Source organism: Nannobrachium achirus (assembly GCF_963921795.1).
Source record: "Nannobrachium achirus genome assembly, chromosome: 15".
NCBI lineage: Eukaryota > Metazoa > Chordata > Actinopteri > Myctophiformes > Myctophidae > Nannobrachium > Nannobrachium achirus.
In genome coordinates this window covers 18,041,384-18,102,331 of record NC_137822.1, presented here as the reverse complement: position 1 = coordinate 18,102,331, position 60,948 = coordinate 18,041,384, and the positions used below count along the sequence as shown (strand labels likewise).

The 60,948-nt window shown below is 41.1% G+C and overlaps 2 protein-coding genes across 2 annotated transcripts; one reads left to right on the top strand and one right to left on the bottom strand.

The window, feature by feature from the left end:
• Positions 1 to 2,485: 2,485 nt before the first annotated feature.
• Positions 2,486 to 36,138, bottom strand: LOC308299654 (calcineurin B homologous protein 3-like; the record flags this gene model as incomplete). The annotated part of the gene is made up of 8 exons (XM_080743446.1): positions 2,486 to 2,563; positions 3,208 to 3,255; positions 3,660 to 3,767; positions 4,947 to 5,008; positions 5,117 to 5,277; positions 6,956 to 7,042; positions 9,512 to 9,581; positions 35,862 to 36,138. 8 exons carry the CDS (start codon positions 36,136 to 36,138, stop codon positions 2,486 to 2,488), a joined length of 891 nt encoding a protein of 296 aa, XP_080599572.1.
• Positions 36,139 to 42,257: 6,119 nt separating this feature from the next.
• On the top strand, positions 42,258 to 45,356 carry LOC308299653 (sarcoplasmic/endoplasmic reticulum calcium ATPase 2-like; the record flags this gene model as incomplete). The annotated part of the gene is made up of 1 exon (XM_080743445.1): positions 42,258 to 45,356. One exon carries the CDS (start codon positions 42,258 to 42,260, stop codon positions 45,354 to 45,356), a length of 3,099 nt encoding a protein of 1,032 aa, XP_080599571.1.
• Positions 45,357 to 60,948: the final 15,592 nt, after the last annotated feature.

Genomic DNA, 60,948 nt, shown 5'->3' with positions numbered 1-60,948 from the left:
GTGCTGTGTGTGTAGATTAAAGATGTAAAAGTCAGACATAAGCGTAAGAAAAAGAGAGCTCTGCCAATCCTCAACTACATCAATAGGCAGTAAGTTCCCTCTAAACAACTAACATTTTTGCCAGGTCAAACCTATACACACACTACAAAGAGTCCTTAATATTGGTCCAATAATGAAACATAAAATCTTTGAGGCCCACTAAGATCTCCAGACAACTACTTTAGTAAGCATAGACACTTAGCCATTCAGGGCCAATAATTTGGACAGCAGTTTTATAGCGTGTTCACATGTTACATTGACAGTGTTTTTCCTTTGAATGGCCTGGAGGTGTTACCACATGAGAAACACCAGATCAATTTTATTTTACAAACAATATCTTTGTATCACAGGAAACCCTCAATGTCATTGAGGCTTTCACCGGAACAGAATATGCTTTCCACAACAATGGGAAAGGAACAGTCATCCAAATAAATATGTTTAGACGCCATGATAGAACATAAATAAATAACATATTGATTGATATATTGGCTCTGTTAAAAATAATCGTTTCAATTTGTATAATTATGTGTTTGGTCTCATAATCCTGTAAGGCAGGGATACTCAAACTTCTGAACCAGTGGGCCACATTACAAAAATATCAAGGGGCCACGGGCCAGTTGATAAAACTAGTACAGCGAGGCGTTGTGAGCTTGTAGATCTGCTATTTTTGATAAAATTACATTACTTGAAATTTCTCTATTTTATTTGCTTTATTTCCACAGTGCAATGTGCATTATTGTATGGCTTAGAATTCCATTTATATTCTGTCAATGACACAATTTGTAATCAAAGTCATTTGTTACATTTTCTCTCATTTTAATAATGCTGTGCAATTAGCATATTCCACACAAACACTAAAACAAAGTAACGTATATTTGTCTGCTATTTGTCTGGGTTGATATCTGTCTGCCTAGCATCAAGTGGGATAACATTAAAGATAGCTGAGCACAAATGGCTTTTTACAGAAAATAAACTTAGAAAATAGATATATGGCTAAAATCTAATAAAATCAAACAATCTACTTAAAATAGATAACCCAGACTGTTTAGCTACCAAATGGCTTGTTAAGTAGAGCTACGTAGGCTACATCTTTCTTTCATTTAGGCCTACAATGACGTTTTTTGGGTATGCTAATTAGTGGGACAGAGCCAAAAAAAAAAAAAAGAAAAGAAAGAAAAACGCGAAAATCTGCGATTTCAGTGGGCGCTTTCAAGATGTTTTGGCCATTATCTCGGGAACGCAAGGTCCGATCTGCTCAGTTTAAAGCTTGTTGGATGCGTGACTTCGAGGACATTAAGCTGGTGGGCAGTCAAAATTGTGCCGGAAGTGGCCCGCGGGCCGGAGTTTGAGTATCACGGCTGTAAGGGATTGGTATTGATATGAAAAAGAAAAAAAATCATGCATTCATTAATTCACTCATTCAGTCAGAATATTCATGGAATGCATTTGATAATGAAAACTAACAATGGTGTTGCATAAACCTCAACACATTACCATTCTCCATTTACACAATTAATATTCTCAAACAATACTAATATTACTATTTTGAAAATCACATATGTTTTATCTTAAATGCCCATTGAAGAGAAAGGGGGATTATTTCACTCCAAAGATTCCAAACAGATGAAAACAAAACAAAATATATTCCAGCAAGAAATGTAATTTCACATGTGAAAATTGCCATGAAAGTGAATATAGGAAAGGCACAATAATCTCCAATTAATGGTGTCTTAAATAGTGCAAATGTGGGGTGCAGAACATGCAACCTTTTAATTGTGTGAATCAAAAGTTTGTGTTCTATATTACATCAATGACAATCTTCATTGAAGAAATGAATATAATTATATCCCTGATTACCATGTATTTGCATGCACACAGAAATGCTTTCTGTTACTCAGCAACACGATAGTTAAAATACGTGGATTATTGCTTTATCTGACAGCGGTAAATGATTTGTTGCTAAAAGCAAACGTTCAATAATTCATATTAATATTCCCATTTTTTGACACATACTATAGATGTATCTCAACAAACCAACGGGTGGTTCTGATTGTCTATTCCTTAAACACACACAACCTCAGTTACATAAATGCATAGCAACAACCCCAGAAACCACCTAGAAACTGCCAATGAACCATCAAGCAACAAACACACTTGCAACTGCCTAGTCTACAATAGCAACTGCAGTCATACCATGTTCGACTATGAGGATGACTCATATTGAATAGATTGGCTATTTTATCATATAATATTGCTAAAGAAATATTGTGAATGCTAAATCCATATTGCTTTTATATTTGTATTTGCATAGTTATCAAGGCATAAGTGTAATGTGCGCAAAGAAAAACCTGGTGTCAGAGGCAACTAGACAGCATAATCAAAGTTAAATATGCACACAAATTTAACCACATAGAATTGTTGCATATACTGTATAAATATCTGGGACTCACTTGCAAATGGTTGTTCTGTCCATTTTCAAAAAGTGGATACTCATTCTTGATTCAATATCACAGCCATGCAGTAACTGGAAAGGAGATATTGAAATCAGTATTTGTAAATGAATGTCAACGATGATGTGGAAATCTTTAAAACAATAATGCATGAATATTCCGTTATTATTTCCAAATGATTCAACACTATCAACATTGGAGACAAAGGAAGAGGCCACATAACTCGCTGGGAGTGTGTCGATATTGCGACATAACATTTGTTCGACGTCCCATTAGTTCGACACTGGTGAATGCTAACCTGGTGAAATGCTAACCTGCCGACGCTTGTGAATGCTAACCTGGTGAACCACTATGGCTTAACCTAACCCAAATCCTAACCTCAGTAAAACTCGAGATTTCCCCTAACTGAACTCGTTACCATGATGCAATACATTTATTGATAACGCAATGTTCGAAACCTTGGGTTGTCAATAAATGTATTGCATCTTGGTCAGGGATCAATTATTATTGAAGACTTTAGTTGGTTGAAACACTGGCTTGTCATTAAATGTATTGCATCGTTCCTACGAGTCGTGCAGCCTCATTGTTCGTCTCCAATCATCTGCACCTCTTCAGCACAGGTGTGCACCCTTAATTCTTGTTTGTTTACTATCCACATTAGCATTAAGTACTTACTGCATGTTGTTGAGAAATTACATTTACAAATTACTGTACTGACCTTGCAAAAATGTTCAAACGTGATCCCCTCGTAAAATTCATCAGGTTCCTGGGTGTAGAAAATACACGTATTGAAAATGCTCAGACAATAAACAAACACACAAACAAACAAATACAACCTAGACACAGTTCTGTTCTCAATTACTTAATCTCAAAGATGATGGGGAAGCAAAAAACGTTAAAAATGTAAAGCGCAAAAGATTGACATTTTGATGCACACTGTTGTTTGACTCTGAAGAAAACAGTATGCCATAGTTGTTTGCACCTTTTACCATTAAATTATATTGTTTGCTTCTGTATCTCCTTAAGGTCCAGACGTTGAGAAGTAGCCCATATTACAATTTCTAGTATATTGTTGATTCTGAGAGCACCAGCATCCTCCAATTGTGAAGAGGCTTGGTGCAAGACGAGATTCAACACAAATAAAATATAATCTTGACATAGCTTCCATACCATTTTACCCATTGAAATACCGGCCACCTCCAACATGGCAGAATCAGTAATTCCCTTGGCTGTCTCCTTTCCCAAAGCTCCGCTACTTGATAGCAGTTCCTCCACCACCTAAAACAATTCACATCCATGGCAGATCAATACAACAGACCTACCTTAAACCAAACTGGTTGTGGCACAAATAAGACCTTCCTCCAATGAGAGTGGTCAAACTGAGAGACATCTTAATCATAGTTAAAGGAGAATTTCGGTCCAAAACTGCTATCTTACCTTTGGAAGTACTTATTTGGTGCCTAAAAACATGGTCCCTTTTTGAAAAGATGCAATATATTCCATTTTTGGTCGAGCTGTCCTTGGTCGAGCTGTCCTACCCGACCAGGGCTTCAGAGGGATAAATTGTCAATCTGCTTTTTTGAAAGTCAGTTTTCACTACACGTCAGTCTAAAATACTCTTTGAACTCCCATTGGAAATCCTGTCTCTCGGCGAGTCTCGCTATACTTCTGTTGTTGATTGAATGCAAGTGAATGGAGAGTGAAAGTACTGCGGAACTCGGTGAGAGGTGGGATTTCCAGTTCAAAGTTGAGCTTCTAGTAAATAACAATGGAGGTGCTATGGTGATGTTACGGCAGAGATGGGTTACTAAGAGTATTTTAGGCTGACGTGTGGCAAAAAAAACTGAATTTCAAGCGACGAAAAAAAAAAGGATTAACAATTTATCCCTCGCTCCTGTCTGAAGCCCTTGTCTGGTAGTAGGACAGCTCGACCAAAAATGTAATATATTGCATCTTTTAAAAAATGGACACTTGGACCATGTTTTTGTAGCCTGGCATTAGCCAGAGTGGTGACATGGATTGACTCACACACTCCTCCACTGTGGAGGAATGTGTGAGTGAATCCATGTTATCAGTCTGGTTAATGCCAGGCTAGCCTCGGAAACCCAGGCTTTTATTTTGGCGATAGGAGGAAAAATAAAAGCCTGGGCTAACCTGCTGACATTTCTGGCATAGGAAGTGGGAGGCGGGGCATGGCACAGATTGTGAACCAATATTCCACCCCCTCTAGACCAAAATAGGCCTGTCTTAGGGAAGGCTAATACCAGGCTAATGTTTTTGGGCACCAAATAAGCACTTCTAAAGGTAAAATAGCCGTTTTGGACCGAAATTCTCCTTTAATCATAATATATGCTGCAGACTTACAGACACACACCATAATAATAATAATTATAAAAAAAAATACTGTAACAGTACTTTATGGTCCTCTGTAGGCTTATTGTTTAAGCGCAGGCTTACATGTCTATATTCCTCCAGGGTTATTGTTCCATCATTGTCGGTATCATGCATGTTGTACAGAACTGTCAAAGAAGGAGAGACTGTTACAGATACTTTCCTATTTTACACAAATAAAAGAAGCACATATTATGAATTAACCACTGTGATCAGCCTGCGTGAGGGGGACATACATCTTAATTTCTCCTTCCGGACACTCTGACGCTCTTCATCTGTCATCTTCATCTTTGGAGGCCTGAAATGGGACATGACCACCAGAAACTCTTCAAACCCAATCTCATCCACTTTGAATTCACTGCCCATCTCCATTTCAGTCATGTCCAGTCGAAAGTTTCTGTAAAGACAAACATTAGGATCATTGACACTACTACTTATTATGATCATTTCAAAACATTTTCAAAAAATATTCCCCAAAAAAGCTAAGATTTTCATGAATAAAAAGAAAACGCAATGATTTTTCTAAGTCATTTCATTAATAAACCAGTAAGATGCCCTAAAGGCGAGAAGTGAACTCGCTCCACGCATCCGCCTGGGTGACAGCAGACTGCTGGGCGAGTGCTGGCGCTTTGGCATGGGATCAACTTTGACCTGGTTAGTTGTAAGTTGGAAACACCTTGGAGATGACTGATGTCTGGGGGGGGGGGGGGGGACAGGACATGGTCTATGATGTCAGAAAAGGACTGAATTAATTTGCAACATCATTGTGATGTCAGAGCAGGTCAGCTATATCCTTCTGCTGAGCTAGGATGAGGTGTCACACACTGTGACGCACGTGTCACGCACTGCAATGCACGCACAGGATCTGGAGGTTTTTTTTATAGTAAAGGCGACCGTAGGTCGCAATAAAAGAAAATCTAAGAAAATCTATAAATTAGAAAACAAATGTTTAAGCATGGGGTGCCCCCCCCCCCTAAACATGATGATCAGGTATTATGATTATACAAGGAGGAAGAGTTTGTTTTCCAAAAAAGTGTACAGAAAGAGATACATTTGTTTTTATGTGGCCACAACCACCAGTTCATTAGGTATGCCTGGTTGTCAGGTGGGTGGTGACCTAGCTGAAGTCAGTCACACCCACAGTGTTGGGTGTATGGTAAAAGAGATGGGGGGGGGGGCTGAGTTTATGATGTCATTAACTCAGTGTTTTTCGATCAGGCCTTTTGACTCTGACTTTGAAGAAACCAAAAACACTCAGGGAAGGCACATTTTCACATTATAACCCCACCCAAATTTACATTTGACTACCATATTTTCCCTCTTGAATGTGTTTGTATTTTTCTTGTGCTTTTTGCTTTTTGCTAGGGTATCAATAGCAGAATTTATAATACATAGATTAGCAACACAACAATAAACAGGGAGCTAAATTAATACAAAATAACGGCCTTTGTTTTGCACTGCACACTCCATTCTAAGTTCACGTACTGAACTTTTAGATTAGCCCTCATACTAAAGTCAAAAAGCTTTATGTTTAAATTGAACTCTGTCTCTCACTTTCATATCTCTGCTTTTGTGCTGCCTGCCACCAAAATGCAAGTACTGTAGATGCATCATATAGAACATTTCCCTTCAAAGTAAAGTAAAATACTCATCCTTCATTTTATCGCTATAGGTAATATGGATGGTGTTGTTTTGGTGAACTTTTCTGAAAATGCAACCAACTGTATTGTCCCTAATCTTATGTTGATGTATTTTCTATAGGCTATAGAACGCCTTGGACCTAAATTATATGATATAAATGTAAATGCTTAGCTAGCTACAAGCTGGGATGGGTATAATGATTACCCGGCCTACAACCTAAAGAATTACTTGTGTCCAGACCCCATATTCCTACACAGTTAAATACACTTTGAAACTACTTTGTAGCACAAGAATATTCAGTGGGGTGTTCTTTTTTAAGCCACTGAGGCTACTATTGCAAAACACAGACAAACAAGTTATAAGATAATAGACATTTAAGTCACTCACAAACTAAGATTATAGATTAAGAATTATTAAGAATTATAGTACAATACCTTCTGTCAAAGAAGGCCTCTATGATTTGGTTACGGATGGGATTGAATTCCAGATCTGGAACTTGAAGATTATTGAAATCCTCTCTCCTTAAAAATAAAATACAAAAAGCATGGTTGTCACCAGTAAGTAAGCAAATATGAAAGTGAGGAAATAGCCAGAACACAATGAATGTCCCTTTCACATGGTTTATTTAACTCTTGTGGACAGAAACAACGGACGCGTTTCAACCAACAGGTCATCCTCAGCGTTGTGACAAGATAACAGGAAGAGAGGTATAAATAGTATGTGTTGCAATCAAGTACAATTCAATTCAGATGCCAACTGTCGATCACCTTGAAAGCTAACAATGAAAACTCATATTACTTTAGGGTATCAGGAAGGGACAGATACCATGTGAATAGCTAGTAATGCAATAAAGAAATTATAAAAAATACAACATTTTAAGATCACACAGAGCCAACTCTATATACATGAGACGAGACCGGCCACAATAAGGACAATTTACAATTAAAGACGCTCTTAATCCAGAGTGATTTACAATAAGCAAGGTACATCAACATCAATACATCAAATGGAAAGAAATAGTAAGCTAATCTTAGAAAAACAGGTAGACCAAGCACCTATTCAGTGAAAAACGTCATAGAATGTTTAAACATATACAACATGCTATCTAAATTACATACAGTATATGGTCATTGAGGGTAGACAAGTGCTATGGTACAAGTGCTATGGACCTACGGTGACTGAATGGTTAGTAAACCTAACAGACAAATTATGTTAGAGTGGGATTCTCGCAAGATTCTACAATACATACCAAGTAAAACAATTACATAAATATGAATATATAAGAGATGGAGGCCATTGGAAACACTACACAGTTGACACACGCCCCAAATGGTCATGTAAGATGTATCAGTTCTCTTGTTCTGGAGATGCAACTTAAGAAAATTCAAATGAGGAGCTTCTATTGAGCTGCTTCTTGTGAGGTGTCAGACATTTAGTCAGCAATATTGGTGTGTTTTAATTGGAATAATAAAATTAGAGAGGTCTTAAGTTGCATCTCCAGAACAAGAGAAGTGATGACACATCTTACATATCGATATAGGGGCGTGTGTCAACAATGTAGTGTTTCAAATGGCCTCCTTCTCTTATATATTCATATTTTATATATTTTTGTACTTGGTATGAATTGTTGGATCTCACCATTTGTCATTTGTCTAATTTGTTAGGTTTACTAACCTTTCAATTGGAATGTGAAGGGACTTAACCGATGTGTTAATGTACCAAGGTACTTGATCATCTTAAGCATCTAAAGACAGAAGTTGCCTTCCTCACAGACACTCATTTGAAAAATGCACATTGTTCTACGTGGATGGGTGGGTCAGGAATTTCACTCAAAATGTCAAAATAAGGCAAGGGGAGCGGCGATTCTTATACGCAAGTCAATTTCTTTTGTGACATCGGAGACAATTTCAGAACCTAAAGGGTGTTTTGCTGTTGGGAAACCTCATGGCATGCCTGTGATACTTGTCTGTGTTTATGCCCCAAACTGGGATGATTTTCATTTCATAAATACATTCCTTTCATCTATATCTCACTTAGATACGCATAAGCTGATCTTATCGGGAGATTTTAATTGCGCTATATGTCCTGCTTTGGACCGCTCTTCTAACAGATTAACCACCAGATCAAAAACAGCTGATCGCATAAAGGGCTTTCTGGAGTCATATGCAATCTCTGATCCATGGCGCTTTTTAAAATCCATCAGAGAAGGTTTACTAACCTTTCAGGCACCATAGGGGAGTCGCTCTCCATTCCGACATGTCGCCACTCCGAAATTGACTTCTAATTGTCGGAGTGGCGACACTCCCATAGGGGTTAAATTTAGGGTTAGGGTTAGAGATCCATAGGCCCTTAGTTAGTGGCCGGTCTCATGTATATAGAGATGGCTCTGTGTGATATTAAAAGTATAATTTGTATTATTCTTTTTTATTTTACTTTACTTTATTTTACTATTCACATGGTATCTGGCCTTTGTACCCTAAAGTAATATGAGTCTTTCTTAGCTATCAAGGTGATGACATTTGGCATCTGAATTACATTTTACTTGATTGCAACACATACTATTTATACCTCACTTCCTGTTATCTTGTCACAACGCTGAGGAAGACATTTTGGTCCAAACTCGTCCGTTTCTGTCCGTGAGAGGTAAATAAAACATGTGAAAAGGACATTCATTGTGTGCTGGCTATTTCCTCACTTTCATGTAATTTTTGAGCTGTGCAGGTGTTGCAGGCTTTCTTTGCAGTCATTTCTACCAGTAAGCATACAAAACCTGCTAACCAGTTTTCCATTTCTAAAGAAGATATTACAGCAATTATCCAGGACAACAATATGTAAAGAAAAACTGACACATGATACAGCAAAGTAATATGAATAATGGGACATTTGAAAAGAATGCTAGTGTAGTTCATAGTCATAATGAAGTGTAGGCTATATATCACAGAATATTTCTAGGCATTTGTATGTGTCGTAATCGGTAACAAAATACTTACTGCAAAGTGTCTTCATCATGGCTCAACAGCTTGAATCGGTTGTGTAAAATTCCAATCTGTTCGTAGGAAACTAAGAATAGAGAAGATTGTGAGATGCTGTTGGCTTGGAATGAATATTCTCCTGCTCTGAATGCCAAGGCACAGTGGACCACCAAGTCTTGCTGATAAATCAATTCTTATAATCACAAGCAACCTCTAAAATGGTTCCACGGCCAATCAAATTAATTGATCATTAAAAGAATATCAATAATCCGTAATTAATTAGAATAATCGATTAATAATCAATCCCGATTACACTTTCTAACCACCTGTCCACTGTACCAAGACATCAGAGACAGAGACACATACTTCCCACAGATCATAACCACCCAAGGAGAGTTTGAAAATATGACCAATGATGAAAAACTCCCATACCTGCTGGGTGAAGTAAAACAATGTGCAAACACAGCAGCAAGATTCGTGAGTTGCTGTGATAGGAGAAGGATATCAAATGGAACCCAACCACCTTAAAAACCATTGTATACTGTACATCCCTGCTCTGCCTGCACGTAACCGTGATGCATGAAAACTGTTTTCACCTGTACATATTTTGTTCTGATTGTATTGTATTGTGTACACTTCTGCTTTGGCAATGTAAACGTATGTTTTCTCATGCCAATAAAGCCCTTTGAATTGAATTGTGGGGCATGACATAAGTGAAAAGTAAAAAAGGAACGCTTCAAATAGAGTGAAATTGCTTATCTACAAGCTCACAACAAACACATCACATTGAGAGTGAGACGCATTGTGAGCTTGTAGTTAAGCTATTTTCACATTTTTTGCATATTACACAGCTGTGCTGTAGGCTATAGGGCAAAAGGGGTTCATCGATTTCTTGATATATAAAACAATTGATTAACGATCGATTAACGATTATTCAATTCATGTAGGCCTAATGTAGGCTACTCGATAGAAATAAATGTATCAATTGTTGCAGGGGTTGTGTATGTACACTACAGTATGTTTATGTATTACATAAAGTGTTTTACGTTAGTGGTTTCATGACACCAGACTTGCCCTTTTTTAAGGCAAATTAGTATTGTTAGATTTGCTTATTCATATTAGACCTACATGTAAACCCTGTTTTTGTCAGTCCACAGTCAAAATCTACAGATTTTTACTACAGTCTTTTTTCTTGTCTTCTATTGAGTGCATGTGCAAGAGAGAAAGAGAGATTAATGAGATTAATTAATTATAAGTACAATAAATAAATCATTCAATATATGCTCAAGTCTATTGGGAATATATTTATAGCCTAGCTATTTCAGTAAAACCTGGGATAGCCCCCACATCGACCTACAGTAAAGAAATAGCTATCTGATTATTTATTTATTAACCTGCTCCTCTCAGCATGTTTTCTCAAACGTAGATCCAACAAGGTGTCTCATCAATTATTTGTGACTCAGGGATCTGTAAAGTCTTAGGCTGGCCTGGCTCCCAGTCCCAGTCCCCTCCAGCATACTTTCAGTTATTGCATCAGTAGCCTACTACCCAACTCGTGACAGTCATTCTGTGCAGTGAGTGTGCACCACTACCTAAATAAGTATCACGTTGTCGGTTGTTCCAAGTTGCTAAACATATTAGACATAAAGGCTAATAATAGGCCCTCCTCTTCATGAAGACTGTGGCATATTTAAAGGTAGGCTACCCAGTGACAGCACGCACTGCAGTAGAACTCTTCCTAAATTCTCATTTAGGCTACAACACATTATGCAAATCTTCTGGTATCTGTCTGCTCATGAAAATAAATGTCGCTCACACGGTTGCCTGGATACACCATGCATGCGTGTCTCTACTTACATCCCGTCCTTTCCTTGAGATGGATGTATTCGCGATGATCAGGTGAACAGGACTGTAATGCGCCCATGCTGTCTACTGTAACTCCCGCCGCCGACCAATCCAAACGCGAAGCTAGACCGATTGGCTGTGCTGTAGCCCCGAGACGGACACTGCAGGGTACTGTACTGGCCTGGTTTTTACAGAGTATTAGGATTTATTATCTTGCATCGCCAGCGGAGCTCCACGCTGCAGACACAGGCAGGCAGTCAGATACACACTGACTCCCTCTATCAAACTCTCATCATCCTCTCTCTGCAAAGCTTGCACAGCACTACTAGTACTTCCGCAACTCTGTCCCAGACGACGCCACAGTTTTAGTGACAACAGGCTGCAGCTTGCATTATTCATTCGTGTGGATTTACTTATTCATAAATAACGGCCCTCGGCTGTCAGGCTTTTTTGCCAGGAGGAGGAAATAGGCTATAATCTACTAAACTAAATATTATTCTGCAGAATGCCGTTCGGTTCAGGTCAGGATAAAAAGATAATAAAGCAGTCAAACTTTAAGAACGTTTGGGAGGAAATAGGCTAGGCCTATCTACTAACAAAATATTATTCTGCAGAATGTCTTTGTACTGTTCAGCATAAAAAGATAATAAAGCAGTCAAACTTTCTGCTTACTATTCTTTTCATTATGGACTTGTAGTTGTAGATATGGGTGTAATATGGTGTCAAAATGTTATCTTAAAAGTCAAGTCAAGTAAATGCCACACTGTGTAGGCCTACTGCAAGCGTTTCTGTCTTTCTAACAGAATCTTACCCCCCCATTCAAGTGAACTGAGGAGGTTGTTTTCAGTTCCGCCAGCAGTTGGCGCCAGATTGTAAGGTCAGGGTTAGGGTCAGGTTTAGGGTTAGAATTAGGGTTTGGGGTTACGGTTAGGGTTAGCATTCACCAGGTTAGCATTCACCAGCGCTGGCAGGTTAGAATTCACCAGCGTCGGCAGGTTAGCATTCACCAGCCTAGAACTGTTAACTCCCCTGAGGGGAGTGAGAAAATGATATAACACCGATATAACAACCTCACTTATAGGCCTAAGCTTTACATAACTTGACTATATTTTATTTCAAGCTATTCTAATCCTAGACTTATTCTTAATAATTGAATTGACTTCTGGAGACATCTTAACAGAGGTTTGTTAGAGTGGGAACTGGGAACCTACAGTATGTCGCCCTCGTCCCACAGGATCCCACTCCAGTATACTAACTAGTAGAGTAGTAGTAACGGGCGGGAGAACCAATGAAACTCAGAAGAACACATTGTAATGAATAAAAGTCCCATCTACAGCAGGCACATGGAAAGATTAATACCTGTCCCTTGGATAAGATGAGTGGAATGGCCCCTTATTGAACTGGCTGGAGGTCTATTAGAGTGGCATCCTTTCAGGAGACACAGTGCCCCTGGTAACTAATTTACCCGATGTACCCCATGTAGCCTACCCTCAGATACCATAGGCACCTTGAGGTAGGAAGCGCAAAACAAAACAATAGCAGTAGCAAAAATGCTGTTTGGCATTGGCAGAGAAGATGTCGTGTGCCCATCTTTCATAGGCACAACCCTCTGCTGCATGTTCCTTACAAATGGGCCACCATTAAAGCTATACTGTGTAAGATTCTCAACTAGTGGTCAGTAGCCATATAGCAAACCGCGGTCGCGTTCGCGTCTTTCGCCCGTTTTTCGTACCTTCACACCCCCGCGTCTGCCTCCACAACGCCGAGAGCTATCTTTAGAGGGGTCCCTGGTTCCTGTGCGTTCAGGCATTCCGGAGAAACGGACTATTTCACCCTGCCTGGTAGGCGAGAATTACCTTTTGAGTAAAGAGACACACGGGCGACTACAAATATGGCGACCCCACTTCAAGATGCGCTGCATTGGCCGGTAGTGTACCATGTGTGCATGATCGGCGATGTGATTGGGCAACGTATACACAACGTATACAGATGATGCAGATTACGTAATCATGGCGCGAAATTCTCCCCCCCTCACGGCTCATAGAAAACATATAAAGAGAAGGCTTCAGAAGCTGAAAATAACGGAGTGGGTGTTCTAAAACTTTAGCGATTTAACAGTTAGGACAATTTTAAGATTTGTTTTATAAAAAAAGTTACATAGTAAAACTTTAATGGACAACTTTGTTTTTTTTACAACATGGGTTCATATTTTAGATTGTAATTAGAGAAAATAAAAGATGAGAGTTCAAATGTTTTCATTTACTGCTTTCTATCTGTTAAGATAATTGATTAAAATGTTCCTGTTATTATGATTAACACGGTATAGATATCATTTTCAGTGTTAAACGTCAATGCCATCAGAATGTTGGGACAAATAACTAATCCTCGCAATGAGATCTGTCCACTCCAGGTCTGTACAAAGATGTTGACCAGGGAAATGATATCTCAATAAATGTCAGACTGCCCAGGACACTGGATAACGAAAAGCCAAAACATTCTACATCCTTGGCTTCTGAGTCCACGAGACTCAGTCATGACACCATCTCATGATATCCATTGTTATGCTTAATTGTCCAATCAGAATGTGACTAATGTATTCTGTAACTCCATATATCTCTGTTTTGGATGGACAGAGAAGCTACGATGGGTGAAAATGCTCTACTGTACTTGCTGTACAGTACACTTTGAACTCTGACTATACTTTCAATACAACTAACAGAAAACCCACTTGCACTGGTGTGGCCTCCTTTTATTGTGTGAGACTCTGACTAACTGTGATTTTATTCTGTGGGTAGAAGCTGAGTCTTCTTGTGAAAGGATAACATTCTGAAGGAATTACAAATATGGGAATTAAACCAAAATCCCATCACTATCGCTTTAGCGATTTTAATGATGTTGATTTCAGTGGGAGGGGGCATGCGTACAAGTGGCTAAATATGTAATTTTAGACACAATAAGCCCATTCCCAAGCTGCACCACAATCTTTCATGGGCAGATGTGACTTGTGGGGGCTGGTAGTGTTACTGTAAATAGTATTAAAGAAATCGGTGCCTTATTGTGTCTAAAAAGACATATTAGTCACTTGTATGCATACCCCCATCCCACTGAAATCAAAATGGCTAAAATGACTAAAATGAAAGAAATCAGTAAATTATAGACATTTTAACACTCATCTTTTCTTTTCTTTAATTACAATCTAAAATGAACCCTTGTAAAAAAACAAAGTTGTCATTTAAAGGAAAATAAACAGGCTTTCCAACAGTATAAGTTACTTTTTGTTCTTATGTTACCAAGACCCGATACAATTCTAGAACTGGTAGATATAGTACTAAAATGGTAAATGGTGCATTTATATAGCGCTTTTATCCAAAGCGCTTTACATAGATTGTGCATTACATTCACCCATTCACGCACACATTCATACACCGGTGTCGGAGGAAACCATGCAAGGCACCAACCTACTCACCGGGAGCAACTAGGGGTTCAGAATCTTGCTCAAGGACTCTTCGACATTAACTCAGGGGGAGCCCGGATTCGAATTGGGAACCCTTCGGGAACCCTTCGTGCTCTAATAACGGTTTCTCTACCCCTGAGCTATGCCGCCCCCATAGTACTGAATAGGTACCATACTGTAGTGCATTGTGTGATGATTTAGGCTGATCTAGAATCAGCACAAAGTAAGGCAGCACTGGCAGCAGGCTCTCAGAATGAAACCAATAGTATGGTCAGTATATACCGGTATTGTAATGCCCATTTTGAAGTCAGCCGGTCTCATGTACCGTATATATGCATGCACATGACCATATATGGCATAGAGGTCGGATCTGTTGCTCTGGACAACAGGATTCCATATACAGTATGACATGCCTATATATGGACGAACCAGGTTTGTTTATGGTTATGTTTGAGCCCTAGTAGCGACGTGGCCTTGTTCCTGCCTAGATATGGGCGTATCGGGTTTGTGAATGACGTGGCCGTGGTCCGCCCGCCCGCCTGCCCTCCCAGTAGTCAATTTGAATAGCCTATAGGATATGTAAAATAGTGAGGGTATGTCTACTGTATGTAGACTAATGTCAGAGGAGATGATTGACAAAAGGCAAGGCAAAAGGTGTATTTTTGCAACTGAAAAGGCCTTAGAACACATGCAGAGAGTGGATCTTTCAGTTAAAATCTGTTTAATACTCATTTGAAGGACCATGATAAAGACTTTTAGTAAAAACAGCATGTCATGAGACCTTTAATGTGTGCTCTCTGTTAATTCTGTAAGAAGAATGTTCCAGTAGTTGGACTGGCCGAGGCTCTAACAGAGAAGACCAAAACGTGGTGCACCACATCTGTGTTGTACAACGCAGTCCCTCTGATGGTTTCCTTTGATGCCCTGCCATTACTGTCCTTCTGCGTTATGAACTGACTCAGTGGAGGAGGTGCAAGCCCATTTAAAACATAATAAACGAGACAAGCATCCACAAAATATTTAATACTGTACTATCAAAATTGAATAAACTCTACTTTTGAACCTTAACAGGCATCTGTCAAGTTCAGCAATGTACATCTTAGTACTGTAGTTTGTGTTCAAGCGTACCAGAGTCCATGCAGGGCTCAGTACTCCCTGGATGGTAATATTCAGTAATAGACAGTGCAATTCTTAAACTGTCATATTGGGTTTGTTTGTGGAGCCTGATTTCTACTGACACTAAAGACTGGACAAATAGCTTTTTGGTGTTCTGGTGCGTGTGTGCGTGTAGTTAAGTGTGGCTGGATCTGCTCCTCGTCTAGCCTTGTAAACCACTCCCCTTCCGGAAATCAAATGCAAATGCAATTTCCAGTTTACAAGGCTACTCCTCGTCATTATTTAGCTCATAATACAGTGTGCAGTGTTACACACAGGGAGAGGGGGTTAACCACATAAACCGTATATATTGACCGGGATCACCTCTCGGGTGTCAATACTGTACATGGTCCCCTCCTTTTTCTCCCTGACCATCAAATCTCTCCCTATGAAAATAGCTGATCTTCAATGTGAGCTTGTAGAGCTGCCATTTTGCAAACTATATTCACCCACTTTCACATATTTTAACATGCTCAGAAGAGGGATGGAAGGGTTCATGTGGTTAAAAAGGAGCAACTATTTATTTATTTATACATTTTCTTTTAAGATTTTGTTTTTGGGCTTTTATGCCTTAATTTATAGGACAGTAGACTGACAGGAAATGGGGAGTGACACGCAGCAAAGGTCGTTGGGATCAGGATTCGAACCCACAACACGCTGTCAGGCATCAGAGCCTACAGTATGTGAGGACCCCCCTTGAGGTCCTCTTTTAATTGAAAACAAGGTGCGCCTGACTGATCCCAGTCCTATTAACAGGCCCACCTGGTTACATGCATGCTATGGTTGCCAGATGAAACTAGTCTGCAGTGATGCATGCAACATTCTGTATTCATACAGTGAACTAGTAGATCACTTAGAAACAAGGGAATTTCTTTTAAGAGTTGTCAGGTGAAACATTAATCTACTGTGATGCTTTATTGGTGGCACTGGCAACAAAGAGACTAGCTGGTTGAAAGAGTATGGTACTGGAGTTATGTTTCATGTTTGAAAGAGTTGCTACGTTACAGGAGTTATGTTTCATGTTTGAAAGAGACAGATAAAGAGGACAGCGTTTCTTCCAAGAAATCAGTCCATGTGCAGCCTTTCTTCCCAGATTGAATTTCTGTTGTAAATGACTGTCATTCAACACAAAGCTGCTCACCTCCTTCAGGTGGGGCCAGTTCATTGGGCAAGGTACTGTACGGGGCGATGGATAGCCCTGACAGATGTTACTCGTGTTCGTGTATGGGACAATTACTGACCTCAGCATGCATTCGTCCACTGACTGATAGCCTCAATATTAGCTCTTGAACCCACACACACGGCATCAAGTGCAGCCTCAACAGAGACAGGCTGTCTGTTAGTGATATACAGTCTGTGCTCTATCATTTGCCTGCAATTCTGATTCTGAAGGCATACAATGTGCAGATGACCTACAGTGTCATCAGGGGTGTCACAGGGGGGGAGTGGGACTGAGTTACTAGGGCCCAAGGTGGAGGGGCCTGGAATTATTTTATACTTAAATATTGAAAAATAGCAGATATACACCTGTGAGCTGCTTGTAGATCTGCTATTTTTGAAAAGTAGTGAAAATGTGTGCAAATCGAACATTAATGTTACTCAAATTTTGCTTCTGGGGGGTCCCTGAAATGAAATGTTTTGAGATGGGAGTCCATGGCCAAATATTTTGGGGGTCCTTCAGCACCATTGACATAGAAACATAGGTTTCTCAAAAAAAAACCTTTGAAGGATTTGAAATATTCAAAAACTTGCAGAAATGTTCAAGATGCTATTTTTAACTATTTTTCAATAGTTAAAGCACAAAATAATGCCTAATAATGCATTCCCAGTCTAAATGGGTTAAACCCCCTCCCCCTATGAAGAACATTCATGGGGGGCCCGCAGTGAATCCTTGTACCCAGGGCCCAGAGTTTGGTGCGACACCCCTGCAGATGACCTACAGCTGGGTTCCCCAAGGGCCGAATTATGTCTAGGGTACCAAGCCGAGGGCCACAACATTGCAGGGGTGGTGGTGGCGTTCCCCATACTCCAGCGACTGCGACAGTTCAGATATCATCATTGTCGGGTGAAAATCTTGTATGTCCAAAACCATTCGTTTTGCATTTATAATTTTAAAAATGATTTAAACTAGTGATCTACAAGCACACAACGCCTCGCAGTGGCGTTGTGTGCTTGTAGATCTGCTGTTTTCACTACTTTTGTGCGACGGCCTTGTATGATTTGCGAAAGAACGTACACATTTGGAGATACGAGATTTCCACCCGATAACGACGATATACTAGTGTTGCTGCTCTTATACCACCATTATTACTGGGGTTGGTGTGGGCCAGACAGTAGCCCCCCGCGGGCCGCAAATGGCCCGCGGGCCGCCTATTGGGGAACCCTGACCTACAGTGTCATTGACCTCAGCCTGTGGTCTGAGGGCCGTTCTCTGGCATGGAGCTCAGGCCTTTATGTCGGGGATATCGTCCTGCTGTTGCCGTCACCCTCTGTGTTGCTTTTGAAGACCTCCATTTCAGCTTTAAAGGAATCACACTGGCCTTAATCTCCACCTCTCATGGTCTTAATCTGGGCTATAACGATGTGTGTTTATACCTCGGTTTATGTTTTCGAGTCAGCCTTGGCTGTTACCAGTGGCGTCTGCCCTCGTGAACCTTTCAAAGTAGCGTATTTGATAGGCATTATGCACTGGCGTATGCCCTGGCCACACAAATAGCCGTGGATCATAGATTATAGTATGCCCTCAAAAAAAAAAAAAAAAAAAAAGGCTCGAACACACCACTGGCTGTTACTCTGAGTTAGTTGCCATCTGTGATGTTTTTTTTTTCTGTTTGTTTTTTCATTCCGTTCCATTTGTTTTATTTTTATTTTTATTTTAAACAATATTTATATTTTTTTCAAGTCTAGCATGTTTGCTGGATGCCTGGAGCTAGCATTTATATAATAGTAAATAGTTTAATATTATTTACAAATGTTAGATGAGATCTGACAACCTCAGATATTTATTTTGAAAATTATAAATTAATTCATGTTTTATTTTATACAGTGCATGTTCTCCATATTATGTGCATCTGCCTCCATATACTGTATGTGCATTTGAAGGGGGCTATTAATTATGTGCATTTGAAGGGGGCTATTCATTATGTGCATTTGGCAGGGATATTTACTCCATATCATATCCATGAACCACCCCAAGGGCTGCGGTGGTCCACCGAAGCACCCACTGACCCACCCATCAGGCAATTTTAATATAGGATAATGACATTGCCAAAATAGGGATGCCAGGTTGGAAGAGGTTACAGTACGTCTGTCTGTGAGATTTATAAACATCTAACCAGTGATAAAGATTAACAAGAGTGACTAACTGACTGCTAACATTGGATCCATTGGAAGCCATTAGGTTATTTATTTCCATTCTCAGAAAAATGGTTTTGGACATATAAGGTTTTCGCTTGACAGCAACGATATGTCTTTGCACCAGTGTTTACTCAGTCTGGTGTCTGACCTTGGGTCGGCGCATTAAACCTCAGATTGAGACAATGTCATGTCATCCTTGGAACAACATCAATACTTGGGCCCAAAGAGTGTCATGACTGTGTCGGTCACATGTGTTCCCGTCTCCCCGGTGTCCTCTGGTGGTTTTCTCCCCTGGCCTGTACATGTCACCCTGATGTGTGTCTGTCCCACGCGTGTCCTGCACGTCTACAAGTCTCCACCATCAATTAATTTTGTATTTGTCCTGTGGATTTTGTCTGCCTCATTTGCATGTTTTTTTTAAAAACCCATTAAGACCTGGAACCACTTTAACCATTATTTTATGCTTTAACTGTTGGAAAATAGCAGATATACAAGCTCACAGCGATCTTGTAGATCTGCTATTTTTGAAAAATCTTTTTTGAAAAAAAAAGAAAAAAAATTTTTTTTGGCAAATCTTTTGAATATATCTTTTTAAAAGCGAACATTTGTAACTCAAATATTTGCTTCTGGGGGGTCCCTGGAACAACATATTTTAAGATGGGGGTCCGCAGCCAAATACATGTCATTTTGGAGGTCCTTGACATGAAAAGGTTTGAGAACCACTGAATTAAAAGGATTCAGAATCGGGTGAAATAATCTATGTATCTAGTATCACCAGCATACCTATTGTGTAGTCCACCTTTTCCTGCATATTTTTCAGTAAAGTCGCTCCATTAAGCAATAGGCTCTGTTTAGTGAGGGCCACCTTAAATTCTAACTAAGTCATTGGCGAGTGTATTCAAATGCCATTCATAAATGAGTCTCAATATTCTGATGACTATACATACAAATATTAATCTTACAGTTACCTCTCAGCTTCACTGGCAAGAGAGACAGAATTACAGCATTCATACATTATAAAGACCTATGCTCAGGTTACTGAAGTTAACGTTTACCATTTTCATAGCCTTTTTGATTCATGAACACAGATCATTTTACTTATCCATTATTATGAGAATAATACATGAAAAGTTCAGGAATGTCCTCCTGAATGCTACAACACAGTTCTTTATGTTACCTCGGTGTAGTATTACACCATGCCACAGAGTGGCGCCATTTTAACAGTTATAAAATGTCCCAATGCAGAAAAGACAGATTCTAGTCTTATCTAGGTTATCTCAACACTATGTCAGCAGAGGGTTACATTATGCTATTTCAAATATTTTGTGTGTGTGTGTGTGCGTGTGTGCGCGTGTGTGTGTGTGTGTGTGTGTGTGTGTGTGTGTGTGTGTGTGTGCGTGCGTGCGTGCGTGCGTGCACGCGAGTGCGAGCATCTACGTGCACAGTGTATGTCAGTCTGTAGGCCTACACTGATTTTGATTTATTAATTACATCTAAGGGCAAGTGATTAAAAGTTTTAACTTTAAGAATTTCAAGAGCCAACCATACGGAAAGATACATTGTATTTATCTACTGCCAATGAGAGATGGGAAGGAAGCATGGGGACTAACTCACCCAGATGTTTTTTTTTTTATTAGAGATGCTCTGATTTTTGGGGCCAATACCGATCACCGATCAACTGGAATCAGTATCTGCCGATACCGATATTCCCGATCACAGCGTCAAATCCATAAATTATTCTATTCATTGTGTTACTGTAGCAGAATTATATATTTAATTAATATTTTTTATAAACATTGATATTGTATATTAAGTACAGTATAAACATTTGGAGATTGCAGGCTGAGGTCCTTTAGTATCCAATTCAACTTGTAGGAGTTGAAGCTTGCGGGTAGCCCACCTGGGGAACCAGAGCCCCTGGTTGTCCCAGGTTCGATTCCAGGCCAGGGTAGCTGTGTCGATGTGTGTCCCTGAGCAAGACTGTGTGTCCCTGAGCAAGACTCTTAACCCCTAACTGCTCACGCACTCCTTGTGGGCAGCGAGTCAGCTGGGTTGAGCTGAAAATACAGAATTTCCCTTGCGGGAGGAAATAGGTATATATATGATCTATGATAAGCTTAAGTTACATTCAGTCCCAAAGATAAATATTGTGAAAATAGCTTATCTAGCTTGTGGATCGGCAAAGCCGATAGAGGCATTATTGGCCCATCGCAATCACTCACCGATCAATCGGCACATCTCTAGTTTTTATTGATTATAAATTGTACAAACTTATTATAATCGCATCAATACTAATCATAAATGATAGTGAGGCACACACATTTCAAATGTTGGACGATAAGCTTGTTAACCTATAGCTTAGCTTAAAACGAGGAGGAGTGAGGAGGGGAGCAAGTTCAGTTCTGTGACAGTAATAGGGAGGTCTATTTAAATGCTAATGTCACATTCTCTAGCTGCTGCTGTTGTTTACCTGCTGTCAGTTTTGCAGCTGCTGATTGCTTCTGACCACCCCTCCCCTCCCCCCAACACTCACACACACACACACACACACACACACACACACACACACACACACACACACACACACACACACACACACACACACACACACACACACACACACACACACACACACACACACACACACACACACACACACACACACACACACACACGCACACACACGCGCGCATGCATGCACGCATGCACGCATGCAAACACATTACACCTTTATTTTACCTAGTTAGACCCCTCACATCCTACTTAAATAACCAGAAAACAAAATGTTTTTCTGGGTATTTACCACCTGTATAGAAAGTCGATGGGAGCCCAACTTGATTTGGCCGCTGTGGCGACCCCGAAGGTCGCCGACTCGGGTGCCCTAGCCAAATCATTAGAGCATGCCCTGGGCTACATCTGTGCAAAATGTGGCGCTTTTAGACTAATATAGCGCGAAATGGCCATGTTATCTCCCTAACGCCCCCGACTATATGACCTGAATTGTCTGTATGTATGAATATTTGTAGGGAAATCGAACACATAAATCATTAATGATTACAGCACTTAGTATTGGGTTTATATTATCACACATCTGAATATTCTACCTCTGTCAGTGCTCTCACAGGTAGAGCTGGCTACTCAGCTCCTCTGACAATGTATGGATTTCGTGGTCTCATGAAGCCCGTAATTTGTAACCTTTTTCTCAAACGAATGTGTCAAGCGAGGAATTATGAATTAACCATAGTATAATTCTTCACTACCCAGTGTACTCTGACTGCTGAGTGAGAGTTAGACTTGTCAGTCTCTAAACGCTTCAATGCTTTCATTTCTCAAACTGGGTGGAAACAATTAGAGAGCACTAATGAACCCTATAGCATCCCTAAAGTCTGGAAAAACAGCAGAGCTACAAGCTTACAACAACACGACGTGACGTGACTAGTTGTGAGCTTGTAGATCTGCTATCGTCGGCAAAGAGATTTAGCGTGGAAGGAAAAAAGGAGGGCCTTGAGGGGCACCTATAGACCCCTGGGGAACCCCATTCAACTAATAGTTTATGTACGCTAATATTGGAATGGTGACATGATTATTATTATTATTGTTTTATCCCACGATTTAGAAAAAAAAAAAAAACATTTTTCACCCAGTGCCAATTGCCTAAGCTGTAATCCTGGGCTCTGCTCTCCCTCTGCCAACCTGGGGAGAGCCCCGAACTGAGCTCATGCTTCCTTCACTGCATGAGAAGTGAGCAGGTTGCTTCTTATCACCTGACAGCGGGGAGTTTTGCTGGTAGGACGTAGCGAGTAGAAGGAACATGTTATTCCAACCAGTTATTTTCCCTCCATCAGGCGCCCCAGCTGACCAGGGGGAGGTGGTATAGAGACCAGGATTACTGCATGTTTTTTGAAAGGGTACCTACCCTATCAGATATGGGGAGAACATGCAAACTCCAGTTACTCCACACAGAAAGGCCATTTTGCCAACCCCACCTAGGGTATGGGCACTGATGACACGGAGGAGAGAACATGCCCCCAGCCTTCTAGCTGGGAGTAGGGCATTCACGAATAGTATTCGAATTATTATCGAATTATTCAACCTCAAAGTATTTGAATAGTCGAGTATTCGGCAGGACTGGTCAAACTGTCAAATAATAAGAAAATAGCCGATCTACATGCTCACAACGCCTCACGTTGCGAGGCGTTGTGAGCATGTAGATCTGCTATTTTCACAATATTTATCTGTGGAACCGAGTCACATTAAATGTAATACCTACAATCTACCTACAATCCAAGTGCTTGTCAGGGTGGGGTCCCCAGTTCAAATATGTTTATTTTGGGGGTCACTGCCTAAAAAGGTTTGAGAACCCCTGGTAGAGCATTAACAAATTCATCCACCAGGGGCATTGACAACTCATTCTTATGACTTCCTATCTCGCCAAGCTTTATAAACTATATTTTTTTTAAAGAAAAAAAAAAGCGAATATTCGACTTGAGTGAACAACGTCGAATAGTGACTTTGATATTCGAATATTTGGTGAATGCCCTAGCTGGGAGGCGACAGCGCTACCGACTGCACCACCATGCCCCCTACGGTGACTGATTGGTTTCCAAAGCAGTGGGCATATGTTTGGTTTCACTGCTGTTCTAGCATCTAGGGCTAGGCAGAGATCTCCGATTGTCTGACAAGACTATAGCTGAGAAGTGAGAACAGAAGAGAAGAAGAGAGTGTCTGGGTATCGCAGCCAGGATAAAACTGCTGCCCACCATTGCAGAAACAAGAAGCTTAACCCATTTAGAACGTGGTACACATTATAGTGTATTATTATTTTATGCTTTAACTATTGAAAAATAGCAGATATACAAGCTCGCAGCGCGGCACCGAGTGCCGCGCTGCGAGCTTGTAGATCTGCTATTTTTTTTAAATCATGAAAATTAGAATTTGACCTGATTCTATAAGTGTCTTTTGAATCCCTTTTCTATATGTCAGCAATCTGGCCAGCCATCGTCAAAGAAAAGGTCCTTTTCACTTAAATGGAGCTCAGTTAGTCTGTTCTAGAGAGACTACTATGTCAGTGGTTCTCAAACCTTTTCATGTGAAGGACCCCCAAAATGATATGTATTTGGCCACGGACCCCCATCTCAAAATATCTAGTTCCAGGGACCCCCCCAGAAGCAAAATGTGAGAATACAAACGTTCGCTTTAAAAATACATATGTTCAAAGATTTGCACACATTTTCACGACTTTTTCAAAAATAGCAGATCTACAAGCTCGCAGCGCGGCACCGAGCTTGTATATCTGCTATTTTTCACTGGTTAAAGCATTCAATAATTCTAGGCCTAAAATTCTCCACCGGCATCCGCCCTGCCTGGGTGTTCACAATTTGCAGGTCAGGCAGGGCCAGGGAGGTTGCTGCCTGGCAACTCCTACAGGTTGTAGTAAGGGGAACATAAGAAAATCTGCGAAGTAAATCGTTACCAAGAAATTTCTTCACCAATGTGTTTCTAAAGGTGTTTAATATTATGTACTAAAAGGTTGAAATTCCACTCCCGGGGGAAACCTCATAAAAAATGATTCATGTTTGTGTCCCATTAACTTTACTATACAGGAAGAAAATACAAAAAATAAATCTGCTTTAAGTAACATGTGAGGGGTCAAACTAGGGGTTTTTCAATCCATTGCAAGCATTTGTTTTGCACGAAAAACATTCCGTTGGCTACAAATGGCCCCCCAAAACGGTGAAAAGTGATGATTCATCACTAAACCATCGTTTTGTGGGTCCGATTTTAGCCCAAAGAATGTTTTTCGTGCAAAACAAATGCTTGCAATGGATTCAGCATCATGAAAAACCCCTAGTTTGACCCCTCACATGCTACTTAAAGCAGATTTATTTTGTGTATTTTTTCCTGTATAGTAAATTAATGGGACACAAACACAAATCAGTTTTTGGAGCGGTGAAAGCGCTCCCAATAGACAGGTATGTCCGTGGGTATGTGGGTGGGTGGCTGGCTGGGTGGCTGGCCGTGTCCGTAGCCTGGCAATACCTTGAGTGGCCACACACAACACACTAGTTAAAGGAGGGGCGCTGTTTTGTGCAGGCCAGGCACACTCACCACTCACTCACAGGCACAGTTTACTCACTCACTCACTCACTCACTCACTCACTCACATAGGGTACAGCTGCTCAAATTCACCGCTCCACTTCGAACCGAGGTTTGATTTTTTTAAGAGGTTTCCCCCGGGAGTTGAATTTCAACCTTTTAGTACATATTATTACACACCTTTAGAAACACATTGGTGAAGAAATGTCTTGGTAACGATTTACTTCGCAGATTGGTCAAATATCTTATAAAATCCCCTTACTATTGGTCGGGACGCCCGTTTAGCTGGGTGCAGAACTGAGAGGAGTAGCGGGTTCCTCTGCATGCGTTACGTCCTCCCGGTGAAACACCTCACTCGGTTCAGCCTGCTCTCACAGGGAAGTAGATTTCTGTGAGAGCTTTGTAGATTTAGTGACAAAAGTAATTAACCTTTACCAAAATGTGGAACATGTGGATAAAAAATGGTTTAACTAACCTTTTTATTTCTAACAACATTTCCATAATTTGCTTTGTAATGATAGGTTGCTACTACGGTGGAACATTTCATTTCGAGTTGCCGTACTAGGAATTTGAGGGGACTGCTTTTCAAAGCACACGACACAACCCCCTGTGACATAATGTGGAACATGTGGATAAAAAGGTTTTAACTAACCTTTTTATTTCTAACAACATTTACATAATTTGCTTTGTAATGATAGGTTGCTACACGGTGGAACATTTCATTTCGAGTTGCTGTACTAGGAATTTGAGGGGACTGCTTTTCATAGCACACAACGACACAACCCCCTGTGACATATGCCAATCTGGTTTGCAAAACGATGCATTTTTACATATTGTTTACAGCAGCCACTGTATTTATTTTACCCAAGTTGCCACACATAATATTTTGTGTGTAATTGTTTCCGACCACGCAGGCCTATGAAAATGAGACTCAGGAAGGCTTCAGGCAGAGAGAATACGCCAATAAAATCCTAGGTTGAGTTATCCATTTGACTGTGAGAGTGTACAAAAGTATGGACCCAGTTACATTTTAAGGTGGGAGGATTTCACCGTGTAGGGGTGCTTTATACAAAAAGAGTGGAATACAGGTGCTTCGGCATGGGTCAGGGGAGAGACCAGACCGGAGCCTGTTTTGCATGCACAGAAGCTTCTGTGGGAGAAGGAGTTGACAGGCCACCGCAGTGCTGCCTTTTGCACTCAGACAACAGCTGCTCAGAGAGACGTCCTGCGGGTGGTGGTGAGACATGTCTCGCTCTTCCTCCATTTCTCTTTTTACCTGTCCCCCTCTCTTTTTCTCATTACACAGAGATGCCATATGCTAGACATGCTTTCAATACACATTGGTCCCCATTACCTCAGCGCACGCACACACACACACACACACACACACACACACACACACACACACACACACACACACACACACACACACACACACACACACACACACACACACACACACACACACACACACACACACACACACACACACACACACACACACGTATCAAATGTAAACAAATGTATCTGGGTTCCATGCTCATGGCTTCAGTAATTTATTCAGCATGAATCCATCGTAGGCTACTGGCTTTAGAAAGATGCTTTCGCTGAATAATCATGAGCGATAATCATAGCAACCCTCTGTGCTGCAAATTATACAAAACTGCTTCAACATAGAAGCTGTTCCCTATTGAAAATGCATCTTTGCACTGACATTTTTGCAGTGGAGCAGTGGTGTTTTATGGCAAATAACAGGACATCCATTACATGAATCATCATCAATCATCAAAATGTGACTCTTTTATCCACAGTGTCAGGAATATTAGCCTGTCTCTGCTGTAATTATGTTTGTTTCATATTCTGAGAAGAACTGTACTAACAGGCAGTGTAATGTTGTGGTGCTTTTATATAACAGGTCTTGATGATGCTGTGGATATTTAGATATTGAGAACACATTAAAGAACGAAGCCTAACAATCTGTGTGAGTCTTAACAAGATAGTTTGGCTTTTTTTTTACCCAGGATAGTAGCTGAGCACAGGTGCTCATTTTCAGTACATAATTATATTACAGACAAAGAAACTGGGAGCTGACCAGGACAACCACAGTCTCATACTGTTGGCCATTAAAGGCGATTTTACACTACCAAAATGACCGAGATCACTACCAAGATTTGAACATACTGTATTCTCCACTATTCATTCATTTAACAGACTGGAGTCGTCTGTTGAACTATAAAGGAAAAAGCAGCTGTTCTTCATGAGGCTCAAGTCTGTCAACGACAGTAAACTCTGCCATCTAAATTTTGTGCAATCTTTCAACATTGTTCAAAAAGACATTTTCAGGACACTGACCCAAGTTACAGTAGGCTATATGAAATGCAACTGTTGAAGTGCAACCCATTTAATGTAGAATGTCAAGAAGATAATGCCTGCTGTCATCTTGCTCTCTACCCGCGCCACAATCATCACTCACCAGTCACCACACTTATTTAGAATAAAACTCTTTGGACCATTTTGAGGGTCTACTAAATTCACAACATTATACTGATAAAATGCATTAACTGCATAGTGATTGTGCTTGGTAATCAAATCTGAATCTAAATTAAAATCTCAAGAAAAGGGGTTGGGGCAATGCTTAAGGTGTTTGTGAGGATGAAAAGAGTTAAAAGAAAGAAAAGTCCTCAATGGGTTTGATCAGAATCTTTTCTAACTTGCACAAAGATACAGCACAGCATCCTTAGGAATATCGTATTGTAATATAGAACGTAAACATATGCAATGAAATGTTGCTATTTACTAAAACATAACAAATGTCCAAGTTGTACACAAAATGTTCATGTTTGATAACCCCTTGTTAAAGGAAAATTCCAGAATAAAACATATTAATCCTTAATCAGCCTTTTATCACGTCTGTACATACCTGGTATGATGGATTTTTATCATAGTCCTTCCAGTTTTTACTTCTCCTGGACTCCTCAGATCTCTCTCCCACAGCCAAAACGGCGGTAAATTGTGGTCCTCCAAAAGCGCTAATTTTCACCGCTGCAAAGTTACTTTTTTCTTCATAAATCTGCTAATTTATAGTTTCAAGAGAGCCAGTAATCCACTGTTTTATCGCGGGTTGAGGGAAATGGCCGTTGTTGACATGATCCCAATAGTACTCACAGAAGAAGAATGAAGTCTCGCGTCTCGCGTGATTACCGCGTTTCCTTTAGCTTTTTCTTTAGCGCAAAAGAAAGCTTTCTCCTGGAGTTATTACAGCCAGTATGTACACAACAAGGCATCGTGGTATATATATAAAAAATAAGAAAGCAGAAGAATATAATCTAGTTAGTCTATTGATCGCTAGAATCTAGTAATATGACTGAGAAGGATTCATAACAAAGCATTTTAACGGACTTCCTGTAGTCATAAGGTAATTCTATTACCTTTATTTATTTTATTTTTTCCTCAATACATTTCTTCGATTTTATTTATTATTTATTTATGGAATTACTTATAAAATAACTTTGACGTGTATTATTATTTGTAAACAATGTAGGCTACAATATAATCACAAAATAATCGTATTTTCCTCAAGACATTCTGCAATGCCTCACCAAATAAACGTTAGGTAAAAAGTACCTCATGAAAGACACGTTTCTGTGGTCATGCCGTTTTGGCTGTGGGAGAGAGATCTGAGGAGTCCAGGAGAAGTAAAAACTGGAAGGACTATGATAAAAATCCATCATACCAGGTATGTACAGACGTGATAAAAGGCTGATTAAGGATTAATATGTTTTATTCTGGAATTTTCCTTTAAACACTTAAGGCCAATTCAGTCACTTGATGGTACTGTGCCTCAAAAATAGACAATTTACAATCTTCTATTTTCTCTTTAATGCTATTTTTCTTTACGATCTGCTTTAAAAAAAAATATTGTCATTTGTCAAAATGGTTAAATAGGTGAAATCTAAAGGTTACTGGCTACAGTGTGCACCTTTTTTCCCAGTTCTCCTCGGTTCATTGCTCAGCCACACAGGGAGAGAGAGAGGTATTCTATTATAGCGGACTGACAGCCATGCTCACCTGACTGTGGCATTATATTCCCGTATTTAGTCTTTCAAGGACGACGCTTGCGAGAATTGGCCCAAAACTTATTCCCCTGGGGAATCCACTGTACGTGTAGAACATGAGTCACGGCAGCTTGTGAACGTCACCTTGCAATGTATATAGACAGATTAACTGTCTCACTGGCACATCTCATTCCAATGCGTCATGCATAATGTCCCATTGTATTCATACAGAGAGGGTATCCTTTCAGGGGAAAGACAGACTTGAGCAACCGTGACTTGGGGGGGGAAATGAGAAACTTATTTTTCATTTAGAGTTACGCTTTGTTGCCCAGGCTAATCCTATTTGGGAAGGAGGGGATTCTCCCGCCTGCATCCTGCCAATGGCATCATGAAAAAGGGGAAAATAGCAGCATTTATCTCCATTGCCCAGTATGTTTGAAGATATGCCACATCAATAGAGCCACCAAGGCTATCTTACCCAAGGTTTGCCATGCTATTACAATTTAATGCAAAAATACCAACAGGTAATGATCACTGCTGTACTGCCCACTCAAACATTTGGAAACTCCAGCAATGAAAGATGATTAGTAGCCTACTTGTAATAAAGTTTTTCTTTATTTATTTAAAGATCTACAGGCTCACAATGTACTGTATTGTGATGCCTGTGTTATGAGCTTGTAGATTGGCTATTTTTGTTATTTGTTTGTGTACAATATAGTATATAGGGCTTAAGTCGTCTCTTACGCAGACAACACTGGAGATGCATGGGGCATACAGGGTTAGAAAGTTGTTGTTGACAGAATAGAGGGTAGATTGTATTCACATTTCCATATAGGCTACTGTCCAAGGATTAGAAGCAAGGACTTTGCTTTTATTTACAAAAACTATTGTGTTGGTGATATCTATTAAAATGATTTATTACGCCATCAGAAGTCCACTTTATTATTCATGATTTTCCCTCTATATTGAATTATTATACATGTCACACATACAGTAGAGGAGTAGATAGTGGTTTTGCATAGGAAAACAATTCTAGGAATAATGAATCCAACAAAGTACCCGTGGACAGGTAAACTGGGTGCACCACTAGAATGGAGGTAATGGCGTAATTATTATAATTTCTCAATGATTTCTGGCTGTACTGGAGTGGGACAATTCAAATTTCCTTCATGAATACAATTTTAGGAATACAGTGCATGCCGTTAGTTTTACTGTTTATACTACCACTAAACCTCTCAAGAGTAGCTTTTAGGAAAGTGGCAATGATCAATGTGAATTTATTTATTTTCCAGCATGGGAAAAAAAAATCTAAAGCCTAATTTATAACATACCTCATCGTATGACAATGACGCTCACCAAAACAACAATGTTCAGCTTAACGAATGCAGTTGATTCACAATGTTGCTGCTCAAATCCGATTCCAAGAAAGTAGATCTTCAGTTCTTAGATCTTTACACTGGCTCCGTGTCTGTCAAAGAATATATTTCAAAATACTATACTGCCCTACAAAGGCAGAGTGCAGTAACTACGTTTTCGGACACACCAACTTATTTGTGTCGCCCAAAGGTCAAATTAGCCTTCATGATATCGGGGGATGAACAATTAGCTCAAGAACAGATACAATTAGTGTAATATCACTTTTATGTCTTTATCTCATTTGGCTGATCAGCTGTAACACTTTTAAACCCATCTTTTTGTGAAATTCGAAAACGTAGTTACTGCACTCTGCCTTTGTAGGGCTGCTTTAATTTCAAAATACGACCACGGCCAGAGGCCTATAGTATCAAGGGCAAGACCACCAGATTTCTAAACAACTTCCAAACAGCTTCCAGCCTGCTGCCATCAGACTGCTGAACAAGGTCTGTCAACTGGAACCTTTTACTTGTTTTTTTCTTCTTCATGTGGATATGTTCCTCTATGTAGACTTTACTTTCCCTCTGGACCAGCCATGAGGATTAAAACAAAATACCTGCATGTTTCTGACCTATTTGCACATACTGTCTAACCATGCACACACTGTACCTGCTAATCGTGTGCTATGCAGATATCTTGATCTTTTTATTTTTTCTCCCCCCTAGAGGGGGGAGAAAAGAGGGGGTCTTTTCTCCCCCCTTTCTAGAAACAACAGAAATGATGGAGCTTACAGAAAAAAAAGTTTTATTCTAACTTTTATAAATTCAAAGGTCCCTCTATAACATGTTTCTTATTGTGTGTCTTATTGTTTGAGTGCCTGTATGTTTTATGCAAAGCACTTTGGATTACTGTGCTGAAAATATACTTTTATTCTCCTATAGTGATGATTTCTTGTATAGTGTAGTCTTTATATGTCATGATCTGATGAATTGAATACAAAGGACCTTTTTGTCTTTTTTTTAGCATCATTAACGACTGTAATATTTGCAAACAAATAATAAAGCATCCAATCAATCAATCAATCAATCAATCAATCAATCAATCGGTTTGAATGTGCTCCACAAATGAGCTTGCCTTGCCTTCTCTTGCCTTCACTTACATAACGTGTCTTTTCTTTGTCCTTTTACCTTCAATACTGTGTGCATTGGTTCCTGGATATTTAACAGGTGCAATAGAGAGGTGGGGTACAGATGGCCAGTGTGCCCCTAATGTGGACCCGATCTGCCTGAAGCGTTCATCTTGCCCTCTGTTTCCTCCGCTCTAGCCCCATGGGCAGACCACTGTCAGACCCTTATCAAATCAAAACTGACTGAAGACAGGTGCCGGCAATACACGCCACCTGTTCCTTTCTCTCTGACTCTGCGTTTGTGCCTAGGGCTGGCCTGTTATTACTAAAGATTGATGCAGCCCTTAGCAACAAGTTGTGTTTGTCAATTTTTTATTTTGAACACACTTATATAATGTGATCAATGAATTTCATAAGCAAAATATTTGATTACGTTAGTGTCACTGGCCCTCAATTCTTAACTGGAAATGAATGTGACTTAGAGGCTATTTACCCTTAGTATTGCTTTCCTGTCAACAAAGGCAAGTGCAGACATTCATCACAATGGGCTTGGGAGAGTAAAAAATGGACATAGAGATAAGAACAAAAATCTAGAAATAGGAACATCAAAAATATCAAGAGCTTTTGTATAGGCTACTTGTGCACATGCGTGCGTGTGTGTGCACGTTTCCTATGTGGATATACTGTATAGGCCAACTATTCCTGACAGCAAATGCACAATTCTTATGGTTTTGTAAGTTAGATTTGCCTCAGTTGCACTGTAACAGCTCTGATAACACAAGTTATATTCCCTTCCAATTGTACACACATTATCCACACACAACTCCTCACTAAATAACATCTAGGCTCATTTTCCTACTTATATTGATCCCAGAAGACTGTCCATGGGGTCTATTAGGCAGAAAGCCCCTGTCGTCCAGTTTCTCCAGCAGACCCCAGCAGCCCTCATAGCATAGAGTGGAGCCCATAAGCCTATCGCTTTTACACTATTTTTTTTGTCATTACAAATACATCAATGCCTTGGTTGTCCCACACAAGCCGTCACTGTCCCATAAATCATGTTTTGGGGTGAGCATTCGGCACAACTGCCAATCAAAGTGACTGTACTGGCCAAAACACAACGTGTTTTCTCTGGGACTTGGCAAAACACATAACAGCATAACATCTGTTTAGCAGAGTGTGGCAGGTCGTTGGGACAATGATGGCATGAATGCGTGTGTAATATGACAACTAATAACAAATTGATACAAAAATAAATTATAACTAGAAGCAGTGCTCTTCCGAGCACAGGTCTCCACCCCTGGTGGTGCTAAATGTGAAAAGGGTGCCATGTCTTCTTTGGCCTTTAATGGCAATTTGACACTGAATGAATGATTTGAGGCATTTTGTTCCAAAGATTTGTTTGTCAAAAGTCGACCTGCTGGTGGCGCTATAACAGGCCAATGTGAAAAGAGTGTCATTTGTTCCTTGACCCAGTGGGAATGTGCGTGCATAATGTCTCTGTAATCACAAGCTGTGTTCATGATTTAAGTCATTTTGTTCAAAATAGACCAATCCTGTAACTTTGGAAGCCAATTAGGATGGAATATGAAATATGGGACAGATCTGTCTTGATCACTTGACTATAGATATACTGTGTACTGATTTGCATAATAGGAAAAAAAATGTTTTACATAAGTCAGCCTCCTGGTGGTGCTATAAAAGGCAGATATGAAAAATCCAGGGCAAATGTGTTTCCTCTGCCTGTCTGCCTCTAGGGAGTGCACATACAAAGTTGTACACTGATCAGTGGAGTTATAGGTAAAAACACAAATCGGCCTGTTATAGCGCTGATTTTAATTTTTTTAAGTGGCATTTATTCCTCTGCCTATTGGGAATGTGCATGCACAATTTCATCAAAATTGCACACCGCGGTCATGATTTCAGGCATTTTATTCAAAACGGACCAATCCTGCAAACTTTGGAAGCCAGTTTTAGCCAATCAGGATGGAATATGGAAAATCTGACAAATCCATTTCGATCAAATGACTGTAGAGATACTGTCTACCGATTTGCGTGATGTTTGGACAAAATCTGTAGGAGTAATGGCAAAAGATAGTTTTGCAAAAATCGGCCTCCTGGTGGCGCTAGAACAGGCCCATGCAGAGGTTCTGAATTGGTATCCAGGGAGTGTGTGCGCACAGTTTGGCAGCGACCGGGCCAACGGCGCCGGAGATTAGCTGGTAACGGACGGACGGACGCACACACAGACGCACGGACACACGCACGGACACACGGACGCACGCACGCACGCACGCACGCACGCACGCACGCACGCACGCACGCACGCACGCACGCACGCACGCACGCACGCACGCACGCACAGAGACGAAAACATACTCTCCCCAATGCCTTCAGCTGGTGGAGACAATGAAAAAAAAAAAGACTGCACCAATAGTGTAAAAGCGATAGGCTTAGGGCTCCACTCTATGCTGGGGTCTTCTGGGGAGACTGAACAACAGGGGTATTTCTGCCTAATAGACCCCATGGACAGTCATTTGGGATCAATATAAGTATAGGAAAATGAGCCTAGATGTTATTTAGTCTGGAGTTGTCCTTTAACATATGTTTTTTCATGGCAATAAAGCCCTTTGAATTGAATGAATTGAATTGTGCATGCACTTGTGTTTTCTATGCGTCTACAAATTGTAAATGTATGCATGTCTAAGTATGAACACACAGGCATACATGTAGAGTACCTATGTAGGAATGCATATGCATCCAGATGAGTGGATATTAGTGATTAACAAGGCAATTAATCTCACCCTGGTTTACCTACAGTACTTCGTTCTACCTTCTAAAACTCTGAGAAAACGTTCATGAGAAAAGTTCACGATGCTTTAAAGGACCTTGCATGATTATTCCATTTACAGTCAGTCATACAGTATTTGACATTGACATTAGCCCACGCAGCAGTATTCGGAAGGTGTTCAAGGCCATTAGCCAGGCAGGCCTCCACCTCAACCCGGGCCATCTTCTGTCCTGAGAGACAGAGTTCTACGTGATCAGCGGTAAAGGGGTCACAACCGATCCATATACAAGCTTCTGCCACTGTCAAGGACTGAACTAGGAGTTGTACGATATGATTTCAAATCAATATTCAATATATTATTATTTCAAACGTGTGCCTTTACAACTAATTAACTTTTTTAAATACTTAAATAACAGATCTACAAACTCACAACTAGGGATGGGACGATATGAAAATGTCATATCACCCTGATAGTGACAAAAGAAATCGCGATTTACGATATTATAGCGATAATCAAAATCCATTATCCTGGGCGGAACATTTGCCCAAAAAATAGCAGATCTACAAGCTTTTTTGTCAAAGACATTTGATAGAGTGAAAAAAGACTGTATCAAGTACGTACCGTATATTATAAGTACCTTTTACCAATTATAGAGGGTTTAAGTGGTACCGGATATGCAGCTTGGCAATGATGGAGGACGATATCACGATAAATTAAATCTCCACGATACGATTATCGTGAGTGTTTTTTATCACGATAAACGATAATATCACTTAGCGTCCCATCCCTACTCACAACACGATGCAACACATCGTGAGGTTGTAGATTGGCTATTTTAGCTATTTTTGTATGCCACCAATCCCCCATTGCATTGTACAACCAAGTATAAAGCCACACATGTCTTCCACCAGCTACAAGAAGCACTCATGCCCCGATGAGTGCTTCCTGTCCTTTCTTCCTGGTGTGCCCTGACCCCAACAAAACCATTCACTGTGGACACATATGGCAGAGATGTGCGCCATGCCGTCCCAAGAGAGGGAGAATAGAGAGTCTACTATAGCTTTTCCCTCAACAGCAGTCTCGAGCAAAACTACCGGATAATCCCAATGGGAGCTTTTGGCTCGGCCGTTCTTACCTGGCTGTATGGGCAACGGTTCCACCTCCAGATGGATCACCCTTCCCTGACCTGCCTCCTCCTCAGCTTCAGAAAGCCCGAAGGACTTGCTGAAAGCACTCCCTCTCTTCTGCTGCTCAAGAGCTGAGCTTTGTTGAGGGCATTCGTATTCTAACACCCTATTATTATTATAAATCTCTGTCCTGCATGGCTGCATCAAGAAGTTGTCATATAGCTTACTGGCAATCTTCAAGCCACCAGTCATTACAATATTTGTGTTGTAGAAGGCCCATGTCATGTGTAATCTCCGAATTGAACTAGCTAAGAATGTTGATAGACAAAAGGGACAAATGTAATTTATTTGAATGAGAATTTGTCAGTCATACCAGAATTATCAGCACAGCAGGAGTGAGTAACATTAAATATTAATTTACATTATTGCCTAATGCATAATTAATTGATAAGAAGTTGCTAGGGAACATGGGTGATAGTGGCAGATCAGACATTGATGAAATACTGACAATTCAACTGGAGATGCACACAATAAGTTTAGCTTAACACAATCACTTTCAAACCACCGTGAAACAGCAACTAATGTGGCTTATCACTTTGACTATTTAACTTGGAAAGAGTATGAAGATGAAAGAGTAATAACATATGCTGCCTAAGTATTCACATTTTTCATAGCAAATTGGTCTTGTACTGTATGACTACCGAAGCAAAACTAAAGACGTCATGAAATTGCTTATATGGTGACCTCTAATGTGAAAATCCTTGTCAAAGAGAGGCTGCTTGTCTCTCACATTTTTCATTTCACAACATCTTTAACGTACCTCGAGAAATAATTACACCATAAAACCTAGTTTAACATGAAAACTAAAATGTCGACATTGAGCATTGACATTGAAATAAAGATTCATTAGCTTTTACGTCCTCTGTGAGAAATGCTTTAGTTATTCACATTCAACTCACAGCAGAAAGACGGAGGTAGGCCGCAATACACTTTGCAGTCAGTTAGTTAGTCAGGGTGCTTGTGGGGGTTACTGCATTCATTACTTATACAAAAAGAAAAAAAGGAAATACATCAGTTTGGCCAATCACAGTTTCCCTGCCTGCATGCAGAGCAAACGTTTGCCCCTGGGAAGCAGAAGAAAGCAGGAGAGAGAGAAGTTCATGTCTCAAGAAAGCACCTGTACATATGGATCGTGCTTAATCACGACTTAATGTGTCGCAGTGCGCTACTTTGAGAGCTTGCAGATACGCTATTTTCGGCATGCTACACCATCATACAACGGTGCATACAACACGGTGTACTGTATGTATAATAAGTATAAATCGGGCTTCAGAATACTCCATCTTCCGGCTTCCCTCAGCCTCCCAGGAGGAAACTCTAGCCTCAGGTCTGATAACAAATAGTGAGACAATGGCTTGCTGGAGAAATTCCAGATGCCTTGACAGGCTATCCGAGTAAAATAAACTAATTAGCATTGCACAGCACTGTTTCTTTTGTGGGGTTGGGATAGTAACGGTAGACAGTGTTATTTAGCAGATAGGAGCCTCAAAATGGGACTTTTATATTTTATATTTATAAGGACAAACATAAGGACATGTCTTGTACTTGTATTATAAATAACAAATAATAAGCATACATTCATATTTGTTTTGTAATATAATGTCCTGTAAATGTGTACATTCATTATGGCTGGCTGAGCTTACTGGCGGTAGAACTTTTAGCTCTGAAGTTCAACAGGTCGGTACGTTATTTACCCGACCTTAGTCTGACTGAGAGAGTGGTAGACACCTGTAATAGTGTTTAAGCCAATTAGGGACAAATGAGTGCTCCAGGGCAGTGTGTGAAGGTACTATTCAGTCAGGAACACTCACGTCTAAGTAGATTTAACCATTTATTGCATAAATGGAATACAGTTAGTCCTGGCGTTAATGGGCTCCGTGTTCGGAGTTCCCTGAATTTTGTGCGTGCTTTTTGAGCATGCTAAGCAAAATCAGGGAACGCTAAGCAATACCCCCCATAGGGATACAATAGCAGAACAATAGCAATACATTGACATGTAACTTAATCAGACAATCACAAGTATTTGAGCTTAGCCAGACTTATCGTGCAAAGGTGGAGGCTGGGATGGAAGAGGCAGCTAGCAGCGAATGATTCTGAAGCTTCGGAAACCAAGCTAGGTAGAGAAAGCAAGCCGTATTCAAGGAAGCCTTCCCTACTGATTGAGAGCTTTGATTGGAGTATGGCAGTCATGTGACGTAATGACCAGCAGATATGAGAATAAGGAATGAGAACAGAGCTGACTGACAGCTGACAGGCTGAGCTGAGATGCCATTTAGGCTTTAAGGACTGAATAAAAAGAGATGTGCTAGTGCTAATAGAACATTTGAAGGCTTGATTCACTGACGGTTAACTTCACACTATAGTGTAGTACTGTTAAAAGACCTGAATGCCATGCAATAAGCCACGCAGAATGAGTGACACCAGTACGGAAGTGTCCATTTCTCTATTACTTGCTAAAAAGACAGTATCGCTCCCCAACTATTGTAGTTGGGGAGCAAGGTCTTGTTGGATGGCAGTAAAGTAAGTAAGTCTTTGTGCTGTCTGTGTGATCACTGTGACTATTCACAATGGCTGCTATCATTGCTGCCAGACAGTGTTGCCAATAAATCCTTCAATCAAGGGACATGGTAATCCATAATCCATTCAGTAAATGTCTCTCCCAATTTTCAGAGGCTGCAATTACAGTATTTGAAGTTACTCTTTGTCGGTATGCCTCCTATACATTTGGCACATTTAATACACAGTAAAAGTCATCAGTGTAAATGTAACTCTTAAGTGCACACATGTAACCAAGTGGACCCATATGGGACCACATGGTTGTACACTATCCATTTTAATGTGTTTATGTAGGCTATACACTGCATTTTACTGTGTTTATGTATACACTCCCCATTTGTATGTGTCTTTTACCCTTTCAGTTTGGCATCTTAATAGATCCTCGACAAATTGTTTGGTTTGCCATTACAGAGTCAGCGCTGCACTTGACTTCTGTCAGCATTTGCCAGATTCCTCACTTTAAAAAAAGGAAATGTTTACAAGCTAGTGTGTAGACACAAGTGGCTTGTGAAGGGCAAAGCCAAACACTGTCTTGTAACAGCTTGTCAAAATGGACCAGCCGAAATCAGCTACAGATGCCCTGTGATTGCGACCGTAGGTCGCATTTACTACCAAAACCTCCACAGGCTGTCCGTGGGTGAGTGAGTGAGTGAGTCAGTCCGTCACACTTTTGCCCTGCTCATATCTCCACAACCGTTGCCCCCATCCATGCCAAATTTTGCACACACACTCCTTGACTGCCAAACTACAACCTCCAAGTACCCCCGGAGTCCCAGGGACCTGGTCCCTGGGGGACCCCCAGATGTAAAAAATGACCAAATGTGGTCACACGTCACACTTTTCCCCTGCTCATATCTCCGCAACCGTTGACCCGATCCATGCCACATTTTGCACACACACTCCTTGCCTGCCAAACTACAACCTCCAAGGACCCCCCGAGCCCCAGGGACCCCCAGCTCCCTGGGGGACCCCCAAGTGTAAAAAATGACCAAATGTGCAAAAATGACCAAATGACCACCCCAACAGGGCTGCTCACGGGGAATTCCCGGGGACCACCCACTCCTCGTGCTCCAGAACGGATGCAAAAGTGGTGACGCCCCCAGTGGAGGACCCCCTCCACTGCAGCTCACATAAAATGCCGATAAGCGACCTATCTCCCGATTAGGGAGTCTTACTGGTAGTATGCAATGTGTTGACTGATTCCAAAGCAGTTCTTACAAGCGTGGCCCAAGAGCAAGTGGCAACCAAAACAAGTTTATCCTTCAGAGGATTCTAAGTGGCATTTACATTACCATATGTTGCTAGAAGCCCAGAAAAAATTGAATCAACAAGTAATACCAGAATAATTATTATAATTGAATTTACAATGTAATGACATTATAAGTATAGTTATATTAGAAATATATTCCCACTCCATACACAAACATACACACACATGCCTGCACGCACACGCCTGCACACACGCATGAGATGCAGACAGAGACTACAACTGTACCCAAAGTTAGTTATAATTTCAAGTTATGGCTGGTAATTTTAATGTTTATCATGGACATTCTGGTCAGTGTATATTCCAAGATATTTCTAGGATCAGGACCTCCTTGTGACCAAGCGTATTGTGGATACGAGCAAAGACATCACAAGTACAATCAGGGGTGTCGCACCAAATTCTGGGCCCTGGGTACTATTGAACAATAGCAGATATTCAAGCTCACAGCGTGACACCGAGTGCCACGCTGCGAGCTTGTAGATCTGCTATTTTTGAAAAATCGTGAATTATGTGCAAGTCTTTGAATATTTCAAATTCTTCTAAGGTTTTTTGAAAACACTATGTTTCTGTGTCAGTGGTGCCCAAACTTTTTCATGTGAAGGACCCCCAAAATTATTGGTATTTGGCCACGGACCCCCATCTCAAAATATTTAGTTCCAGGGACCCCCCCAGAAGCAAAATTTGAGTTACAAATGTTCGCTTAAAAAATACATAATAAGATTTGCACACATTTATACGACTTTTCAAAAATAGCAGATCTACAAGCTCACAGCGGGCACTCGGTGCCGTGATGTGAGCTTGTACCGGTATATCTGCTATTTTTCAATAGCTAAAGTATGAAATAATTAAGGCCCCACCACCTTGGGCCCTAGTAACTCAGTCCCACTTCCCCCCCCCCCCCCCCCCCCCCCCTTGTGACGCCCCTGAGTACAATTAAATCATTCTAGTAATATTTTTTAATGTTTATACTAGAGCTGTCAAAAGATTAATTAGAGACAAATTCTCTTTATACTGTAGTGGGAATGGAAAAGATGGCAGGTTATTATGAAAAAAATATAAAAATATAAAACAACAAGTGTGAACCCTTGGTTGTGCTACCGAAGACAAGAGGGCTAATAGCAAGATCTATTAACTAGCCTACATACTTACTAGTGAAAATGGTGTGTGATAAGGCTGGGCAATATATCGAAAATGTATCGATATCGAGGTATCAACATGCGAGGTATACAGTACATATCGACGAAGACGGGGGGGGGGGGGGGGCTCTTTGAACGGGTAAGGGCTAGTCATGAGTAATATCGATATCGAGGTATTCAACAACGTTATCGAATATCAAAGGTTTTCCTAGTATCGCCCAGCCTTGTGTGAGCGTGCGTGCGAGCGCACGCGTGTGTCGCTGTTTGCATTAAATAACGTGAGGTACACATGTTGCAGAATCATGATGGTTAAATAGATAACAGATTTTTATTTTTTAGAATGTGAGACAGCAAAACCAACAGAGGCTATAACTTTCCCTGCAATCGAAAATCCACACCAGTGTTGTCTGGCCTCAGTTTGTTTCATGTTGAGCAGAACCCTTCTAGCAGTGTTTTTCTGTAAGCCAATGTCCTCCAAGTCGCCTCCACAGCCACAGGGTCCGTAATTAATCCATCAGAAGCTTGTGTGAAGTTTCTTCCCATTTTAACTGGACTCCTGTCCGGTGGCAGAGGTCATTGAGATCTAGCCAATCAAACCAAACCCCAAAGCCCTTGGCTTGTGAGTCCTGTCCTCCTGAAACCCACACTTTTCTTGTCTGGTTTTGTGGCTACTTGTTCACAGATGCTACAATATGTTCTTACATAGATGTACAGTATGTTGTTTGTGTGTTCACAAATGCAACAGTATATTATATTATTATTTGCACCAGCAGACTGTGCAAGTAGGGTGATGAGTGCTGTCTGTGGGTGGGTATGTGCCTGACAGTACAAAGGCTGGGCCCTTAGCCAATGAGGGAGCAGCGTTCTCGATGACGTCGCCACCAACAAGTGTCACCTGATATAAATAACAAGGCGCAAGTCGGCAACCTCGAGTCTTTGGAAAGCGACACAAATTACCAGACATATTTGGCTATGATTTGGCACCTCGACCGAGTGCAGTCTAGTTTAGATATAAAGCAGGTTTGATGTTTGCTTTACATTCTTTACATTCACATACGTCATCAGTCCTGCCCAAATATGGAGAGACAAACTAGCAGGCTGCAATTTAAAACACACGTTGTCTAAAATAAGACTCACTTAGACAGATGTCCCTCAGCTGCGGTATTGTTGTTCTAGAGGAATACATTTTATAGCTAGCTATAGCAAAGCCTTCAAGTATTCAGGCTGCTAAGTTATCCTGTCTTCGTCAGTTACAGCGTGACCAAAACCTGCACAGGCCACATACTGGCAGTGGGCAGTGGGGTCCAGGTCTCATAAAGGATTATTCTCAGTTCTGTCATTCACCAGAGTCAAAATTATAAAAAAGAGAAAGTGGTCTCCTCATCATGGACAAGACACACTCACAGACGGTAGAAGAGATCTATGGCTTGTTTAATGTGAATGAAGGCATCGGTCTGGGGTTAGACCAAGTGAAGGAACAATTCGAGAAATATGGACCAAACGAATTACCAGCTGAGGAGGGTAAATCTGTCTGGAAACTGTTGATTGAACAGTTTGAAGATTTACTTGTGAGAATCCTTCTTCTTGCTGCTTGCATCTCTTTTGTGCTGGCCTGGTTTGAAGAAGGAGAGAAGACCACCACAGCATTTGTAGAGCCTTTTGTTATCCTACTGATTCTCATAGCAAATGCCATAGTGGGAGTTTGGCAGGAGAGAAATGCAGAAGATGCCATTGAGGCACTCAAGGAGTTTGAGCCGGAGATGGGGAAGGTGTACCGCCAGGACAAAAAGAGTGTCCAGAGCATCAAGGCAAGAGACATTGTGCCTGGGGACATCGTGGAGGTGGCTGTTGGTGATAAAGTGCCAGCAGACATCCGGCTTACATCTATCAAGTCTACGACGCTGCGGGTTGACCAATCAATCCTTACAGGAGAGTCTGTGTCTGTGATCAAGCACACAGACCCGGTACCAGATCCCAGAGCCGTCAACCAGGATAAGAAGAACATGCTCTTCTCTGGCACCAACATTGCAGCAGGCAAAGCTGTAGGTGTTGTGGTGGCCACAGGGGTCAACACAGAGATAGGAAAGATCCGTGATGAGATTGCGTCTACAGAACAAGAGCGCACACCCCTGCAGCAGACACTGGATGAGTTTGGAAAGCAGCTTTCTAAGGTTATTACACTGATTTGCATTGCTGTGTGGATTATCAACATCGGCCATTTCAACGATCCTGTCCATGGTGGATCCTGGATACGTGGCGCCATCTACTACTTCAAGATTGCTGTGGCTCTGGCTGTGGCTGCCATCCCGGAGGGTCTTCCTGCTGTCATCACCACCTGCCTTGCTTTGGGAACACGCCGCATGGCCAAGAAGCATGCCATTGTCCGCAGCTTGCCCTCTGTGGAGACCCTGGGCTGCACCACTGTCATCTGCTCTGACAAGACTGGCACACTGACCACCAATCAGATGTCTGTCTCTAGGATGTTCATAGTTCACCAGGTTACAGATGATAGCTGCACTCTAAAAGAGTTCACTGTAACTGGCTCTACATATGCTCCTGATGGACAGGTGTTCCATGAAGGTTACGCTGTGAGGTGTTCCCAATATGATGCCTTAGTGGAGCTTGCCTCTATCTGTGCTCTCTGCAATGACTCCTCACTGGACTACAATGAGACCAAAGGTGTGTATGAGAAGGTTGGTGAGGCCACAGAGACAGCACTCACCTGTCTGGTAGAAAAGATGAATGTCTTTGACACTGATGTTAAAGACCTGTCCAAGATAGAGAGGGCCAATGCCTGTAACTCTGTAATCAAGCAGCTGATAAAAAAGGAGTTTACCTTGGAATTTTCCAGGGACAGGAAGTCCATGTCTGTGTATTGTACACTAAAGGGGCGCTCTTCTATTGGCAAGATGTTTATCAAGGGTGCCCCAGAGGGAGTTATTGACAGGTGCACTCACGTCCGTGTGGGTGAGAAAAAGGTACCAATGACCCCTGGCATTAAGGAAAAGGTGATGTCAATGATCAGGGAGTATGCAACAGGCAGGGACACTTTACGCTGCCTAGCCCTGGCCACTAGGGATAAACCCGTGAGCAAAGAAGAGCTGGTTCTGGAGGACTCAGCCCACTTCATTGAATATGAAACTGATCTGACCTTTGTTGGCTGTGTGGGCATGCTAGATCCTCCTAGGGCTGAAGTGGCAGCCTCCATCAAACTGTGTCGGCTGGCAGGCATCAGAGTGATTATGATCACCGGAGACAACAAGGGTACGGCTGTGTCAATATGTAGACAAATTGGCATCTTTGGCGAGGATGATGATATCTCGAGTATGGCCTTTACTGGCCGTGAGTTTGATGACCTGTCGCCCGCTGCACAGAGAGAAGCTGTGGTTAAAGCCTGTTGCTTTGCCCGTGTTGAGCCCTCTCATAAGTCAAAGATTGTGGAGTTCCTACAGTCCTATGGTGAAATAACTGCTATGACTGGGGACGGAGTTAATGATGCCCCTGCCTTGAAGAAAGCGGAGATAGGCATTGCCATGGGTTCAGGCACTGCTGTTGCCAAGTCTGCCTCTGAGATGGTGCTGGCAGATGATAATTTTGCCACCATCGTAGCTGCTGTGGAGGAAGGACGAGCCATCTACAACAACATGAAACAGTTCATCCGATACCTCATCTCCTCAAATATAGGAGAGGTTGTTTGTATCTTCCTGACTGCAGCACTGGGTTTCCCTGAGGCATTGATCCCAGTTCAGCTGCTGTGGGTCAACCTGGTAACTGATGGTCTACCTGCCACAGCCCTGGGCTTCAACCCCCCAGATCTGGACATCATGAAGAAGCCACCACGCAATGCCCGTGAGCCTCTCATCTCTGGATGGCTCTTTTTCAGATATATGGTAATTGGATGCTATGTGGGTGCCGCTACTGTTGGTGCTGCTGCTTGGTGGTTTGTTGCTGCTGAGGATGGTCCCAAAATCACCTTTTACCAACTGAGCCACTTCCTGCAGTGTGGCCCAGAGAATCCAGACTTTGAGGGTCTGGACTGTGCTCTGTTTCAGTCTCCCTATCCAATGACCATAGCCCTGTCTGTCCTGGTTACCATTGAGATGTGTAATGCTCTCAACAGTGTGTCAGAGAACCAGTCGCTGCTGCGAATGCCTCCCTGGAGGAACGTGTGGCTGCTGGGAGCCATCTGTCTCTCAATGTCCCTTCACTTCCTCATCATCTATGTGGAGCCTCTCTCTATCATCTTCCATATCACACCTCTGAACCTGACCCAGTGGCTGATGGTTCTGAAGATCTCGCTGCCTGTAATTCTTCTGGATGAGATACTGAAGTTCGCTGCCAGGAACTACCTGGAGCCTGGTAAAGAGCTGGAGAAGCCTGCCAGCAACAAAGGTTTCTCCTTGTCTGCATACATGGAGGGAATCTCCTGGACCTTTGTGGCTATTTCTCTTCCCTTGGTGCTCTGTCTCTACGGCACCTCCTGACTGACTACTTGAGTATACTGTATTTGGACTTTTCCATCTTCTCCCACTTTCCACTCCCATCTGTTTTCTACCCTGGCCACCTTTCTACTTGTGCATAACTACATAACTACATGTGTGTGTGTGTGTGTGTGTGTGTGTGTGTGTGTGTGTGTGTGTGTGTGTGTGTGTGTGTGTGTGTGTGTGTGTGTGTGTGTGTGTGTTGTGTTTGCATGTGTTTGTGTAAAAGTTGCTTGTGTATGACGTGAAGGAGGAGGACGTTTAACAAATGAAACATAATGAATATTAAATTAACCACAGAAAATATATGTAATATTAGATTTTTAAATAAAAAACATTGAAAAATCATTATTGGAGGAGAAAATATTGTGACTGGGTGAGAAGCTGGTAACTTCGCTTGTTTGAAGAAACCTATAAGGTTTTGTTTTGGTTAATGTCAATATTGTAATTTAAATACAGTATGTAGGGGGTAATATTCCCAGAAAGCAAGGGGAAGATCATATTTTCACCCCTGTGTGTCTGCTAATATTGAGAACCGCTGGACTAATGTGTGACAAATTCCTTCTACAACTTGCCAGTAGGCCACGAAAGTATAGTTTCACTGCCACGCTTTTTGTTCTCCACATTTCTGCCATCTCTTTTTTTCTCCACATTTCCCCCCCTTTATCAACTATTATCTATGATATAAATAATTTACCTTTCATGATTTATTTTATATTGTTTATCAATTCATACCACTGGTACTTGGTATAAATACTTTTTTGGAGCCAGTGGACAGGAGGATAGGGAAGATTTGGGAGTGAATGTTCAAGCGCACCGCATGAAAACTTGTGTCCTTATTCTGGGTCTACTGTATATTGGCAAACATTTGGTGAAAATAGACAAATGTTTGGCCATTTTCAGAAGAGGAGCTGAGGAGGAACAAAAGGAGGAGGACTAGGTGTTTTTTGTTGTTTTTACGCCATTTCTTCTGCACAACTTGGCATTATTAGTGTTTAGCGTTGTATTAGTGTTGATATGATATACCATACCAATTTGCCTACCACTGATAAATGCGATTCACACACGATGCCATAGTCACAACACTACACACTGCCCTCCCCTACCTGAATAAAGGAACTTCTTCTAAGTGGGAGAATGCTATTTATAGATTAACACCATAGTTCCCTCCAGACGTAACCTAGGACTCAATCCTAGCCTGCATGTGTACAGTATCTGGATCCCGGCCTTTCTGTCAGAATGATACCAGGTGGTGAGGATGGCTTCCAACACATCAGTCCGTGGCTTCGGGAACTGTGCTGACCTCAACCCCAAAGCAATGCAGAGGACGGCTGAGCCCAGCAGTGAATGTGAGCTTCCATCCAGGACAAACTGGCAGGTTTATCAAAGATCCTAGCCACACCATCCACAGACTGTTTCAGTCAGATAGCCACAGATCCAAGCCAGGTTCTGTCTTGGCCTGCCACCAAGCTAACAGAGAAACAGGAGAGGGTTACAGGCAGGAGTAACAGTCATGAACAAAACCAAGATCAAAAAGTGTGTGTGTGTGTGTGTGTGTGTGTGTGTGGTGTGTGTGTGTGTGTGTGTGTGTGTGTGCATGTGTGTGCGTGCGTGCGTGCGTGCGTGCGTGCGTGCGTGCGTGCGTGCGTGTAAAAAATAATGATAATAAAATAAAGTATTTTGGGAATCTTTTAGTTTGGTCTTTTTAGATTAAAAGAAAGGTGATTCATCTATTGTCTGTGTGGCATCCTCTCTGTGTCAGGTTATGCTCAAATATTGTATGATATATCATTGAATTAATATATTATTTTTATAATAATATATTTTTTTATATAACTTTATTCCTGTGTTCCTATACTCACTATGGTTGAGCTGTTATCTCAAGAACCTGCTTGTGGACAAATGACTGTTTCTGAGAGGTTGCTGGCCACTGTTATCCATCCTATTTCAGTATCTGGCAAGTAGACCCCTAACCCCTCTGACAAACTCACGGATTAGAGATTTGTATCCAGTCCACAAACATCTTGCATGAGCAACCTGCAGTATGTCACGGCTCAATGCTCAATACAAATCCAATGTACTACAGTATATTTGTAGTTTTACTAATGTACGTTTTTTTTTACTTATAATGTATAATAACTTATAGTTTGAAATACATCTGCAATCCATAACTTATGTTTGTGAATAAAAATAAAATGATATTTTAACCAATCTGTATGGTAGAGTATAGCACAGCTAGACGGGACATGGTACATACACATGTTCATACTGTGCGCACACACACACACGTCTGGAATTGAACCTGGGACATTGCAATTTGATGCATTATCCAGTCAGCTACAGTACAGGCTTGCCCGAGGCTCTGGATTCTAGCAGTGAATAAACTGCCAATTTCACGCTGTCAGCATGTAGTTTGGGTTAGAAACATTTCTTTACCCAGAAATTCATATGAATAACAATTAAGAATCTCTAATGATGGGTGTATGTGCACATCTTTCTTTCTTTGACCTGTGGATATGGCAGCCTGTCTTCGGGCTGTCTCAACTGCTCAACTCAACTGCTATTTTGTTTATGACTGTTTTGAATCTTTTTGTCCACACCGTTGAGGAGGCGTTAATTACAAACATTTCAGTGCCTGCCAAAAATGTCTCTCACCTGAGCATGAAAAAATAAAAAGTGAGCACTTTTCTAGTTCCGGTAGAACTGCCTGCCATGCTGACACAACTGCATTATTTATGCATGAGACAAAAAAGTTTTCTTTAACTTAAAGGTTAACTAGATAACTTTGAGCCTAAATGTAATATATACGCACACACATTATTAATTTTGAGGGGTGCTAACTGGCTTTGTATGTTTGTCCCGTGCCGTGTCTGTCTGGAATGTCATTGGTCAATTGATGTCTGTCGGTCTGTGTAGCCCATTGGCAAAGTCTCACGTGACGCTTAATGAAATTAACTCATAAATAGCGCCGCTCACTTCACACTGGGTGTGATTTCCCCCCCTTTATCAGCCGCTATATAATTATGCTGGGGTGTTTTTCCTGCAGAAAGACACATCACTTTGGCTCACTATCTGTTTTGTTTATGTTAACGTTCATCCCTTGTAGGGACGTTTCTGTCTGTGGGGGGCCCTTAATTGATCCCTTTGAACTTCAAGGGGGCTGTGCGCTCGGTTGATTGATTGGGCCATAAAAGTGTCAAACTCGTTCTGTACTCGTTAGTGCTCTCTGTAATCAATGAATGTATCAATGGCAGCAATCACTTTGATAGCTGTCAGAGAGCGGAGGGGTGTACACAGATCTGCGATTCTAGGCCCATGATTTTAAATTCTCTCTTCATTCCTCTGCATAGAAAATGTCCTACTCATGTAATATACATTTACTTTCAATTCCTCCATTTGTATCATTTGTTCACCTAATACTAACTCTGGTCCTTAGCATTAGAAGGAGGTCTCCTAACGCTAAGGACCAGAGCTAATCACATCGCCTACTTAGCACACAAAGATGTGAACAATGTTTTGGTTGCATGACCTGCAGGTGATTACATTCTCTCCATACTGCCCTGCCAATTAAAACTTGAAACCGTTCTATCGACGGCGGAAGATTTATGAGCGGACAGCAACTGCCTGATTTAGATATATTGGGGCTATTAAAACACTCCTCATGAACAGGCTGGTCTTTTGTCACGATTGCCATATTAATCTCCTGTAAGCACATGCCCTCTGCGCCTGTTCACCAGGCTTCACAGGCCTTGTCTTGCATGCAGGGGGGATTAGCTTCCAGAAACGGTGCCCTTTTTGCCTGATTTATGCTCTGTTGCACAATGGTGTTGCACGGCAAAAATAGCTACAGTATATTTTAGGCACGCAACATAACACCACCGTATGATGAGGAAATATGAATGGGGCTTTATGGTAAGCTGCCATTTCTTGTCTCCCTGAATGATACAGTATAGCGTCTGCTAACTCCCAGCTGGAGCAGCACCTCAGCAACGCACTATTGGGAATTGCCATCTTTGGTTTAACCCTGGTAACTGAAACTGTGCAGAATGCGAAGCACAATGCTAAGGGACTTCATTAGTGCAGAGACAGATTTTACCTGACCCACTTCCAGCATACCGTTAGTGTTACAAAGGACTTATTGGACACTCCGACTGCTGTTTTGACATAGAGAAGAGCCGATGATCAATTTATTGTCAAGCTGTTCTAATCCACTGAGAATCATCGGCGCTCCTTGGGTCATTTCCAAACCTTGATGAGTGCTGTGGAGGTCAGAAAGGCCAAAGTATAGCTTTGATGGTGATCCATCATTATCCTTAGAAGCTGTTGAACGAAGCGAAGCAACGGTAACATTAATAAATGAAAAAAAAAAAAAAAAAAAAAAGAGAGAGACCGACTTACAGGACATAGGACATTTTGATAGTCCGACATCCCATTAGTCCAGCATGTGATAAGGGTTAGGGTTAGAGATAGTGTTAGTCAATGGGGAAAGACGGGCAAACACAATGTCAGACTAATGACACTTCGGAACTACGCTACACACCCATCCTTGGCACCATTCCCATAGTTGGTTTCTCACACACCCTATCTATTGATAGATTTGAGTTATTGTATTCTGAAAATCTCTGCATCTGAGCTGGCACTGGAAGGAGCCATGCAGTGACATGATTGGAATATCAATTGTCACAGAGACAGCGATCCAACTATCACAGGTTGTGCACCCTACTAAATTAATCACAAGACATTCATTAGGAAAGATTTTAGTAATTCGAATTCTGACTGCATACAAACTCTGGATCATGATTTCACAAAAACAGCAAGCCTCCTTGCACAGAGGAATGACCACAATCTATGTTTGTTTCATACAGAGAGCACATGGTACATGCTGTGTATTTATTTCTTAGTTTGTTTTTAATTGCTTAGCTTTAATAGGTCTGTTAATACAAGATCATTATGAAATAAACCTTAATGAAGATAATGTCACTACAGACCAACTGTAATAATCAATTCACTCAGATAAAATGTTTGCGTGTATGCAATGCATACTGTATATTACCTATCACAATAATGGCATGCTCATCATTTTTCACAGAATTCTAGAATATTTAAGCACGGTTTGTATTCTTTGGTTAGTATTTCCAGTTGAGGCCATTTCTAACAACATGTGTATTTGTGTGATCAGTTGTAGCAGAGGGAGTTGTCTTGCTTTCCTTCAACCATGTTGCCTTTTAGAGGAACAACTTGTGCATGTATAATGTGGTTTCCATATCATAGCTATCAACTGTAACTAACAAATAACTCTCTAGTCTGTGACCATTACCTCCCCCATAAAATATTTCTGGAGTTGTACCCCATCCTTGATGAGTCTGGAGTCTGGAGTCTGCAAATGGCACAGTCGTAATGGATAAAGGCCTAGCGCTTATTTCACTCTGTGTCAACGAGGGAGCCAGACTTTGATTCGTCCCAAATCTGCATAGTTAATTTACATTTCAAAAGGCAGCAATCCCTATAATTTCCATGAAATTGTGGGTGTATTAGAGGGTGAGTTACATGGAATAAGGAAATTGGACCGATTTTCACTTGGAGGATATTACACATGGGGAATCTCCATGGAGATTATTGATGCATTAACCTCCCCTCCATCAAGCTCAGTTACCTGAATTCCCTCATGCAATAGTTTACGTGATATATAATCTTCTGCTAAATATTGAAAACTATCTTCTCACTTTTGTATTGCATAATTTGTCAAATAAATATATTATTATTATATATAATATTTTATTTTTTTACATTTTGAGTACCCTCTGTTTCAGTCATCTAAAATATTCGGTGTACCATGACATGACAAGGCCTTTCACTTATTGCCTGTAGTCAATGCTATGCCAATTCACGTTAAGCTCTTTCTTTTGACATTTCCAGGACAAGTAAACTAGCTCTGACCTAAATGTTCACACGGTGGACAAATCTTCCGTCCGTCCGTCCGTCCGTCCGTCCGTCCGTCCGTCCGTCCGTCCGTCCGTCCGTCCGTCCGTCCGTCTGTCCTGTAATTACTTACAACTAGACCTTACCCGTTTGAAGATATGTGCTCCAATATATGTGCAGAGTGTGGGTTATGGAGAAAGTAACTGTAACTGGTGCGTGCGTGAGAATATGTGGGGGCATCATAATGTAAGGAGCAGCCCATGGAGGATTTTGCCATACCTGTCGGAAGATAAGACACACATCAAATGCACCCGGTGCATGAGTGACCCGTGCCGTGCATGCAGGCAAACCACATGAGAGAGAGAGAGAGAGAGAGAGAGAGAGAGAGAGAGAGAGAGAGAGAGAGAGAGAGAGAGAGAGAGAGAGAGAGAGAGAGAGAGAGAGACACACACTGCAACATTCCTAACTGTGAGATTGGTGGGTGTGGGGTTACAGATCCCATGGCCTGGAGGAACGGACCGTTGCCCTGACAACAGGCTGAAGTTGTGTTGAACAGAAGTGGTCTAAAAACGCTAATTAATAGCTTGAATTTGGTAAAAATGGAAATCGGGCTCCGTCAGCGTCTGTATAATGCTAATGGCCAATGCCATGTGAAAATTGGGATCAGTTGCTGAAGAGATAAAGGTGGAAATGCATTGTGACTGACCTACTGACTGACTGACTGACTGACTTGTCTCTAAAATTATATAATGGATGACAAAGACATATTTCCCTGTAAATTCTACTGAGTTGCACTATCAACAAACACTGTCATTTGAAAGTGGGAGGTCATGAGTTCAAATGTCCAGGCCAGATAGACAGATTTTGGGGGGGCAGATGGTGAAGGTGGATGTGCAAAGCTCTCTACACCTTCAGCAACTCCTCTCAAAGAGCCCTTGAGCTGTTCAGTGCTTAAAGAGACAGACTTTGGTTTGTTCCACAACTTCTCGAAAGGAAAGTTTTTAACAGCACAAATGTAAACCCTATAAATGATTTAGCAGCGAAGGGAAAGTAATATGCTTTTCCAATGTATTACTTGATTTGTAAATTATTTAACAGCATGGGGCAACTATATTTCCACATCAAATAATACATTTATTCACACATTCACATAAGAATAAGTTACAATTGCACATAAACTAGCAACTTGATGATGTTTGAAGTCAAGATTTGGCCATCTTCAGGTTATTCTTCCACAACTTAGATGTTCTTTATCAAACGCTTAATGAAACTGAGAGGATAACAGACAGATGACAAGTGCTTTGGATCATCAAACACACTGTTTCACTATTCCCATCAAAGGATTTGGCAGTCTATGAATCCTCTGTGAAGAGAAAAGCTCCATTAATCCAGAAGCAACGGACCCAAAGAAGTGTAAAATTGGTCACAGAAAAGGTATTGATTTGGCCCCTCAAAGGACAGTTGTGACTAGACTCTTAACACTAAATAATCTCCTTTCGTCACTGTCATTCTCCCATCCTACTAGGCGATTGTCAGTGGTGGACAGTAGCTAGGTACGATTACTGTATACAATTTTGAGTATCTGTACTTTACTTGAGTATTTGTATTTGGGGATATTTATGACTTTCACTCCGCTACATTTCAAAGGAAAATATTGCATTTTCGACTACAATACATTTCTAAGTAAAGGTACATGTGTTGTGAGCTTGTAAATCTGGTATTTCCACTAGTATTCATGTTGTTTTGGAGGATTTCTGGAAACACGTTTTGGGGTAAATGTCAACATTTTAATACAGCAATGCATTGATTGAAAAGAAAGTGTACTTTGTAATGTGTACTTTTGAACAAAGCAAGTACTCCAGTATTTGCTTTGTTCATATATTCACCATATTTCACTGGTATTACTCATGTGTTTAAGTAGACCGTGTATCCAAATTGTACTGTCATATATTCCCTATCCAAACTGCTAATAAAGTATTCAATCAATCAATCAATCAATCAATCAATGGTAAAGATAGATTTCACATCCATATAGAAGATGAATGTTAAATGATAACATTATAAAAGTAACGCCTTTATCCAAAGCGCTTCACAATTATGCATTAAATACACCCATTCATTCATTCACACACACACACACACACACACACACACACACACACACACACACACACACACACACACACACACACACACACACACACACACACACACACACACACACACACACACACACACACACACACACACACACACACACACGGCAGAGCAAACCATGCAAGGCACCAACCTGCTCATTGGGAGCAATTAGGGGTTCGGTGTCTCGCTCAAGGACACATCAACACAAACTCTGGGGGAGCCCGGGTCTGGTAAGCTTCTGTTTCCCAAGCCGCCGCTCTCCCTCCTGAGCCACTGCCGCCCCCAAGACATTCACTTTCAATAAAAGGCTAATATAGAATCTCTCAAGAAGAGCAGAGATAAATATACTGTAGGACATCCTTCGCTGAAATATAATAAAGAACACTAATTGAGAGGAATGTTGAAAATGGAAATTCTGATACGAACACCGCTCATTATAAACAGCCCACATTTGAATGACAATGTCACAATGCACTGCTAATATTATGCTCCCGATGTTCAACATTTCGATCATGTCTGACCCACATACTATGGTTTTCTTCAGGCTATGTTGATCTTTTGTTTGTCCTGCACCTGGATGCTACAGTGGATGTCTCTGATCTAGTGTAATTGTAAATAAACACGGGGATCCCTAGCTACAGTGTCTCTGGAGGTCACCTTCTTGGTAGCATGAATGGCCTTATAAACCCACCTCAGTTGCATTGTAATGGAATGGGAGATGAGTAGAATGAGCTGCGCAGCGCAACCCGTTTGTGCAGACAATGACTGATTGTCTGGGGAAGGCTACACAACATAATGCATTACTGGTACATAATTGACTTTAGAGGTAGACAAGATTCTCAAGGGCTAATGGTCTACTCTAGGCCCAAGGTCATACTTTTGTGCGGGAAGAAGCAAACGCATGAGTAGTTCATGCCAAGATGTCCAGTCCAAGTACAACCTGCTGCCAAAAGAAGACAAAAATAAATCCATTATCCATGACCTAGGCTGTTTCTGTGAAAGAGCAGCACTCGCTGCTCTGCAGCCCACTACACAACACAGTCTGAACCCCATTTAATCAAATTCTGTAGCCACCTACAAGTCGAGAGCTTTTATTGTGCAGCCAATAATCCTGTATCCTCAAAAATTCAATCAATGCTTTACGCTAAGGTCAAATATAGGATTCATGATTGTATCATATGGCTCAAGGAAACAATCAGATTGCTGTAGATTGCTAAATCATTTTGTATTCAATAGAAACAAAAGGCAGGGAAATATACTGTATGGGTGCAACTGTCAATTAGTTTCATTTCATTATTTCACGCAGTTAATAATTGAAACTTTTTTTAACCATTTATTTGGTTTATATTTATATAGGAACCTATCGATGCAAAACATGTATAATCTGAATGCAAATCAACTAAATTGATACTTTAGGTGGGTGGTGACCCAGATGAAGTTAGCCACACCCACAGCGTTGCTGTATAGAGACACACGGGCGCCTACAAATTCACGCCCACAATTGAAACAGCGGCCCCGCTTCGGGTAAGGGAGAACGGTGAACTGCAAGCCAGCCCATAGAAAGTCATTGCAATACAACTGTGGTTAGCCTAATATTAAAATAATCCTACACGAACTGAAGACTATATTGATTTAAATAAAAATATGTTTTCAAATGTATGGCCTGACCCTGACAACATATCTTCTTGTTTGCTAAATACATGATGTGTGTCACGTTTAATTTGCCACTTTATGCGTTACCCATAATGTTAACAGAGAAGAGGGGAGACGGCAGACACAGTCGCTTTTCAGTGACATCACTGTCTTTACTGCTGTGTGTTTATGAGCGCCGACTTTGAAGATCCCGACTTTTTCAACTACAGAGTGGATTCTCCAGGTTAGTATTAATCCAAAAATAACCTGCAAGACTCCGTTTGGAAGAAGCGAGATGCGATCATGTTCCAAAAATAAACAACCTAATTATACATGAGAGACAAGCGTATCTGGGTATTGAAAACCTCAAGGGATGCGTCCATGACGTGTGTACCATGCGACCACCTAAACTTAAGATTTCCAATGCTAGCACTTTTGACTCACAGTTGAAGTATATTAAAGTATATCGTAGCAAGTGTATCAAGAAGACAGATATGCCACTTTAAAAAGGCAAAATTAAACTCATGGGACACTTTATTAGAACAAAAAAAATCGCTATGGCCTCAGTAGTCAACCACTGAAATTATGATATTTCACGATGCCTCTCATTGGGATTGCATTGGCAGCTGCAGTGCACCGTTCTTCCTTACCCGTAGTGGGGCCGCTGTCACAATAGGGGGCGTGAATTTGTAGGCGCCCGTGTGTCTCTATGGTAAAAAGGGGAGGAGATGGTTTCATATGATGTCATTAAAGCGCTGTATTTCAATTGGACCTTTTTGACTCAAAGGCTTTCAGCCTTCAGGAAGAAACCAAAAACACACAAGACATTTGCACATTATAACCACTCCTGGGGGTCTATTAGACTATACTGTATATTCTGAGTAATCATTGCTAGTAGTGTCTCCCTGTCTCTATCTTAAAGGACAACTTTGTTTTTTTACAACAAGGGTTCATATTTTAGATTGTAATTAGAGAAAAGAAAAAAAATAGTGTTAAAATGTTTACATTTTCTGCTTTCTATCGTTTTAGTGATTTTAATTACTTTGATTTCAGTGGTTGAGAGCATGCATGCAAGTGGCTAAATATGTCTTTTTAGACACACTAAGCCCATTCTCAAGATGCACCACAATCCTTCAGATGCGACATATGGGGGCTACTGTAAATAGTAAATAAAGCCACTTGCATGCATGCCCCCAACCACTGAAATCAGTCATTAAAATCGCTAAAACTATAGAAAGAAGTAAATGAAAACATTTTAACACTCATCTTTTCTTTTCTCTAATTACAATCTAAAATATGAACCCTTGATGTAAAAAAACAAAGTTGTCCTTTAAACAGAAAATGTATTTTCTGCCAATCAGGAGAGAGTACACAAACTTATCAGCTTAAAATGTATAGTTCCAATTGTGTCTGCTCATTTCTTTGTGTCATCTTCACTTGTTTATCCTGTATCCTGTGTGAGTTCACACTCCTGATTGGATTTAATTTTTTATCCCGAACTGATGTTTTCTGTTTACCAAATAGCAGACAAGGAGATCCCTGTTACTGAACACCTGATTAACAACTGATTCTTGATTAACCACATGAATCCCAGCGTCCCTATTCAGTCACAAAGTGACACTCTTGGAGCTTGTATCAGCTAAGAGATTTGGTTTAGAGGGAACTCCGGTCAATGATGTCAAGGCATGTGTAAAGTTGTTAAATGTATTAGTTCGATTGAATGTTGCAGCCATTATACAAATACATATTTTAATCATTTCATCGCGGAACATGGGGCTTTACAGATGGAGCGGGCAAAAGCTTAAGTTTTATTGCTGTTGGTTGTAAGACACTAGTTAATTGAGTCTCTGTCCCCTGGCCCACTGACAGCATGTTTAGTGTCGACACCCATCAAGCATCTGTCACTCTGTTGTGCCTTTTATCGTGATTGATGGTCACAACCCGGTGTCTAGTGATCGCAGAGCCAGCCCACCACTGTCACGATCTGTGGTTAATGACCCCCTCGATGGCTTCCACAACCCAGTGCCAAACATTGAAACAGTGAAACAGACTGGCAGACACACATACAGAGATGCACGAGCAGGCATGCCCAAATGCACGCTCAAATAAACACTCGCTCGGTCTCTTGTGCGCGCACGCTCGCACGCACGCACACACGCTCGCACGCACGCACGCACACACGCACGCACGCACACATGCACACACGCATACTTAACTTCAGACCATTCCTTTACCCTAACACTGACCCTGCACCCTCTTCTCTTCTCTTCTCTTCTCTTCTCTTCTCTTCTCTTCTCTTCTCTTCTCTTCTCAAACAAACCTGTTACAGTACCAGGTCCTACTTGGATTGAATTGAAGGACCTTTAATGTCATTTGAAGTTTCACTTTCACTCAACATACAAGCGCGTTTCCAGTGCATTTCTGTTTTACAGATGTTGTCCCTAACCCAAACTCAACCCCAAACGTGTCGCAAAACACAACCTAGCAGCTGGCTTGATGATTAATTCCGTTGTTTTCTGTTGACTGAGTGTCCTTCAAGGGTACCCACAGACCGTGCTGACTATTGAGTGATGAGTGCTGCATCTTAATGCTCTTTCTGTGTGAAGGTCACTGACTCTTGTTAATAATTTTACATGGTGGCATGCAACGCATCCGCCCCTTAGATTAACTGGAAATGATGATGATCCAGTCAATAACTCTATCTGTTGACAAATGGTTAGGACTGCAGCAAGGGTCCTTCGTCGGAGTTAGACTGGGACCTTTATGAGTTTGTACCTTAAACACGTGAAGAGGTTGGTATAAGGGTAAATCTTTCAGTTATTACTGTATGTCATCGCTGTTGGGAAACATTATGTGTCCAATATTGTTACTTTTCAGAAAATGGTCAAATCTCATATTCAGATTCATATGAAAGATCAAGGAAAACATATTCAATGGAAATCGTGTGGGCAGTCATGCTTTTATATCACATGTCCACAAAACAAAGGAGAGCATGGACAAGGTGAATAATGTGGCCTCCTTGTGTCCTTAATTCTTGTCCATAAATGTCAATAGAATCATGCCTTTGATTTTACCATAATGAAACACACAAAGACTCACTCATGCACAGACAGACAGATGAACATTAATATTCAATAAGCTCTATTTTTCTCTCTTTACAACACCCGAAACAGCCTCAGGGCCATGTCTGTCACTGGCAGAGGCAAAAGACATAAACTGGGTTTCTCCCAAATACTGTAGTACCAGCCCTAACTGTAATTATTATTATTCATTGCCCCCGCCAGGCCGAAGGCATGGCCAAGACTATGTTTCCCCCTGGTCCATCCGTCTGTCCGTCTCCATCCGTCCGTCTATGTACAGCTAATGTCGGACACCGTTGGACCGATCAGCATGAAACTGGGCACACACAATCCCTGGATGCCAGAGATTGCCTTTGCAGGCACGCAGCCACGCACCTACTAAGCCATGGAAGAAATGCCGCCATAAATTTTCAAATCTGCCTCATGGTGGAGCTATAACAGGCCGATTCACATTTTGACATAACTCTTGAACTGGTCATACATGTACAATGAAAATTATTTTCCCCTTGGATTCCTTGGATCATTACAGAACTCCCCAAATAAGCCATCCACCTGACACGTTTTCCGCCACGTTGCGTCTTCTTTGCAAAAAACTCCTACCGATTTTGTCCAAACCTCACTCAAATGGGTACACATTATCTCTGTAGTCATGTGATCAAGATACAGTATATCTGTCCGATTTTTCGGATTCTATTCCGATTGATTACAACTGGCTTTTAAGGTTTGCTGGGCAGACCCGACATGCATGACATGCTACAAACACTGACCAATCGGTGGTAAACTTAAGAAGCATCTCCACCCAATTTATTTTTCAAATCGTCCCGTTATACTGTATCGCTGCCACGATGACAGATTTTTACAAAACGGATTTTGCACAAACATCACACAAATCAGTATAGATTATCTCTGTGGTCATGTGATGAAGATGTATCTGTAACATTTCTTATTTTCCATTCCTATTGACTAAGATTGGCATCCAAAGTTTCTGGGGGCCCGGGACGCAACTCTGGCTTTGTTTGTGCCAGATTACATTTTCTACCAAAACACACTTTTTGTTACTACTCCTTAAGGTTTTGTCCAAAAACAAATCGGTAGACATCATCTCTGAGGTCACGACATGTATGAGTCATATTTTTCAGAATAGTCTATGACAGCCTTCCAAAATGTGCGTGCCCTGTGTAGGTAACCAGCCCCGGAGAAGACCTGTGCTCAGAGGAGCACAGTTTCTAGTTATTAGTTCATGGCTTTTAGATAATGTTGCGGTTTAGCACAGTTGTATTTGTTTTGATCTATGCTGTGAATTAGGACTTAGTTTTATAGTTTATATAATTGTATAGCTTTTAGAGTGCAAGTTCTCATATGTTAACATACTGTAGATGCAATCCTACTTTAAAGATAGAAATGCATATGGCCATCTGTCATGGCATGTACTGTACAAGACTGGGAATGTGGCAAAGTATTCAAAGAATTGAAGGAAAAGAGCCAGAGAGACCATTCATCATTCCCTGTTTAATATATTCTGCAAATCATTCACAAGAGACTTCCACGAGGGCTTAGCAATTGAACATGAAGGGTCACCTTAGAATTCTTTTACATCTGTCAGGATGTGTTCAAGTCGGCTGTGCTGGTTGTGGGATGAAATAGTGGAGGTAGGAATAGAAGGCCAGAGATGTCATATAGTCAGCCCATCCAGTAAACAACAGGATGATGGCAGCTGTGCCACTGCATGTGTTGAGGTACTGATATGAATCACAATGAGAGCCCAGAAGGTGCCAGAGGCCATGTTTACTTCTCCTCAACATTTAATTGAGCTCTGTAATACATACAGGTATATTGATTAGCCAAAGTTCATTCAGTTCTCACACTAAATCTTACCAACCTCTCATCAGTCCATGCCAACTATAGATACGTTTTCTCAATGTTTTCTGATTAAATTGTGTTATGAATACAACCAATACAGTGCCGGATATCAAAGTTAAGATTAGTTTCTTGTGTGGTTGCATGTATTACCACTAATGAAGACATTGGTATTGATCACATGAAAACTGGAGTTCATCCTGATTAAAGTCAATAGCTACACACTTCTCTCTCCATTTTAATAGACTTAATGGGGGGGCAATTAAGTAATCACAGATCCTCATTAGTGCCTCTGTGCCCACGGGTACAACAATTGATGCCCTTGTTAAATTTTAATACATCACTTTAACACTTGAAGACGTAAATATTCAATAAGCTCCCTTTGCATTTGATCTGTCCCCTGCGAAGTACCGGGAAATTAATTACATAGCTATTAGTCATGAAGATTCATGATGCATGTTTAATCCCAATGCCAAGGAATTCTCACCATTGCAAGTAATGACAAAGCGTGCCATCTGCAACAGGTCATTTACAGATTCCATCGTAATATTTTGTCACGTGAAAGAAAGACTTATGAGTTAGGTCTTTACAATTATTCAGAGGCTATTCCAATCTATATGATTACGTGTAAGTCTCCCTAATCGGGAGATAAGTGACCGTCATCTCACATACACAAACTTTAGAAGGCAATTGTAGCCAACCAGGAGGGAATATTGGAAATGGGACAGATCCATGGTGATGACATGACTTCAGAGATACTGTGTACCGCTTTGTGTGATTTTAGGCCAAAATCTGTAGGAGCAGTGTCTAAAAATGTGTTTTGCAAAACTCTGCCTGATGGTGGCGCTAGAAGAAGACCATGTGAGAAATCAGGGGCAGAGGTTGTGATTCGCCATCCAAGGAGTGTGTGTGCAAAGTTTGGCATCGATAGGGCCAACAGTGCCAGAGATAAGAGTAGGGGTTAAGAT